The 71,490-nt window shown below is 37.8% G+C and overlaps 6 protein-coding genes and 1 long non-coding RNA gene across 13 annotated transcripts; 2 read left to right on the top strand and 5 right to left on the bottom strand.

Moving 5' to 3' along the window:
• Positions 1–8,496: 8,496 nt before the first annotated feature.
• LOC131012488 (mitochondrial inner membrane protein OXA1-like) lies at positions 8,497–11,617 on the bottom strand. Of its 5 annotated transcripts, XM_057940468.1 has the most exons (11): positions 11,178–11,344; positions 11,023–11,089; positions 10,233–10,690; positions 10,036–10,132; positions 9,784–9,831; positions 9,674–9,714; positions 9,476–9,542; positions 9,263–9,391; positions 9,050–9,154; positions 8,835–8,889; positions 8,497–8,741 (listed from the first exon to the last, which is right to left on the bottom strand). In XM_057940468.1, the coding sequence occupies exons 3-11, from the start codon at positions 10,676–10,678 to the stop codon at positions 8,674–8,676; spliced, it is 1,056 nt and encodes a 351-aa protein (XP_057796451.1). In that variant the 5' UTR covers positions 10,679–10,690; positions 11,023–11,089; positions 11,178–11,344; the 3' UTR covers positions 8,497–8,673. The 5 variants fall into 5 exon arrangements, with proteins under 5 accessions (XP_057796451.1, XP_057796447.1, XP_057796448.1 ...); XM_057940464.1 differs by lacking the exons at positions 11,023–11,089; positions 11,178–11,344 and adding an exon at positions 11,353–11,617; XM_057940465.1 differs by lacking the exons at positions 11,023–11,089; positions 11,178–11,344 and adding an exon at positions 11,457–11,612.
• A 5,055-nt stretch (positions 11,618–16,672) lies between these two features.
• Positions 16,673–19,409, bottom strand: LOC131007568 (uncharacterized). Its single transcript, XM_057934477.1, has 2 exons — positions 19,069–19,409; positions 16,673–18,965 (listed from the first exon to the last, which is right to left on the bottom strand). Exon 2 carries the CDS (start codon positions 18,509–18,511, stop codon positions 16,673–16,675), a length of 1,839 nt encoding a protein of 612 aa, XP_057790460.1. The 5' UTR covers positions 18,512–18,965; positions 19,069–19,409.
• A 142-nt stretch (positions 19,410–19,551) lies between these two features.
• On the bottom strand, positions 19,552–22,570 carry LOC131012489 (mitochondrial inner membrane protein OXA1-like). 2 transcript variants are annotated; one of them, XM_057940469.1, is made up of 10 exons: positions 22,311–22,570; positions 21,294–21,751; positions 21,079–21,175; positions 20,817–20,864; positions 20,710–20,747; positions 20,521–20,590; positions 20,308–20,436; positions 20,095–20,199; positions 19,881–19,935; positions 19,552–19,796 (listed from the first exon to the last, which is right to left on the bottom strand). In XM_057940469.1, exons 1-10 carry the CDS (start codon positions 22,389–22,391, stop codon positions 19,729–19,731), a joined length of 1,149 nt encoding a protein of 382 aa, XP_057796452.1. In that variant the 5' UTR covers positions 22,392–22,570; the 3' UTR covers positions 19,552–19,728. The 2 variants fall into 2 exon arrangements, with proteins under 2 accessions (XP_057796452.1, XP_057796453.1); XM_057940470.1 differs by having other exon boundaries at positions 22,415–22,568.
• A 19,810-nt stretch (positions 22,571–42,380) lies between these two features.
• Positions 42,381–44,982, top strand: LOC131012522 (uncharacterized). 2 transcript variants are annotated; one of them, XR_009097355.1, is made up of 3 exons: positions 42,381–42,541; positions 44,047–44,126; positions 44,758–44,982. It is a non-coding gene; the product is annotated as an uncharacterized LOC131012522 (long non-coding RNA). The 2 variants fall into 2 exon arrangements; XR_009097354.1 differs by lacking the exon at positions 42,381–42,541 and having other exon boundaries at positions 42,556–44,126.
• Positions 44,983–46,387: 1,405 nt separating this feature from the next.
• On the top strand, positions 46,388–48,639 carry LOC131007569 (protein FAR1-RELATED SEQUENCE 5-like). The gene is made up of 4 exons (XM_057934478.1): positions 46,388–46,566; positions 47,033–47,467; positions 47,820–48,038; positions 48,216–48,639. The coding sequence occupies exons 1-4, from the start codon at positions 46,388–46,390 to the stop codon at positions 48,637–48,639; spliced, it is 1,257 nt and encodes a 418-aa protein (XP_057790461.1).
• A 17,059-nt stretch (positions 48,640–65,698) lies between these two features.
• Positions 65,699–66,497, bottom strand: LOC131012534 (uncharacterized). Its single transcript, XM_057940516.1, has 3 exons — positions 66,395–66,497; positions 66,176–66,319; positions 65,699–66,105 (listed from the first exon to the last, which is right to left on the bottom strand). The coding sequence occupies exons 1-3, from the start codon at positions 66,395–66,397 to the stop codon at positions 65,743–65,745; spliced, it is 510 nt and encodes a 169-aa protein (XP_057796499.1). The 5' UTR covers positions 66,398–66,497; the 3' UTR covers positions 65,699–65,742.
• LOC131007570 (uncharacterized) lies at positions 66,470–68,568 on the bottom strand. Its single transcript, XM_057934479.1, has 10 exons — positions 68,501–68,568; positions 68,322–68,408; positions 67,965–68,051; positions 67,772–67,888; positions 67,621–67,689; positions 67,472–67,525; positions 67,322–67,387; positions 67,056–67,225; positions 66,799–66,979; positions 66,470–66,511 (listed from the first exon to the last, which is right to left on the bottom strand). Exons 1-10 carry the CDS (start codon positions 68,534–68,536, stop codon positions 66,470–66,472), a joined length of 909 nt encoding a protein of 302 aa, XP_057790462.1. The 5' UTR covers positions 68,537–68,568.
• Between the last annotated feature and the right edge of the window lie 2,922 nt (positions 68,569–71,490).

Genomic DNA, 71,490 nt, shown 5'->3' on the forward strand with positions numbered 1-71,490 from the left:
ACATTTTTTCGGCCACTTCACCGGCCGGACACATGGTTTTTATCCATATTTTCATGTTTTACAGACAATGTCAAAATTAAAAGTTAGAAAAAAAAAATTATATCAAAAATGCCTAATTCGAAACTCATCTATATCAAAATGCACAAACTAACATCTCATCTATATAATTTCATAAAGCAATACTAATTCTCGACAAAATGAACACTGTTAACTTCATATATAATTTTATATCAAGCAATATACATAAAACAATTCATACCAAGCAATTATTCGTTAAAAAATAAATAATTAATTAACTACACTTTTGTGAGAAACTTCACATATAATTATTCGTTAAAAAATAATGAATTAATTAACAATCATAGTTAAACAATTTAATTCATACCAAGCAATACTAATTCAATAATTAACACTTAAACAATATAATTAAATTAAATTCAGTAAAATACAAATAATTAATATAAAGATACTAATAGATAAAACGGAAGATTTTATGCCGATATAGCATGTGTCCGGCCGGTGTAGTGCCCGGAAAAATGTGTCCAACCGGGTACATTTTCGGTAAACAATGTTACGGACGGACACATTTTTCCGGGCACTTCACCGGACGGACACATGTTATTTCCACATAAAATCGAGTTTTACACAATTTCATAGTTAATGCTTAACTAAAAAAATAAAAACCTGTGAAGAAGATGATGATAAAGATACAATAGATTTTTTCGATTTAGTTTGTTTCTAGCGTGAATTCTTCCTCTCTCTCTCTCTCGCCCTTAAATTCAAATTTTGTCCAACCTCAATAATTGAAGATGTGAATATAATGATATATGAATTGAGTTTCCTTTCCAACCGATGGGATATATGGGTCGGCTTTATCATGCATGAGTAACCTTATTATTAGGCTTTATGTCTATCACCAAAGATTTATTTAAAAAAAAAAAAGGATTTTCCCTTAATTAGATGAGGACGATTCTTGGGCAAAGAAGAAGAATATATTGGAAATCTCCAAAGATTTGCTATGATTGGTGGTATAAAAGGTGGGTTGTATTGGAAAAGATACATATATACAGTATATATATATATTTTTTCAATTTAAAGATATGGATATATATATATATATAGTGTTATATATATATATATATATATATATATATATATATGAACGTTCAAGAATATATATACAAGAATATATATACATACATACACACGCTTGGACACACATATAATGTCCTAGAAAAAGGAAAAAAAAACAAAGGAAAATAAAAAATTTGCATGCATGCATGCACTTAAAACAAATAATAAAAACAAAAAACATAATTTTTAATGCACTAAAAACCATGAATTCGGTCAACATCACTAATTCTTGTAAAAAAAATGTATTGAAAGTGATGAGTGTGTTAGAGTGTGCAAGAAGTGTCATATGATTACATTTGATGTTGACCCAATTAGGGATAATTTAGTCTTTTAGGGCATATAATGCTTTTATTCATAAGATAGTGCATTTTTACAAAAAAAACATAAGGAAGTGGGCATTTTAAATTTCCACTTTTAATTTTATGTATCATATGGCTGATATTTACCTAGAGGGCAATTTTTTTTTTCCAAGATTCGAATCTTGGAGGGAGGAAAAATTTTACCAATTTTTTAAATATCGTTATTCATCAGTATATACTGCTTTATTCAACACTATACACTGCATTATTCATTGTACTCACGATCTCATGAAAAATAGCAATCTCACTGAAGTGCACCCCGATATATATACATCTTAAAATAAGAAATAAGAGCAATTTTTAATGTACGAATTTTATGTAGAACACGTATGAATTCGTTGTGTAAAGGTATGAATTGTGAAAAATAAATTTTTGCTACATTTGGGATTCGAACTCAAGACCATAAATCCATCCAATAGGATTACGAATCAACCATAGATCTTGATGATCTAAGGGTTGAAAATGATTCTTATTTTATATCTTAAGAAATGCTCATATTTTAGCCATTCCCTATATATATAGGAAATGATCAATGAAGAATGTTAAGTATTTAACGAAACAACAAAAACTGAATAAGTCAATAAATTTACTGAATACGCTTACATTTTTACTGAACTGACAATGTGCATGTTTATTCAGCAAATGTCTATTCGTGCGGTCACGTGATTTATTCGGTAAAGTTATTAACTTATTCAGAACGAAATATATTTACTTCTTCATAGATCTCAACTATATATATATATATATATAGGGGGCCGCTCCAATGAGACCCTCTAATTTTAGTGAGATCTAGGGCACGATCTGGTGCGTTTATTTTATCAATCTTATGACTGATATTGTATCTGGAGGGTGATTTTTTTTCGCAGGGTTCGAATCCTGGAGGGAGCAGAATATTTTAAATTTTGTTATTCATCAGTATATACTGCATTGTTCATCAGTATATACGGCCCTGTTCATCAGTTTATATGTCTTATTCATTACGAATTTTTTAAATTTTATTTTTCATCAGTATATACATCTTGTTCATTAGATACACGTTTTGTTCATTAGTATTATATGTCTTATTCATTGTTCTCATGTTACACGAAAAATAGGGGGTCTCACTGGAGCGCGCCTATATATATATATATATATATATATATATATATATATATATATATAGGGAGTGGATCATGTAGATCCACCCTCGTATGATAGTATATAGTTCCTAGCGCTTCTCCACACACTTTGGGAGGCTGCTGCCATGTGTCGCGCTAGGAGCGCGCCACGTGGCAGCAGCCTTCCAGGCAAAAAACGTGGAGGGATAAAATTGTCATTTTGATTTTATTTTTTTTAACCGAAAATCCATTTTTTTCTGTGCCGTCGTCAAAATTATGCATATAATTGAACACCAATATGCATAAAGGTAAACAAAAATATGCACGAAGCTGGATAGAAATATGCATGAGAAAGTATCAGTGTGTGACCCGTTAAGTGACCAACGGCGAGAGCTACCTGACGGTGTCGCATAATATTATGCATATAGTTCAACACGAATATGCATAAAGAAAAACATAAATATGCATAACATTACACACAAATATGCATAACATTTTTCGACAACGAGAGAAACCAGATGATTTGCATACTGATACTTTCCTATGCATATTTCTATCCAGCGTCATGCATATCTGGCTTTATCTTTATGCATATTGTGTACAATCATATGCATAATTTTGCCGACGATCGCGGGAAAAAAATAATTTTCGGTATAAAAAAAATGAAATGACCATTTTACCCCTCTTTGTTTTTGGCTTGGAGGCTATGGAAGCCCTTGGGATGCTGTTGCCATGTGGTGCGCTCCTAGCGCGCCATGTGTCCCCATTGTGTGGTCCAGAATTTGGACCTATATACTATGGGGGGAGTGGATACTACATGATCACACCCCTATGTATACATATATATATGTGTGTGTGTGTGTGTGTGTGTGTGTTGTGGACGTTTGAGAGATTGCAAAGCAATGAACGAAATACAATGAAAACAATACACTGATTTATGTGGTTCAATCTTGCGATCTACGTCCACGGACAAGAGAAGATTTCACTACTACTCACGAGCACAAGTTACAGATTACAAAACAAGAAGACAACAAACAAGATAGAATATTAAGCTATCTAAACACTCATGATTTATAGCTTTTTTTTTAAACTCTTCTATCTATGATTTCACTGTTTCATTAACCTAGAATGAAGATAAGAACGCAGCTTAAGTAATGAAGGAATAATAGCTGCAAATACACTGAACTTAGACACACAAAATGCAGCTAGAATAACTGAAAATGGAAACGTCTGGAATAGAGCAGTTGGCAACTAACTCCTCTAAGGAATGTGCATTTAGTGGGGGTCATTCTGTTAGGAGTTTGAAGCTTGCTTATTTACTAACTAGAAATTTCACACCGCGTAGGACGCGGTGTTTCTATAATTGCTCCGTGAATTATGGGATTAATAACGATGCTAGTCAAATCGTTTCCAAGCGCAGCCATATTATACTATATATGACTTGTTGGAGAATTTCTACAAGTCATTAACTTATAAAAATTGCAGCAATCCACAAGTACATTTTATATACAAACTGCTTAAATATTTTTAAGACATTATGCATCATATATACTCAGTGCATTCAATCGAAAGCCACATTGAAGCATATACAATGTACACACGAAAGAAAACCTCAAAATGTTAAAAAAGAATGTCACCGACATGGTGTAATAGAACAAAGAGTCACAGATAGAATTGTACAATGTATTACCTCAAAGTTTCATCGAATTATTGACTTTATGAGTCCAATATTCTTCGCTTGATTGTTACACCACCACTTGGTTTGAGTGTTGGTGTTTGTGGGACTATTTTGTCTGAAAAGTAGTAGTAGTAGTAGTAGTAGTAATGATAATAATAATGACAAACAATAATGTATTTGCATACTTTCCTATATCGTTGATGACATCATTCGACTATTAACATCGTTGTTTCATTTGGAATATTCACCTTTATTACACTCGCCTTTATTTTGCTCGGCAACCACTGCAATGAACATGTGGAAGTCCTCTTTTCTGAAATTTGACCACATAAAAATAAGCAGCAACCTCCCAAAACAACGAGTCTATTACAATTTCCTTTTTCTAGTACTCAATTTTTGCTCCGAAAACTCTTGCATACTAATCAACTCTGTTATGACTGGTTTCAATAGGAAATGATCAACTTTGAATATCTACTCACTTTGGATTACAAGTCATTGTGAGGAAAATACCTCAGAGTTCATATTTCGCCACAAGCGCTAGCACACTCATGTAACGGCAACCTAGATCATGCAGCCCACCTATAAGATTGGAACACCCACCAGTGTCAATAACAACAACACATGTACATCTTTCTTTTTATCACTGTCTTATTTGAAAATTACAAACCACAATCAATAAAAATATTAATAGCAACACCACTCACTAAACAATCTCACATAATGATAAATTGAATTGTGAAAATCTAGACACACAACAAATATAATTATGCACATCTCAAGCTTCTCGAACGAGTAGTCAGAGCACGTGAACACTCACGGCCGAAAATATTTGGCATAGCCATAACAGTTCAGATGGATGAGGTAAACTAAAACATAAACGTTTTGAAGTTGTCACATGGTCGTGTACGACATTTGAACACAGAGATTTAATATTAAATTCAAACCAAAACAAATACAACCAACAAAGAATTGAGAAATACATGGCAGGTGTGATATCATAGCTCGCAACATGCATTATAGAAGAATTAAAATTACCATGCACCATACTCTAAAGCAAAGACATAGAACCAATAAACTAAAGGTAAGTGTGCAACTGATACAAATGAGCCCCAAAAAAAGAAAAAACAAAGAAAGCTCATCAGTAACCTTCTTTGGAAGCACAAATCTCATTTTTGTCATAATAAGATATCTAAAAAAATGTGACCAAAGTCACGATTGAGAATTCAGTAATTTAGTCAGTGATATAACAAAATATGAAAGAAAATAAAGTAAAAAAAAATACTATTTTGAACAATGTAGGGTAGTGATTCTCCGAAGGTTAAACCAATGAAAAGTGTTACAACAAATAAATTCGACGTGAGCAAAGACAAGCGGACCGTGAGGGCACACGTTGAAAACCAAAAACCGAAAATAACAATTTTCGTATAAGACAAAATGACAAATCCTTAAAAAACCTGAAGGCTAAAGGCAATAACCCAAGTCCCAATCCTCGAGTAACAAATCCGATCTAGTGAAAATACAAGACAATTTACTCACAATCAACATCAAAAATTAAAAGATTTTGTCAAGAACTCAAACAATAACATTGTTAGGTCCTGAGGGTCTCGAATAGGTGTATGGGGGGGGGGGGAATACACCTATGGGCTATTTTTAAAACTCCTAAATCAGAGGGATCTCAGATAGAGATCAAAACGAAACTTTACATGCAAACAAAGACACATGTTCTACTGAAAGCAGTTTTGACCAAACAGGGTTGACGACTGATACTGAAAACTCTTCAGTAGGGAGTTATCAGTTAAGTTGCTGGAACTTAACTGATGCACATAAGGGCTTCAGTCGAGTTTGCTAAAACAGAGATGATAACACTCTTCCTGACTATCAGAAGATAGATCAATCAGACTGATATCATATGCAGCGGAAATTAAACATAGTTTCGCAATAGCCTCGGTGGAGCACGTTGTTGGTCTTTAGGTTTCTCTTTGCAGTTAATCAGTGTTCAGTTTATCAATTGAAATAACACAAGTAAGAATATAAAACTGAAAGCTGTAAACAACACATAGACTTTTACGTGGTTCGGAAAAACCCTTTCCTACATCCACGGTTGGTTGATCAGACCAACAACTAACAAACTGGTTGTGAATTCGAGATTTCACAACCAAAACAACTAGTTGTGAATTCAAGCTTTAAAACTCGAATTCACAACCAACACTAACGATTCAGTTGTGAATTCATCGAGTTGATTGTGAATTCTAGTTTTAGTTGTGAATTCATAGATCTGATCGTTATTTCAAGAATATTAAGTTATGAATTCATAGATGTGATTGTGAATTTAAAAACATTAAGTTGTGAATTTATAAATCTAATTGTGAATTCAAGAAAATTAAATTGTGAATTCCAGAATTTTTTTTGGCTTGGGGGGCAGGGCATGGTGGGGGGGGGGGGGGTAGAAAAAAAATTTGGCTTGGGGGTGGGTGGTCGAGGGGTGGGGTGGGGTGGGGGGCAGGGGAGAGTAATATATATATTTTTTTTGGCTTGGGGGTGGGAGGGCAGGGCAGGGTAGAGGGGAGTAAAAAAAAATTGGCTTCGGGGTGGATGGTCGGGTGGGAGTGAAAAAAAAAATAGCTTGGGGGAGGGGGTCGGGGTCTGGGGGTAAGCAGGGCAGGGGGAGTGATTTTTTATTTTTTTTAATTATAGTCTTAGGGTTAGTTTAGTAATTTAACACAAAAAGTGGGTATGTTTTAAAGTTTTTATTTGAGTGGATAAATTTTAAGTTTACTGAAAAAAGGCAACTACTTTCATATATTAACTCTAATAAATATATATTATATAATCTAAATGAATGGATACAAAATTTAAAATTCTTTTAATTTATTTGATATCCTCAAACCATGCAAGAAAATACTTGGTCAAATACATTGAACCGAGTATATTGATTGATGCATTATGCAAGGAAGGAAACATGGAAGATGAGTGCGTTGGAAACTATGATGCAACAAAATATTTGTCCCAATGTTGTCATTTATTCTACACTTATTAATGGGTTTCATTTGAAGGGTGACATCGAGAGGGCAAAACAAGTATATGATTTCATGGTTGAGAAGGGCGTCTCACCTAGAGTTGTCACATGCAACATATTGATAGATGGATATTGCTCGCTTTGCGAGATGGTTAGAGCTAGAGAGCTCTTTGATTGATTCAGTGGAGAAAATTGAGATTGACCAAGATATATTAACGAATATTGTTCGTTCGGCGAGATGGTTAGAGGCAGAGAGCTCTTCAATTCAATGGCAAAGATGGGAATTAAGGACAATATATTCACCTATAGTATCTTGATTAACGAATACTGCCAAGACTCAATCTTGATAAAAGCTTGGCATTTCTTTGATGAAATCTTGTGAGTAGGGGTCAAACACTCAATCGTGTCATACAGCACAATGATGCACGGGCTAATACGCCAAAGTAGTTTTTTAGCTTTTTGAGGATATGGAAGCTAAGAAACCTACACCATCTTGTTGGATTAATGAGGCGTTGGCGTTTCTTAGGGTGATGGAGGCATGAGACATCAATCCTGATATCGTAACGTATGGTGTTCTGATTAACGGCTTGTGCAAGGGCAGAAGACATGCTGAAGCTATGAGGCTCTTAAACCATCTCCCTTCTAACGGCTTAAATCCGATCCTAACGCACATACCTACAACATGATGTGAAATTAATGTGAAAGATCAATTCTTTTACTTCCTAGAATTGCAAAATGTACCTTATCATTAAGCTCTACTTCATCGCCTTAGTCACCAAACGAGATTACGAGGGAAGAAACATAACTTTACAACTCGAACATCTAGAGTTTATTGTTGAAAGTAGCTTTAGCTGAAGCTCGACTGTTTCTCGTTTCCTTGCCATCCTCTTACGAAGGAAAGTTAATCACGTTGGATTTTTACTCGGTATCTAGTTGTCAGGAAAGCTATAAGAGTGATATATACTCGAAGGGAGTTCCACCTTAGGGTGGTCTTGCTCCATCGGCTTTGAGTTTCTCGTCTTGTTGTGATTTCACCGTTTTCCATCTTCACTAGTGTTGTGTCTGATGAATAATTTGATACTGATTTTGACATTTTGTGTTCATCAGCAGCATGCCACCAGTGACCGCCTCTTGCCTCCCTCAACACGCACACAACAGTCACGGCCTTCCATCTTCTTTCACGTAAATCTTCATTGTTTAGAAATCACAATATGTAGAAACCTTGCATATATTATCACACGTGAAAAACATACCACACTCATGTGTGTGTTTGTGTGTGTCAGATGAATTAAGCATCAACAATCTATATCAAATTGATGAAACACAAAAGGGTAATGATTTTTCAACAATAAAATTTTGGGCCAAATGCAGCTGCAGCTCTCAGTACGTCTATTTATCAGCTTCAGATGATTTATATGATATCCCCAGCAATTTCCGAACTCGAGGATCCATCATCACTGAATACACAACATGATAAACATATTATCAAAATAAAGGCAACAGCTTCAAACAAAATGAAGAAGAAGAAGAAGAAGAAGAAGAAGACTCACCAGCTCCAAATGCTATTGAAAAGAGGTTGCTGGTCAACCAATAACAGTATACAGCCTGCACAAATGCGCTATCTAATTATATACTATTCATTTTATGTAGATTGTTTAACAAAACCAAATAATTAATTAAACCATCATTAATTAAAGAGCATATGATAACAAGAAGTTTAAGTATCTCAGCACAAAACAGATAAAGAATGTCTGCTATAACAAACCGTGGGGAATCCTCCAGCGACAGCGGCAAGGTATGCTGAAACAGCTACCAACATGCTACCAGACGTGGGAGGTGACCTGTGTTCTAGATAACCAAACGGGTGCAACTGTAGAGAAGAATTTAGTGATAAATATTTAAAGTGAGCTCAAGGTGATCGTATCTTGAAGGAACAAAGAAAACCACACCAAGGATATGATGGGAGAAGTTAGCTTACCTCCAACCTAAGCCACAATGTCAATGCCATAAGGATTGGGAGATCCGTGTGACCACAAGCTGTTAAATCCGTGAACCATAAAGTTCCACCTGTAGTGAAAGAGGGAACATTGTTTGCCATGTATGAAACCTGAATGGAAAGTGGCGAGGTCGGTTTAGAAAGAAATCGAGAGAGCATAAGAAATTTATCGAACTAAAAGGAATGTGATCTTACCCATACGTAAAACCAGATCCCCGATATTGATGATGCCATCAATCCCCTCCCATGTAATTTGTCGTAACTGCAAGACCAATATTCATTTACATCAACCAAAGCTGAGGCCACAGGTCTTCAAGTGGTAAAAAATGAAGAAAGGTATAGCAAAGATAGCCTCAGAATACATTATATGTGTTTTCAGCATTACACACATACCTGCTCACCAGTTTTCTCCAAGCTTCACGTTTTTCATTATTCTGTCAAACAATAATCGATTATGAGTCACTAACAACAAGATAACCAAGAACATAGCCTAAAGCTCATACCTCATTTAAAATATCAGAGATTTGCTCGTGACGTACATGTTTTACAATCTGCACAATTGTGTATACAATCAATTTCTTGGCACAATAATCCTTATGCATGTGGATAATATTTCACATTCACAATAAAAGGACCAGCATAGGAAAATGTTCTTATTCATCCCAATACAATTTAAACTGTTGCTGAAAGTAATGACGCAATCTGTATAAATCAAATACAAAATGGGCATAGGCAAAATCGGATAGAGAACTTACAGCTGTGAAATTTTTGGAACAGAATTGCAGGAAATATATTTGAGAAGGAACAAAAATGAAACGCATCAAAACAGTTGTAGCAGCAATTGATGCCCACCTAAACAAGAATCCCCCCAAAAAATTAGCCAACCACAACAAAACATTCAATTGAAGTAAAGCTAGAGCTGAAGAATTTGGTTTGAGAGAAACATCCTCACCATTCCAATCCAGCGCAACAATGAAAAACTTCAATCAAGTTCAGGTAGTTGATTGAATCTGCTGCTGCAACGGCCGCTTCATTCACCACCGGAGCTACCTCCACAGCCTTCTCCCCCACAGCACTGATCGCACCATACAGATCCCCAGCGTCATGTAGACCCTCAATGTCCGAAGGCACCTTTGAAATATTTCTATGGAAATTATGCCCATAGCCTGTTCGAAACTCAGATCGCATGAGTCGAGAGACACTTCCTGGTAGCAGGGAATTGCTGGTAATGTTTCCGGTAATCCGAAAATGGCTTCGGATCTCAGTATTCCTGTTAATGCTTTTAGCAGGCAATTCGTCGCGATCGCTACCACTCATATGTGAAAAAGAAGGGGCAAATCGCTGGTGCTGTTGATAAAACAACTTAGTTCTAGCTATGATGCTACGCCTATACGCCATTACTTCCGCGACCTACAACAATAAGAAATGGATTATGTAGAGTTACGATTTCAGATAGTTTCAGCTAACCACACCGAAATCAGCATACACATTTATATTTGTGAAAGAGATTTAAATTTTGCACTCCACTGACAACAAACAGAGTAATCATACAATATTCTACATTTTACATTGTAGAGCTTCACCACACTCTTCAAAATATCCCCAAAAGTAACTTTCCCGAACAAAATAGGTTGGAAAACCCTCTATACAGCTCGTTAATTGTTTGTGGCAAATGAATAAAGCAAAAAAAATAGACTGCAGCAAGATATGAACACGCCAACCAACTGTTCGAAAAAAGGTACCTCAGCGTCGTAGTGAAATGATACGAAATTCGACCCTCACACCAATTTGTTCCCCAATTTTACACAACTTCCATCAGAAACGACAATAAATAGTAGATTAGAAGAAAAGATCCGCTATGAGCGCAAGAATCTCAACTTGAAACCAAGTCACTCACCACCAACTTGCGCAACAATCCGTGAAAAAGAACCCAAGACCAAGCCCATAATCCCCAAAACAGAAATCCCTAACCATTTCCAACAAAAACATGCACACATTTCCAAGTTCACCATCAGATCACATCCTTAAAGCAAGAAAAATCTTCCTAGATTTAGCAAAAATTAAAAGTAAACCTCAAAATTGAATGTTTTCAAGCGTATCTTTAACGGGGGTTTACGATCTCCCAAAAAAAGGCGACATGCTTTTATTAACATAAAACTGAAAACTAAAATCTTACTAGGGTTTTGGAATTGAGCGATGAGGGGGATCTCCACAGGTTTTAAGCTGTAGAGGAAAAGCTTTTAAGCTGATAATGAGTGATCTAAGTTAGCAATTCACTTTCTTCCTTTTTCTTTTCCTCTTTATTCCTTTCCTTTTTAGGAATTAAACTTACTAGCTTTCACGCTGCCTCAACTCCTCCGGAAGGTTTTCTAAACCATGTCTATATTTTTGTGTTTAAACTTATTTATTTATATAAACAATTTTTTTATTATTTGCTCTCAAATAAATTAATTAATTTTAGATTGATATGTTACATGTATTAAAAATTAAACTTTAAATATGATTTTTTTTTTCAAAATTTCAATGACAATGTTAAATTTTGATATAGAGTTGAAGTAACTGAAATATAACAATAACTAGTATACTCGCCCGTGCGATGCACGGAAACATCAAAATCAAGTAACATTTTTTAATAAATAAATATTACTAATATTAATCATAATCTATAAGTAAAAGATCAAATAACCAATTATTCAAAAAACGTTTAATAAGTAGGTGTAAAGATTATATAATTTATTTAAGATTTGCTGCCTTTTCTGCATTTCTATTATGTGTTATATATTTTAAATTCATTTGTAATATTTGATGATGCTATTGAATGCAGATTTCAATAAAGTTTCACTCGAATTAAATGTGCATGTGAGCCAACAAATGCTATATCCAATATAATCTATAAATTGCAAACATATTTATGTTTATTTTTGTATATTGTTCATGATAAACTTGTTTTTTATGAATTGGATATACAATTACTACTTAAATAATTTGAACCTTTTCATACTTCAAGCTAAATTGTACAAATGTGAAGGGTGAAAAGGATATACTCCTTATTAATTTGAACCTTTTCATACTCCAAGCTAAATTGGAGTATATAGAATATTGTTAATTTATCAAAAGAAAAAAGATATAATACAGAATAATAGACAAATTAATTAAAATACTATTGGATTAATATAAAATGTGTAGGACTTATATATTATCATAGGTTGCTTTCGTCCAAGAATTCTTATAGCAAGATTTTGAAAATTTTGAAGTAAATATAATTAATCATTTGATCTTCTCCACTCTTGTTGAACTTTGGGCTGAGAATCTGAGTTGAGACGAAATCAAGCACTTGTAAGAAAATGAAAGAAAATGAAACCTTACCATCCAAATTGCCATTTAATTTGGTAGCACACAACACTCGATATGCTTTCTCTGTAATTTCAACACTAAGCTTATAAATATCATCAGTTGACACACTTTTAATTTTATGTTCAACTCTAAAGCACGTCATCTAGGAAGGTGGTTGGCCAAAACCAAAATTTTTCATGTTTTATTATCCACAACATCTATCTCTAAATGACACAAATCTCATCAATGTTGTCTTAAATTAAAATGATCAAACCTTACCATCAAACGGGAGTTTCACTATAAATTTCTTTCCCATCATAAACAAAAATTTGGTTTTTATTCCCAGTGCAAAGGACACAGAATCAACATCAGTAAATGCTTCTTCTGATGGGAACATATATACACATGCAAATGATTAATCATTTACAACATATGAACTTCAGAGTTAAAGTTATAAGACCACCATAATATTATATCATAAAGGAAGAACTCACAAAATAAATAACAAAAGAAACTACATGCTTCAATTTGGATAACCAAATAAACTTATGTAATTGAGTCCTAGAAAAGTATATATATACCCAATGAAAGTTTTCCACACACACACACAAACACATATAAATTATAATGACAAATAAAAACTGAATTGAAGCAATTTAACTTTATATGAATGAAACCACATTGAGAAAAGTATATAGGTTTCATGAAAATATGGAAATTGAAATGCCAAAAGTTCAAGCATACCAATTAAGAAAAAACTAAGCATATCGCAGGAGTAACAAATCCTAATAGAAGTGAATATCCCCATTCAACAGTCAACACTAAGCACACTCTGTTTGTTCACATGCGCTGTAAAACGTGTCCGCACAAGATCAAAGGATAGGTAGATGAAGCGGCAGTTACTGCAACCAGACCACCACCTAAATCAGTACTCATATTTTCTCCTTGGCCTTCAACTCCTAAAGTAACTTGTAATAAAGCAACATCTATTAAACAAACAAACAAAAAGTGCAAAAGATTAGTCAATTACACACACGAAACACTTGATATGTGAATAATTTACTAAAAAACATAAGTTCTTTACAGAACAACTGTAACAACATTCTTGTAGCGTTCAAATGCATAAAAGCTTATGGAAGAATAGGAAAGATGGTGCGCGATCGTGACCAAATTTCATTTCCAAAACGCTCTCATGCCTTCTTCTCTAGCAATCATTGATGCTTCACGATATATACTGCCCTTCTCTAACCTAAACACATGTTATCATAATTGTATTATTGTTATCATAATTCTAATTTCTCTACAATATAATTATTGTTACACGATACAAACTAAATTTAATATTATATTCATTATGTTTATAATATTCTACACTACTTTAAATAAAATAATATTTAAATTAACATGAATAATTTTTTGTTATGAAATGATCTAATTCATAAAAAATGATATTTTATATTTTTACATCGTTTCTAAAAATAATACATTAATAAATTTGATGCTTGTTGTGCATCGCACGGGCTGACATATTAGTTTTTTTTTATTAGGTGATATGAGGTCAGAGCTTCGCGCACATACTCTTTATTCTTATGAAGAGAGAGAATAATTTTAAGCTCTAATGTTTGGTTATAAAAATAGATTAATTAATAAATAAAGTGGATTTTGAAAATAGCCTATTTCTTTTAGTAAACTTAAAAATTACCCATAAAAATAAAAACTTAAAAAATACCCACACTTACCATTTTACCCTTTACCTCTCCTGCCCTGCCACAATTAACACTAGCAATTCAGTCTTGAATTCATCAAACTTGTTATGAATTCGAGAATTCACAACTAAAACAATTGGTCGTGAATTCGAGTTTTAAAACTCGAATTCACAACCAACACTAGTGATTCAGTTGTAAATTTATTGAGTTGGTTGTGAATTCATAGATGCGGTTGTGAATTCAAGAAATTAAGTTGTGAATTCGAGAATTGACAACTAAAACAACTAGTTTGTAAATTCGAGCTTTAAAACTCAAATTTATGACTACTTGAATTCATAACTAGCAATAGAGATGGTTGTGAAATCGAGATTTAAAACTCGAATTCACAACTAACAAACTGGTTGTGAATTCGAGATTTCACAATCAAAACAACTAGTTGTGAATTCAAGCTTTAAAACTCGAATTCACAACCAACACTAACGATTCAGTTGTGAATTCATCGAGTTGGTTGTGAATTCTAGTTTTAGTTGTGAATTCATAGATCTGATCGTTATTTCAAGAATATTAAGTTATAAATTCATAGATGTGATCGTGAATTTAAAAACATTAAGTTGTGAATTTATAAATCTAATTGTGAATTAAAAAAAAATTAAATTGTGAATTCAAAAAAAAAATAAATTGTGAATTCAAGATTTTTTTTTTGGCTTGGGGGGCAGGGCATGGGGGGGGGTTAGAAAACAAATTTGGCTTGGGGTGGGTGGTCGAGGGGTGGGGTGGGGTGGGGGGCAGGGGAGAGTAATAATTTTTTTTTTTTGGCTTGGGGGTGGGAGGGCAGGGCAGGGTAGAGGGGAGTAAAAAAAAAAAATTGGCTTCGGGGTGGGTGGTCGGGTGGGAGTGAAAAAAAAAATAGCTTGGGGGAGGGGGGTCGGGGTCTGGGGGTAAGCAGGGCAGGGGGAGTGATTTTTAATTTTTTTTTAATTATAGTCTTAGGGTTAGTTTAGTCATTTAACACAAAAGTGGGTATTTTTTAAAGTTTTTATTTGAGTGGATAAATTTTAAGTTTACTGAAAAAAGGTGACTACTTTCATATATTAACTCTAATAAATATATATTATATAATCTAGGGTTAATTGCATGTAATATCATGAACTTAACGCAAAATCCAAATTTAGCACGACTTTAAAAAGTTCCAATTAATATCACCACCTATGCCCCGTGTCCAATTTTAGCACCGTTTTTTGACGTGGCTTGTAGGCACATGCTTCGATCCTACGTGTCATTGACGTGGCTTGCCGGTACAACTTCCGACCGGCGACCAAGCTCTCTCTCTCCTCTCTCCCCTCTCTCTCCATCCATCACCCCTCCTTCTCTCGCTCTTTTGCCCTCCTCACCCTCACCTCCTCCTCTTCCACCGCACACGCCTCTCAACCTCACATCCTCGCGAGTTCCGACGACGAGTGCCCGCCCCGCCTCCCCCTCAACCTCCTCATCTTCCACCTCCCACGCCTCTCACCTCCTCCTCGCGATTCCGACGACGAGTGGCCAGCCGCCTGCCTCCACCCTCACCTTCTCATCTTCCACCGCCCACCGCCTCTCACCTCCTCCTCGCGATTCCGGCGACGAGTGCCCCCGCCTCCCACCCTCACTTTCCTCCTATTCCACCGCCCACGCCTCTCACACCTCCTCCTTGCGATTCCGGTGACGTGTGCCGGCCATTTCCAGAATTTTCAGAATTTTCAAAACCCTACCCCCCAATTCGACAAGAATTTTCAGTCGTGCAGCCGCCGCCCTCTGCGCGATTCCCCTTCTCGGTGACTCCCCTCCTCGCGACGCCGCCACCCTCATCATTCTGGTAGGCTGAGGTGGGGGGGGGGTCATCGCGCCGCCCTCTGCAAACCCGCCGATTTTAGCCCTCTCTCTCTCTCTCTTCGGAGTACGTGGCAATGACGTGTCTACCGGTAGACACGTCATTGCCACGTAGTTCTATCGGAAAACAAAACGGTGCTAAAATTGGACACGGGGCATAGGTGGTGATATTAATTGGAACTTTTAAAAGTCATGCTAAATTTAGATTTCGCGTTAAGTTCATGATATTACATGCAATTAACCCTATAATCTAAATGAATGGATACAAAATTTAAAATTCTTTTAATTTATTTGATATCCTCAAACCATGCAAGAAAATACTTGGTCAAATACATTGAACCGAGTATATTGATTGATGCATTATGCAAGGAAGGCTGAAATAGAAAGTTTATTAAAAAAAGAACAAAGAGGTTCAAGCGAAAAAACAAGCTAAAGCACCGGCGAGAAGTCACGGAAAACTAAAAAACAACCAAGACTAAGAAAACATTCAATCATCCTCGTTAAAAGATTCTTCGTCATCCAGCATATCTCCCCATCTTTTAGAAACCACAGTCGACATAGCTCGAGCTGCGTCTGAAGAAGAAGAATGAACCACAAAATTTTGCATAAGCGCTCCTCCAGACTGAGCATTGTGCACTTTATTCAAGAACTCCACCGGCGACGGAGTGTCAAGAACAGCGCCCTTATTCATGACCCGCATTCTTGGATCATCTGCATTCCTGAGCCGACTTTTTATACTGTCAATCGGATTCAGTGGAGTTTGCGGACGTTCCATACCTTTTTTAGGTCGACCCGGTCGACGCTTAGGATTGTCAACGAGCATTTGTATCCCCTGACTATCCTGCTCCTCTAACCTGCTAATACGACTAGCCAACTCCTCCTGAGCAGAATGTGTGGGCTCAATGACCAACCGAGATGCCGAATCATCTGCCATGTCCGTGGACGGAACCACAACAGACCGCATAATGACCTCCGACCCGGCTCCGTCCTCCCTCTGCGATCGTGCTGCCGAACTAACGGCCTCTCGATCGTCTGCAATGATCTCCTCAACCACGGGGCTGTTGGAAACCTCCATAACAGCCATGTCCTCCTTGCTATCTTGAGCATCAATGGGCCGATCAAGTACAGAATCTGGTCCCGAAATCGAGTCATCTCTACGTGCTGCCATATTGTCTCCATTCTCTAACTCCCTACCCTCTAGCACCTCAAACCGATTGCTTTTTTCCATAGAATTCTTTCCAGCAGTAACATATTCACGTCTAGGCGAAGACTCCGCATCATTATCCAGCCCAGTAGAACTAGGCACCTCATTCGCGCGCTGTCGGTTCGCAACATAACGGTTCCTAGTCTTCTTCCATTTTCGAGATCTATTGCGATGCTTCATGCCCCGCAAACTATTATCCTGTTCTGTCTGCTTAGTCGGAGAAGCAGGCTCTTTGCCCGAAGAAAGTTTGCAGTCATCAGTGGCATGGCCAATCGCAGAACAAAGACAACAGAAGTATGGCAAATTCTCATAACCAAACTCAATTTCATAAATATCATCATCACATTTAACATCAAGAAACTGAGGGATATCCAAGGCCACATTCATCTCAACTAACACCCTAGCAAAATAACCAACCGAAGCCCTAGCAGACATGCCATCAACAAGAATAGGAGTTCCAACATGCCTAGCTATACCAGAGAGAACTTCAGGATGCCAAAACTCATGCGGGAGATTAAAGATACGGACCCAAACCTGAGCAGTAGAAGAAACAATCTTGTTCGGATTGAAGTTGGGAGTCCATGCCTGAAGGAAAAGAATTCCCACACGAAGACGCCAAGCAGATTTCGCGAAAGCCAAAGCATAATCCTCAGGTGACGAGAACTTCAAAGTGAAATATCCCTTGCCCAGAGGGATAACCTGCCAAGGAGGAGACGACGTTTTCCAGAGGATAGAGAGCTCAGTAAAAAGATCCGCCGCAAATCTCGGCGAATCGCCTTTGCGAAGGAAAACCCTCCCATGAATAGCATGCTGAAAGGATTTGATTTGCCGTTGACGGAAAGCCGAGGAAATAGAAAGGCACGGCCTGTCGTCCATCATTGCGGGTTTCAGCACCGTAAACTCATGAGCCGGGACGTCTGCGGGACGTCCCGAAGATTGCCTAAGAGACTCGGCAAACGACTTCACGGGAGGAGTACCGGATGGAACATCTCCACCCCGGCTTAACTCCAAAAGCATTATGCAAGGAAGGAAATATGGAAGATGAGTGCGTTGGAAACTATGATGCAACAAAATATTTGTCCGAATGTTGTCATTTATTCTACACTTATTAATGGGTTTCATTTGAAGGGTGATATCGAGAGGGCAAAACAAGGAGTAGTATATGATTTCATGGTTGAGAAGGGCGTCTCACCTAGAGTTGTCACATGCAACATATTGATAGATGGATATTGCTCTTCAATTCAATGGCAAAGATGGGAATCAAGCACAATATATACACCTATAGTATCTTGATTAGCGAATACTGCAAGACGGGAAACCTTGATAAAGCTTGGCATTTCTTCGATGAAATCTCGCAAGTAGGTGTCAAACACGCGAGTGGGTCTTCCTTCCCCTTGCTTACCCAAGGCCGCTAGCAGCAACGCCTATTCTCGCTCCGTCTCATTCTCCGGCCGAACATTCACAGCCTACAACATGATGCTCGACTCCCTCTAACATGAAGGGGAGGCGATGAGGCTGATGGTGGAGACGGAAAGGAGCGGCTGATGGCGTAACGTTAGCCATTATTGTGTGGCATCTGGTGAAGAGAAAAAACGTGCATGAGGCAATACCTTTCTTGGAGAGGATTCAATGTTAATGTGAAATTAATGTGAAATACTTCCTAGAATTGCAAAATGTACCTTATCATTAAGCTCTACTTCATCGCCTTAGTCACCAAACGAGATTACGAGGGAAGAAACATAACTTTACAACTCGAACATCTAGAGTTTATTGATGAAAGTAGCTTTAGCTGAAGCTCGACTGTTTCTCGTTTCCTTGCCATCCTCTTACGAAGGAAAGTTAATCACGTTGGATTTTTACTCGGTTTCTAGTTGTCAGGAAAGCTATAAGAGTGATATATACTCGAAGTGAGTTCCACCTTAGGGTGGTCTTGCTGCTAGTATGAATCCATCGGCTTTGAGTTTCTCGTCTTGTTGTGATTTCACCGTTTTCCATCTTCACTAGTGTTGTGTGTGATGAATAATTTGATACTGATTTTGACATTTTGTGTTCATCAGCAGCATGCCACCGGTGACTGCCTCTTGCCTCCCTCAACACGCACACAACAGTCACGGCCTTCCATCTTCTTTCACTTAAATCTTCATTGTTTAGAAATCACAATATGTAGAAACCTTGCATATATTATCACACGAGAAAAACATACCACACTCATGTGTGTGTTTGTGTGTGTCAGATGAATTAAGCATCAACAATCTATATCAAATTGATGAAACACAAAAGGGTAATGATTTTTCAACAATAAAATTTTGGGCCAAATGCAGCTGCAGCTCTCAGTACGTCTATTTATCAGCTTCAGATGATTTGTATGATATCCCCAGCAATTTCCGAACTCGAGGATCCATCATCACTGAATACACAACATGATAAACATATTATCAAAATAAAGGCAACAGCTTCAAACAAAATGAAGCAGAAGAAGAAGAAGACTCACCAGCTCCAAATGCTATTGAAAAGAGGTTGCTGGTCAACCAATAACAGTATACAGCCTGCACAAATGCGCTATCTAATTATATATATTCATTTTATGTAGATTGTTTAACAAAACAAAATAAATAATTAAACCATCATTAATTAAAGAGCATATGATAACAAGAAGTTTAAGTATCTCAGCACAAAACAGATAAAGAATGTCTGCTATAACAAACCGTGGGGAACCCTCCAGCGACAGCGGCAAGGTATGCTGAAACAGCTACCAACATGTTAGCAGACGTGGGAGGTGACTTGCCTTCTAGATTAAAAAACGGATACAACTGTGGAGAAGAATTTAGTGATAAATATTTAAAGTGAGCTCAAGGTGATCATATCTTGAAGGAACAAAGAAAACCACACCAAGGATATGATGGGAGAAGTTAGCTTACCTCCAACCTAAGCCACAATGTCAATGCCATAAGGATTGGGAGATCCGTGTGACCAAAAGCTGTTAAATCCGTGAACCATAAAGTTCCACCTGTAGTGAAAGAGGGAACATTGTTTGCCATGTATGAAACCTGAATGGAAAGTGACAAGGTCGGTTTAGAAAGAAATCGAGAGAGCATAAGAAATTTATCGAACTAAAAGGAATGTGATCTTACCCATACGTAAAAGCAGATCCCCGATATTAATGATGCCTTAAATCCCATATACTGAAATTTGTCGTATCTGCAAGACCAATATTCATTTACATCAACCAAAGCTGAGGCCACAGCTCTTCAAGTGGTAAAAAATGAAGAAAGGTATAGCAAAGATAGCCTCAGAATACATTATATGTGTTTTCAGCATTACTCACCAGTTTTCTCCAAGCTTTACCTTTTTCATTATTCTGTCAAACAATAATCGATTATGAATCGCTAACAACAAGATAACCAAGAACATAGCCTAAAGCTCATACCTCATTTAAAATATCAGAGATTTGCAAGTGACGTACATGTTTTACAATCTGCAAACAATTGTGTATACAATCAATTTCTTGGCACAATAATCCTTATGCATGTGGATAATATTTCACATTCACAACATAATAAAAGGACCCGCATAGGATAATGTTGCTCTTATTCATCCCAATACAATTTAAACTGTTGTTGAAAGTAATGATGCAATCTGTATAAATCAAATCCAAAATGTGCATAGGCAAAATCGTGTAGAGAACTTACAGCTGTGTAATTTTTGGAACAGAATTGCAGCAAATATATTTGAAAAGGAACGAGAATGAAACGCATCAAAAGAGTTGTAGCAGCAATTGATGCCCACCTAGACAAGAATCCCAAAAAACTTAGCCAACCACAACTAAATTCACTATAACATTGAGTGAACAAAACATTCAATTTAAGTAAAACTGAAGAATTTGGTTTCAGAGAAACATCCTCACCATTCCAATCCAGCGCAACAATGAAAAACTTCAATCAAGTTCAGGTAGTTGATTGAATCTGCTGCTGCAACGGCCGCTTCATTCACCACCGGAGCTACCTCCACAGCCTTCTCCCCCACAGCACTGATCGCACCATACAGATCCCCAGCGTCATGTAGGCCCTCAATGTCCGAAGGCAACTTCGACATATTTCTCTGGAAATTCAGCCCATAGCCTGTTTGAAACTCAGATCGCATGAGTCGAGAGACACTTCCTGGTAGCAGGGAATTGCTGGCAATGTTTCCGGTAATCTGAAAATGGCTTCGGATCTCAGTATTCCTGTTAATGCTTTTAGCAGGCAATTCGTAGCGATCGCTACCACTCATATGTGAAAAAGAAGGGGCAAATCGCTGGTGCTGTTGATAAAACAACTTAGTTTTAGCTATGATGCTACGCCTATACGCCATTACTTCCGCGACCTACAACAATAAGAAACGGATCATGTAGAGTTACGATTTCAGATAGTTTCAACTAACCACACCGAAATCAGCATAAACATTTAAGTATATTTTTAAAAGAGATTTAAATTTTGCACTCCACTAACAACAAACAGAGCAATCTTGCAATACTCTACATTTTACATTTTACACTATTGCTCTTGAAGAGCTTCACCGCACACTCTTCAAAATCAATCGTTCACACACACGCACATGTTGGAAAACCCTCTATACAGCACGCTAATTGTTTGTGGCAGAAAAATAGAGTGCAGCAAGATATGAACACGCCAACCAACTGTTCGAGAAAAGTCCAGACTCAGAAGGTACCGCAGCGCAAGAATCTCAACTAGAAACCAAGTCACTCACCACCAACTTGCGCAACAATCCGTGAAAAAGAACCCATGACCAAGCCCATAATCCCCAAAACAGAAATCCCTAACCATTTCCAACAAAAACATGCACACATTTCCAAGTTCACCATCAGATCACATCCTTGAAGCAAGAAAAATCTTCCTAGATTTAGCAAAAATTAAAAGTAAACCTCAAAATTGAATGTTTTCAAGCGTATCTTTAACGGGGGTTTACGATCTCCCAAAAAAAGGCGACATGCTTTTATTAACATAAAACTGAAAATGAAAATCTTACTAGGGTTTTAGAATTGACCGATGAGGGGGAATCTCCACAGGTTTTAAGCTGTAGAGGAAAAGCTAGCTTTTAAGCTGATAATGAGTGATCTAAAGTTAGCTACTCACTTTCTTCCTTTTTCTTTTCCTCTTTATTCCTTTCCTTTTTAGGAATTAAACTTACTAGTTTTCACGCTGCCTCAACTGCTTTCGTGGAGCCTCCTCCGGAAGGTTTTCTAAACCATGTCTTAGTCTATATAGTGGGTTTCTAAAGTTGGTTGTAATATTTTAATTGAAAAATAATTGAGAAAAAAAATTGAAAAAATATTATTGATGATGAAATAATGGAAAAATGTTGAAAATTATTTTCAAATTACTAGCTAGCACCCAAAGTTAATATTGAGCATTACGTACACAAACGTTTTAATTAGTGAAACCCGGAAGGACTATTACAAGATCCCACAATAATTCAGAAGGATTTTTATTGTCATGTCATTTCAACCATCACCATCATATCCCTTCCCTTAATAGCCATATCTCCTCTCATGAATCACCTACTTTGCAGCATACGATTTACCCATTATACCAACTAAATTACTATAGCCAAATTCTCTTTCTCACCTAACACAAAATAGCCAAATTACTTTAGAACTCAATCTTTCTGATGAAACAAATATTAACGGACCCATGCAAAATGATAAAGAACACAAGATTTACGTGGTTCGATCATAAAGATCTATATTCACGGAGATTGTCGGGGTTTTTCATTATATTTTGGGGAATGATTACATTTTACATGGTGAGAATTGAATAGAAAGTGAATCCTCTAGTTTAATAATAATAGTCTTATTTATAAGCATCAAAGTAAACCTAGCACTTGGGCCTATTTGACCCTTTGACCGCTAAAGCCCATTAATTCATATAACTGGGCCTAAGCACTTATTACAATAAGTCTTTATCTTAGAACTGAGCCATCGAGGCTAATATAGAGCTGGACTATCAAAGTCGAAGTAGAGTTGAGTCGTTAAGCTACCAAGATAATTCCCTATTGATAAAGTCAGACATGTCAAGTCAGCGTTGTATCAAATAATAATAATAATAATAATAATAATAATAATAATAATAATAATAATAATAATAATATAAAGAAGTATTTCAGCTCTGTTAAATGCACAAGGCCGGTACATATTTTACTCCTCACACTTTCATTTTCATGAAATACACATATACATTTGCATACTTATATATATATATATATATATATATATAGAAGTATATATACAATTTGTGCATATGTATGAGAAAGCATGAATCAATGAAATAGAATGAGACCTATTGAAAATAGAATTTCTTGTAGGCTTTGTGGACCAAGGAGTTTAGCGTTGCTTTCCCAAGACAGGTTTCTATGTTTATGATCTTCAGGCTTTGTCTAACTAAGTGGGCTTACTTTTCAAATGTATGAACGAGTTATATAAGCTCTAAATGTTTCATGATATGCAAATTATATCCAATAAAATATTTTGTACGTTATGATATGTTTAAGGCTCGCTAATGAATTGTTCGAGGTTCTCTTATGACCTAACACGTTGTTTGAGAATCGTGTACACATGCTAGCTGACTCGGTGGGCTGATCTCCATTGGGCCCTGACCTGAGGCGTTATAAGGGTGCTCGACGGAATGTGTTCCGAAGCATGTAATGTAAGGCCTGCCTGTATAGCGTCCCGAGATCAATTTCAACTTGTCTGAGTTACATCATCAGGGCAAGTATCATGGGAGAAATGATCCGTCGATGGCTAAAAGGTCCGGGATCACAGCGAGTAACATAATAAAATGTGATAATGGCACCAAATGAATGAAATGTTTTTGCATGCTTGGAAGCAACTTTATTTAAAAACCTTCTAAGTTATGTTTTAAATGATTAGATAAAGTGCCTTTACGAAAATATGAAATGTTTCAAAAAATATTTGTCCACTGAGTACATTAGTACTTAGCCCAAATATTATCAAATGTTTTTAGGTTGACTAGCTGGTGCTGATGGGGCAGAGCTGAGGCTAGGGTTCAACTTCATATTTAGACTTCCATTGTAGCACTAGCTCTTATATGTCTTTCATTTTCTCAACTTAAGATTTTCATTTTGTATTTCAAACGATATCCCTCATCGAGCTTGGACTCCTAACTCTTAGTTTGATGCAATGTTGGTTATCAGGAGTATGAAACAAAACTTGTGATCAAAAGGGGCGTATCCCGACTTGTTATTCTATTATTTTGATTTCAACAAGGTTTTTCCCTTGTCTATTTCTATTAATTGGTAACACCTCAATTATAGTTATTCCTTCAAGAATTGCAGTGTGACAGAATTGTATCAGGGCAAAAGTTTCTTTTTATGTCCCTAATAACCATATGCTTTTGATGTCGAGTATAGAATAGTATCTCTATACTTCTAAGAATGTCAGTAACCCTTAGCTCGTCGTCACACTGCCGCAACAAAGGTATGATTTAAGAGTTTCAAAAAAAAAATCAGAAGTGTTAGAGTTATTTTAACTCTAATGATCGAATTAATTCATTTTATGAATTAATATCCTTTTAGTTTTATCTTTTTCATTAATTATCAAATAAGAGAATTAATATAACACTACTTATATTTTCGGTTCTTTTTATTCTAAGATTTGTCAAAATTAAATTTGATTTTGATTTCATCAAAATCAATCTTCCAAATGGTATTCAATTTAATTGCCGAAAAGCAACCAAGGACATATCAACAGTTATGGAGAAATGCAAGGAGTGAAGAATCAATTCATATACTTGGAAGAACAGTGAAGATCGGATGATTAACAAGATGCAATGATGTGAAGACTTTGTCTTCCACGTTTTTAGGGATTGTTGGTTTGCATGTGTAACCAATCCCTAAGCTTGGGGAGCAAGAGCTCAACCCTAGAACACGTTCTAAAACCCTAAATTGTCAATCAAGTTTTTGTGCCCTACAAGCTTAGATTCATATCTATAAATAGGGGCAGAGTTCTATGCATTTAGTACAAGTTCAAGCTACAAGATATTGAAGTGCAGGAGCTCCGAAGCTATTGTTCGAACATCAACAACGACATCTAGTACAAACACACCTCGAGTGCGAGACTCGTGTGCTTAACAATTCTTGAGTGGGAGACTCGTTTGTTGGGACTAGTTGATAGGTTGATTGTTGTTCTAGATTAACTTCATTAAAGTCTAGTTGTTGCTAGCATTTAGTTGATTGGATTAGAAGATATTTCTATTCTTTTCAACTCCATTCAATTAGAGGGATTCTATTGAATGGTTCATGTATCTTCATTGTAAAAGGGATTTTTATGGTGAACATACGACTGCAATTAATTAACATTACATTATAAAAATCAATCCATTGTGCGTACGTTACATTTCCGCTGCATTATGCTTTTCTATAGATTGTTGTGTACATTATTTAAACATTTTACTCAACAATTCTGTATTTGCGAGAGCAACAAAACTTTTAATTGGCATCAAGTGGCTACACTTGATACACTAAGTGTTGGATCCTTATTGTGCCTACAATGGATATGAGTAATCCTGTTTTTCATAGGCCTCCGACCCTTGATGGATCGAATTATTCCTATTGAAAATCATGAATTCGTTCCTATATTAAAAATATAGATATCTTGGCCTGAAAATTTGTAGTTGATGGATGGTCACCACCTCGTCATGTTGACGTTGATGGTGATTGTGTGTTCGAAAACTCCAAAGAATACACTAGGGAAGAATTGAGTGCTTCTAATCTTAATGAGAAGGCTCTCAATGTGATCCTTTCTTCGGTGGACATGAACTTACACAAATTGGTAAAAAAATGCTCTTCAGCTAAAGACGCGTGGAGCATTCTCGAACGTCACTGTGAAGGTGATGAGAGTGTTCGTGAAACACGTCTACGAATGGATATGTCAAGGTTTGAAGCCTCGAGAATGGAGAGCAATGAATATATATATATATATATATGTATATATATGATCGTTCCAATGAGATCCCCTATATGTAGTGAGATCTTAGATTGATTTGTGGGTGTTAATTTTAGTGTTAATATGCAAAAATGCCCACTTCCTTATGTTTTTTTGTAAAAATGCCCTAAGTTATTATACAAAGCATTCTATACCCTAATTGTGTGAAGCACCGAAAATGCCCTTTGATTGTGATGGGTATGCATTGTTTTCCACAAAAAGTCTTACACATCTATGACAAAAGTTGTTAAAGTGTAAGAAAAACATCAATGTCATTAATTTATAGACTGATTTCGGTCAAATAAGTGTTGGAAAAAGTAAAAGATAGTGTACAAAATATAATATTAATTTATTTTTGAATTAAATCAAGGTTTTTAGAATTAAACCGTATGCTAATTAATCAATGGAATATAAATACTAAAGATTATAGCAATCGAGATTGGCACTCAATACACATAAAGGTAAAAAAAAACATGTGTCCGATCGGAAAAAACCAGTGTCCGGCCGGTAAAACCTTGCGTCCGGCCGACCGGTTGGACATATTTTTTTTAAATAATTGATGATAAACGACAAATATGATGTGAAATAGCCTTGTCAGTAAAGTGTTCACGTCAAATGCTCTAATTTCATTGAAATTCACGTGAAATGAAGGAATCTTTGTTTATATATGAGATCTCGACGGACACTCTCCATTGCAAAGTGAAAAAACACTCAAACTCAATAGAAATTATAATATTTTCCAAGTGGTGAAGCTATTATTTGTGAATTCTCTCATCCCAAATTTAAAGGTATGTCATTTTATGTTTGAAATGTAATTAAAGAAGTGCTAAGTTGATTATTGTTTATTTTCAATGTTTTGTTTGATCCTATGTTTATGTGGATTATTAGCATATTATAGCATACTTTATGATTTAAAGCTACGTTTGAAGGAATATATGTGAATTAGAGCACATTCTATCATGTTTTAAAGTATGAATTAGTAATTATTACTTACATTTTAGTTATATACATATATTGCTACATAATTCATGTCAACATGCTCGAAAACCATGTGTCCGCCCGGACAAGTGTCCCTGAAAATGTGTCCGGGCGTGTGTCATTACAGATCATGTAATACACGACCGGACACATTTCCTCGAAAACTTTCTCGAACGGACACATGTTTTTCGAGCGTGTTAACATGCTATATGTTGTATTTTTACATTTCATTCCATTTACATCATATATTTATTTATTTATTTATTTATTTTTCTGTAGATGAATGAATATGAGAGATACTTTGTGGTTAATTATGAAGATGTCTTCAATGGTTATGAGTACATCGACGACTCTTCTAAGCTTTGCGTATTTTTGGAGACACCATGGCTACTACGTTGTACATGATAAATCACCTGATGTTGGAGAATTCATTGAGCACTAATTACAACTTGTATTATTTGATGAAGAGATTAAATGATAGGGTCTACAGTAAAAATCTTCTTGCCGATGACAATGATTTACTTCAGTTGTTGGTGTCCCAACCACATTTTACTGAGATTTATGTTGTCGAAGACGAGTCTAGTGGAGGAGTGTGTGTTCCTTCGTTCGATCTCCCTCAATTTTTCGCATATGGAGGTGAATCTAATGCAATATTCGAAGGTGGGGACGAATTGGAAGCAATCCAAAGATATGCTTATTTAGACATATAAGCTGGAGATTCACCAGCGCAAGAAATCATTGAACCGTCGATCACTTGGGGTAATCATTAGTCAATGGATTGGCTTCATGGGATGAGCCAAATTCGAACGTTTACTATCACCAAACAACTGAACATTCTTGGGGTCCAGTTGATAATCAATATACAGACGAGCCTCAGTTTGTGGAGAATGATGATGATATACATGAAGAATATGTTCAGCGAGCGACTAAGAGCTGCACAACAAAGCGAGGAACCCTTGTCTTCTAAAACCGGTAAAAGGGTAGCTATTGAAGTCCAAAAAAGTTGTCGATACACTGCACAAAGGTTGAGTGGCCAGAAGTATAAAGTGCAAACTGGTGATAGAAGCTTTAAAGTGGATCTGGAGAAGAAAAAATGCGAATGTCGAGCATTTCAACTAGACCAACTGCCCTATTCTCATTCAATCGCTGCAATAAGGTACGAACATTATTTCCTTGGTGGGTTCATGTAAATGTAAATATGTTCTAATGTTCGTTGTATTGATTATTGCCAGATGTTGTTTCTATAGTGAGGCAGGTGATACTATCGCGAAGTATGTAGACGATTTCTACACGAATGAATTTCTTATCGATTGTTACTCTGGTTCTGTTAATCATCTCCCGTCGAGACACGAGTGGTTGATTCCTGAGTACATCGCTGAGAGTTTTGTATTACCTCTGATTGTCCAGTCACTGGACAATCAGGGCGCCCAAAATAAAGTAGACATCGAGGTGTTGGTGAAGGCAACATCACACAAGCAGAGTGGTCTTCTAGTATCAGGCGTCATAAACTAAAGAAGTGCAGCGTCTGCCGTGAAGGAGGACACACCAAGAGAACGTGCAGCGCTGGTAGGGCGACTGAGAACATGGAGTAGTGGTTTGTATTTGTGTGTTGTAACAGTGAATGATACTGATTGAATTATCTTATTATTCGATAATATGAAATGATTAACTGGAAATAAAGTTCATTGATTAACCAAAAAAATCACACATGAATTTAACAATATACAACACTAAGCAAAACCAAGTCTAGTGCATCTACTCTTCGAAGTTTCACACAATCTAATTATAGCTCTAGCGATTTTGCTCCCATGTGCCATCACGTTTCTGTTACCCCACTCAATGGATAGAGAGCCAGATATCAGTCGTTCTGCATACATGCAGATGAAAGGCCCGCAGTTGATAGTGTCCTACTGCCGAAATTGATCCTCAAGTGGAGCAAACACCGCCGACATATATGGCCACTTCTCCTTTGCCACTGTCGAATCAACGGATGTGTGGTCTAGCCACATCGACAACTGAAGGACACGCGGCAACAATCTCAGAATAGGTAGTAGTTGCCGAACTCGAAAATTTCGCCACTCGTCATTAAGATTGTGCGCTACTGGGTCATACACCTCGCAAACGGCTTCGCCCAACCGAATACAATAGAGGAAAAAATGATGGTCTATAATAACTGGCATAAGAACCTATGACGAACCACAATGAATTGGTTTAAAACAACGATAAATCACAAATAATTATCTAATATATCTTTAATCATTACCTGTGAGGCATCTATCCATCCAATCTTTTGACCGGAAGCAAGTTCATGGCCCGAAAGTGCTTTTCCACGTACGGCGGAGATCCAGTCTATGTGAGGCTCCCAATCTTTAGCTATTCCGGTATGAATCAATACGTGTCACTCCTGGGCAAAAAATTCACTTCCTTCATATTTGGTCAATAAAGCTTCCCACTCACTCTTCAGGTATATCTGAAAATCAAACAAATAATGAATAATTTTTATCCGCATCAATGAAAACATAAAAATAATTAAAGTTTACTTACAAACCAATCCGTGTCTACTATGACTGTGTTATTCTTATTGACTCCATCAAGTAAATCCCCGCAGTTAGCAAGCCTATGTCTCAACGTCAAAAAGTACAAGTCAATATCCTGCAACAAAATTAAAATCAGTAGGTTAGTACAAAATAATGTAACAACGTTAAAATCAATAGATTATTTACCCCAGTTGTGAATTCTTTAATGGGATTCTCCATCCGCTCGAAGTCGGCATACACCCGCAAACCGCCACTGTCCCTGACATACACCTCAAGAGCTAGCCTTACCACCTCGACAAGCCTTCATCCACTTTCTCATATGTGTCACTGCAGTATTGTGTCATTGGACATGGAATTGGGCTATTAACCCAAGGCGATCTCTGAAATGTAGACGGATGTCTCTCCCTCCAGCTGCGACGAGGTGGCTGCTCTGCCTGTGGCGCTTCTTTCGTCACACTCAAACGACGCTCTTGTGACTCAGGCTTCTCCGTCTGAGCCGCCCCTGATGAACTAGATTCTTCCCACTCATATGATGAAACAGTAGTGATCGGCTCAGCAAAGTATATCGGCTGCTCTGTCCTATACTCTGGTCGCAAGAAGGGGAAAGATCCATGAGGGTAGACAAAGGTCGACCAGTCAAAATTCTGTATAACCGGTGTGCAGTTGCTCTGATCCTTTATAATGTCCTTCCACTGCTTGTTATAATCCTGGATCTCTGAAGGGTGAGAATCATAATCTGAAGGGCGTGGATCATAATTCTGGGTCTTTGGAAGGCCTATATCGTCATTGCGGGGACCTGAATCGTGGGGACCTGAAGCATTGGGACCGACTCTGTTCCTTGGAGAAGTCCGTCGATGGTAATCATCAGGGGATACCCTCGAAAATGTTTGCTCTTGCCCTTATCTTTTTTGCCCTTGCCCTTCAGTTTATCGTATAATTTGATAAAGAACTTCTTCAGCTCCTTACGGATTAGTGTCTTGACCCATTTACGGTCCACCTTACCCTCGCTGGGACTGGATATTGGCCGAGATCCGCTCGACGATGAAGAAGTATGCGCCCTTGGCCGTTTTCCCATATCAACAGAATGACGAGCCGGCTCATGGGCTCGAGCATCCATTACAAGGCCCCGAACACTCTGGCTGCGAGTCATACGAGGTTGTCTAGATACCTCCTCCTCGTCCCCGCGCTCTTCACAACACGGGCTCTAGTGTGTTGTGAAAATTGAACACCCCGAGCTTACAGGTTCTCGGGGAATTTGAATCTCACCGAGAGTTCGCCCGGTGTCAACGCTGATATGAAATAGTGACTCTCCATCTCATGTTCATCGGGGTTCAAATCCAGGACACTACCCTAGAAAGCAACATAGATAATATTTTAGAACATAAGTAAAAACCAGTAACGGTGAAACACTAAATTTGAAATAACTGATTACCTGTCCCTCAAATAGATCTTGTAAACTGTGAAGCCGGGGCTTACCCCTAAAAGTCCATCTCAAAAATCTTGGGTGCGCTATCGAATCACCACTAGATGCTGCCACCATCTGTCCGAAGCCCAGGACGCACTCCAATGCCCAAACAAATAAAGCCTACGAAGGACCGTAGAAGTGATACTTCTCGCCGGTTCCTACCTCTGTCGTATAATGGCGTAACATTTTATATGAATACGCGCCCAGGGGAATCTATCAAATGCCTCCAAATTGTCCACCAACACCCAAACCCACGGCTGTACACACGTATCCAACCCAAGAATAATGGTGTGAGCCACACACACGAGCACAACACAAAGGTACAAGCTCTCATCATCATCATCTACTCGACGATCCAAATCGCACACGCGTTTAATGAGCGCGTGTACGGTCATAGTTCGCCTACCGCAAAATCTTCGGTAAACCTCCACGCGACTGTAGTCGTGCTGTAATGTCGCATCAAACATCGTTAGACCGAAATTGAGCCCAGTGACTATTGCGTAGTCTGCGGGGGAAAAGCTGACTCGTGCTCCGCACAGAAAGAACCACATCTCATTATTTTATGACTCAATCTGCCTCGATATAGCCTAGTGCAATGCTCTATTGCTCTTCATGCCGGGTCTCCAATCAGTGAAATGGCCAAAACATGACGCTCTAAACCTTCCCAATAACCCTTCATTGCTGTCACACCCCAATTCTTGAATGAATAAATATAATCGAGGTGCAACTAATTCATAGAAATAAACAAGGAAAATACCTTGTTAAAACCCGAAATAGGATAGAAAGTCGGGCTATGCCCCTTTGGATCACAAGTTTTGTTTCATGCTTCTGACAACCGACATTCATTGGCCTAAATTTAGTAGTGAAAAGTCTAAGCTCGATCAAGTATATCGTTTGAAATTTAACATGAAGATCTTAAGTTGGGAAAACAAAAGACTGATATAAGTAATTGCTACAGCGGAAGTCTAACATATGAATTTATCTCTAGCCTCAGCTCCGTCCCGTCAGCACCGGCCAGCCAACCTGAAAACATTTGAAAGTATTTTTGGGCTAAGTACTAATGTACTTAGTGGGCATGCATTTTCTGAAATATCTCATATTTTAATAAAGACAGTTTATCCAATTGAACTTGACATGACTTAGAAGGTTTTAAATTGAAAGGACTTCTAAGCATGTTAAAATAATTTCTTTCATTTGTGCGCACATGTCACACTCTCTTTCTGTTACTCGCTGTGATCCCGGACCTTTTAGCCACCGACAGATCCATTTCTCCCATGACACTTGCCCTGAGGACGTAACTCAGACAAGTTGAATTGACCTCGGGACGCTACCCAGGCAGGCCTTACATGATACATGCTCTGGAACACATCCAGCCAAGCACCCTTGTAACGCCTCTTACATGAATTAGTGCCCGATGGAGATCAACCCACCGAAACAACTAACAAGTGTACACAATTCTCAAATAGCGTGTTAGGCCATAAGAGAACCTCGATCGATCCATGAATTGCGAGCCTTAAACAGAGCAGAGTGCACATAAACATTTTATTGGATAAACAATTTTCATTTCATTAAATAAACAGTTTGCATTTCATTGAAACATTTAGAGCTTAATAACTCAATCATACTTTGTACATTTGGAAAGTAAGCCCACCTGGATAGGCAAAGCCTGAAGATCATACACATAAAAACCTGTCTTGGGAAAGCAGCGCTAATTCCCCTGGTCACAAAGCCTACAAGAAATTTTATTCTTAATAGGTCTCGTGAAGCTAACTTAATGTATTTGTGGATGTACTAAACATACTTGATTCATCACGCCGGGTTTTCAAATTTAATAAAAATTGAAAGCTAATTCTTGAGCTAAGGACACCAACAATATCCTTACTCGATTTTCTTTTAATAATTGGATTTATAAATAAACCACTTAAATCATGAATACTTTTATTGCATGATGCAAATGCAATGTCATGTCATGCTTAGCATATAATAAGTAATTTACTTAAAATATGCACATAATAATAATATAATATTATTATGCAATTTGTCTTTAAAATAATTAATCAGCTACTGATAATCAAATTAATTAAAATGTGGACTGCCCAAAATAATTTAATGTAAGGCCCAACTTCTTAAAAATTCACAGCCCACATAAATGAGTAGACATGGACTAATTAAATAAATAAAACAGGCCCAACACTCATAAAAATCGGCCCAACCCAAAGCCCAAGACTCAAAGCCCAACCCTAACCCAACACCCTTTTCTCCCCCTCCTTCATCATTCACGCGCACACACACATATCATTCTCTCTCTCTCTCGACTACTCTTCCGCCAACGAGCAGCAGCGGAAGCTGCCTTCTTCCCCGACTCCGACGAGTAGCAGCGAATAGCTGCCGCTCCACCGTCCTCCGCTCGGACCCAGTACACCCCTCTCCTCCTCGGCTTTCTAACACACACACCCATACACATGGACGAAGGTAGCACGCAGCAGCCATCCGCCGATCGCGACTCCCATTTCTCTCTCAAAACTCCGGTGGTAAATGAAGCCTTCGTGCCCTTCATCTCCAACCCTCTAGCTTTCATCTATTTTCTTACTCGACCAGATGGACAGCAGCAGCTTCACGCTACCACCGCCGTCTGCCGGCTCACAGGACGCTCACACACACAGACCATGACTTCCCCTCTGCCCAATCTTTCGCCCTTGGCCGGACAGCAGCAAGCTACCACCGACCGTGACTCCGACCTCTCTCTCTCTCCAGTCGTGGCCGGGCAGCAGCGGCACCGCCGCCGTGCCCTGCCTCCCTCCGCTGAACCCACAGCCGCTCATATCTCTCCACCCCCCTCTCTCTCCGGCCGACAGCAGTAGATGGAGCAGGCTGCCGCCGATTCTCCCTCAGCTCTCTCTCAAATCTCCCCCGTTAACAGATCCGACGGCCCAGCAGCAAAAGAACCGCCTCCGCCTCCCTCGATCCCTTTCAGACCCGACACACGACAACGACTCCCACCCGACAACATCAACGGCTCAAGCACAAACAAGTTCAAGACTCTGACTCTTCGCTTTTCTTCTTTTCTATGCATTCACCGAATATGTAAAATCATTTGACACTTTGATATAAACAAATGCGTGTATGCACAGAATATGTATGCATATGTATTTTGTAAATGTCATTTGTTCAAAAGTCTTTCAATCCATATGTGAATATAACATAAGAGCAAAATTGTTGCCTGCTATCCATTAGAGATTTGAATACTGGAAAAAGTGCTTTACTGAATTTGGGGTGCTAACCGTGAATAGAGATAAAATGGGCAGAGTGACTTGTAGATGAAGCATTGAGAGCTTTCGGTTGAGGTTGTGGAGCCTGAAAAAAGATCTCACATATTGCTTTCTTTGAAATCTGAAAGATGGACTATGGAAGGAAATCAAAGTTCACAGCTTACCTTGTTCGGTTGTGTTTTTCTTGGTATAAAGAGAGAGCTTTGAGTTGTGGGAAATGTCAAACTAATATGGCGCATTTGATTTGGTAGAAAAGTTGGGATTGACAGCCTGACTTTTGGGGGCTGGAATTGGGCTGTAGTAGGTAAGTAGGGTGGCTGATGGATATCATAGGGGTATGGGTAGTTGAGGTTATTGATTTGACAAATATAATCCCTCAGGATAAAATTGTCGAAACTGTAAAAATTCTTCAGGGTTGGCTAATTAAAAGCTCGTGAAAATGCTTGAATGTTAAATTAAATAAATATGCAATGCATATAAATTTAATAACTAAATTTACCAAAGCTTTTGTAAATCATTTTTGTTGGAATTAAAATAAATTCATTTTCTTTTATTCGGCGTGAATCATCTTAAATTCTAAGTTTGAAATCTATTCTAAATTTAGCTAGGGAAAAGCGGGGCGTTACATCCCTCCCTCCTTATAAAAATTTCGTCCTCGAAATTGCATACTTGGGAAATCTAGTTTGGAGTACTAGACATTCACTATCAGTGCACCTACATAGCTTGATGCTTATCACATTTTCTAATCGTGAGAATGCTACGTCTCATGTCTCGAGAACTGTTGACAAACGAACCCATTCAAATCATACTATGCTTATCGTGATCAAAGAAGATCTTATTGGGACAACTATATAGTACGAGTTTATACATTGGGATGACGCTCTACTAAAGGTCAAAATTTTAATTGACAATCACCGAGATCTTAGTTATGTGGGCTGGCCAGACCCTGCACAACGAATCACTCAGTCAAATGGGAGCTTCGCCCCCAATCATGTCAACTTCTTATCTCTTATAAAGCTCTAAGTCAACTTCTAACTTAAAGCACTTACTTCTAAGTACTTCGATCATAAATCTTTGGTATCATATAGGTCCATTCTATGTCGTTCTAACGGTGCTATCACGACTAACATTCGTAAGGCATTATTGGGTGGTTCTCAAACGATTTGTAAAATAACTCATCATTCTAATCATATAGGCAGTGAACCTAAAATGATAACATAAAGCTTTCTCATCATTTATTCATACATACATACATATATTTGCTTTCTTTGAAAATTTGAGTCATATGTACATTAAATGTCCCTTTCATGAAAAACTTTGCTTATGCCGGAAAGATTCAAGGAATCTAACTCGACCATACATACATACATACATTGATTCGTTAAGGGCTCGGGTTGTCCCAAACACGAAATACATTCATTGAGTCGTTATGGGTTCGGGTAGTCCCAAACACGACAAAAAGCATTCACATAGCATCGTAAACATAAGGCGCACATTTTCTTGAAAACTTTCATAACATCTGAAAATACATATATTTATATTTTTGAAACTATTATCGTACCTTTGTTGCGGCAGTGTGACGGCGAGCTGAGGGCTACTGACATTCTTAGAAGTCTAGAGATACTATTCTAGACTCGACATCAAAAAGCTTATGGTTATCAGAAACATGAAAGAAAACTCATGCTCTGTTACCATTCTGTCACACCCCAATTCTTGAATGAATAAATATAATCGAGGTGCAACTAATTCATAGAAATAAACAAGGAAAATACCTTGTTAAAACCCGAAATAGGATAGAAAGTCGGGCTATGCCCCTTTGGATCACAAGTTTTGTTTCATGCTTCTGACAACCGACATTCATTGGCCTAAATTTAGTAGTGAAAAGTCTAAGCTCGATCAAGTATATCGTTTGAAATTTAACATGAAGATCTTAAGTTGGGAAAACAAAAGACTGATATAAGTAATTGCTACAGCGGAAGTCTAACATATGAATTTATCTCTAGCCTCAGCTCCGTCCCGTCAGCACCGGCCAGCCAACCTGAAAACATTTGAAAGTATTTTTGGGCTAAGTACTAATGTACTTAGTGGGCATGCATTTTCTGAAACATCTCATATTTTAATAAAGACAGTTTATCCAATTGAACTTGACATGACTTAGAAGGTTTTAAATTGAAAGGACTTCTAAGCATGTTAAAATAATTTCTTTCATTTGTGCGCACATGTCACACTCTCTTTCTGTTACTCGCTGTGATCCCGGACCTTTTAGCCACCGACAGATCCATTTCTCCCATGACACTTGCCCTGAGGACGTAACTCAGACAAGTTGAATTGACCTCGGGACGCTACCCAGACAGGCCTTACATGATACATGCTCTGGAACACATCCAGCCAAGCACCCTTGTAACGCCTCTTACATGAATTAGTGCCCGATGGAGATCAACCCACCGAAACAACTAACAAGTGTACACAATTCTCAAATAGCGTGTTAGGCCATAAGAGAACCTCGATCGATCCATGAATTGCGAGCCTTAAACAGAGCAGAGTGCACATAAACATTTTATTGGATAAACAGTTTTCATTTCATTAAATAAACAGTTTGCATTTCATTGAAACATTTAAAGCTTAATAACTCAATCATACTTTGTACATTTGGAAAGTAAGCCCACCTGGATAGGCAAAGCCTGAAGATCATACACATAAAAACCTGTCTTGGGAAAGCAGCGCTAATTCCCCTGGTCACAAAGCCTACAAGAAATTTTATTCTTAATAGGTCTCGTGAAGCTAATTTAATGTATTTGTGGATGTACTAAACATACTTGATTCATCACGCCGGGTTTTCAAATTTAATAAAAATTGAAAGCTAATTCTTGAGCTAAGGACACCAACAATATCCTTACTCGATTTTCTTTTAATAATTGGATTTATAAATAAACCACTTAAATCATGAATACTTTTATTGCATGATGCAAATGCAATGTCATGTCATGCTTAGCATATAATAAGTAATTTACTTAAAATATGCACATAATAATAATATAATATTATTATGCAATTTGTCTTTAAAATAATTAATCAGCTACTGATAATCAAATTAATTAAAATGTGGACTGCCCAAAATAATTTAATGTAAGGCCCAACTTCTTAAAAATTCACAGCCCACATAAATGAGTAGACATGGACTAATTAAATAAATAAAACAGGCCCAACACTCATAAAAATCGGCCCAACCCAAAGCCCAAGACTCAAAGCCCAACCCTAACCCAACACCATTTTCTCCCCCTCCTTCATCATTCACGCGCACACACACATATCATTCTCTCTCTCTCTCGACTACTCTTCCGCCAACGAGCAGCAGCGGAAGCTGCCTTCTTCCCCGACTCCGACGAGTAGCAGCGAATAGCTGCCGCTCCACCGTCCTCCGCTCGGACCCAGTACACCCCTCTCCTCCTCGGCTTTCTAACACACACACCCATACACATGGACGGAGGTAGCACGCAGCAGCCATCCGCCGATCGCGACTCCCATTTCTCTCTCAAAACTCCGGTGGTAAATGAAGCCTTCGTGCCCTTCATCTCCAACCCTCTAGCTTTCATCTATTTTCTTACTCGACCAGATGGACAGCAGCAGCTTCACGCTACCACCGCCGTCTGCCGGCTCACAGGACGCTCACACACACAGACCATGACTTCCCCTCTGCCCAATCTTTCGCCCTTGGCCGGACAGCAGCAAGCTACCACCGATCGTGACTCCGACCTCTCTCTCTCTCCAGTCGTGGCCGGGCAGCAGCGGCACCGTCGCCGTGCCCTGCCTCCCTCCGCTGAACCCACAGCCGCTCATATCTCTCCACCCCCCTCTCTCTCCGGCCGACAGCAGTAGATGGAGCAGGCTGCCGCCGATTCTCCCTCAGCTCTCTCTCAAATCTCCCCCGTTAACAGATCCGACGGCCCAGCAGCAAGAGAACCGCCTCCGCCTCCCTCGATCCCTTTCAGACCCGACACACGACAACGACTCCCACCCGACAACATCAACGGCTTAAGCACAAACAAGTTCAAGACTCCGACTCTTCGCTTTTCTTCTTTTCTATGCATTCACCGAATATGTAAAATCATTTGACACTTTGATATAAACAAATGCGTGTATGCACAGAATATGTATGCATATGTATTTTGTAAATGTCATTTGTTCAAAAGTCTTTCAATCCATATGTGAATATAACATAAGAGCAAAATTGTTGCCTGCTATCCATTAGAGATTTGAATACTGGAAAAAGTGCTTTACTGAATTTGGGGTGCTAACCGTGAATAGAGATAAAATGGGCAGAGTGACTTGTAGATGAAGCATTGAGAGCTTTCGGTTGAGGTTGTGGAGCCTGAAAAAGGATCTCACATATTGCTTTCTTTGAAATCTGAAAGATGGACTATGGAAGGAAATCAAAGTTCACAGCTTACCTTGTTCGGTTGTGTTTTTCTTGGTATAAAAGAGAGAGCTTTGAGTTGTGGGAAATGTCAAACTAATATGGCGCATTTGATTTGGTAGAAAAGTTGGGATTGACAGCCTGACTTTTGGGGGCTGGAATTGGGCTGTAGTAGGTAAGTAGGGTGGCTGATGGATATCATAGGGGTATGGGTAGTTGAGGTTATTGATTTGACAAATATAATCCCTCAGGATAAAATTGTCGAAACTGTAAAAATTCTTCAGGGTTGGCTAATTAAAAGCTCGTGAAAATGCTTGAATGTTAAATTAAATAAATATGCAATGCATATAAATTTAATAACTAAATTTACCAAAGCTTTTGTAAATCATTTTTGTTGGAATTAAAATAAATTCATTTTCTTTTATTCGGCGTGAATCATCTTAAATTCTAAGTTTGAAATCTATTCTAAATTTAGCTAGGGAAAAGCGGGGCGTTACAATTGCCGACCAAAAATAAAGTGTGCATCAGCTCCGGAAAAGAAGTATCCCTATAGTATGTGCTGATAGTTATCTCTTTCTGGTCAATAGTGTTGGGACGAAGATATGAGACATCCGCCTATTCATTTACAAAATAAAAATTATATTAAATTCAGTAAAATAGTAATATATATATATATATATATATATGTAAACAGAAAAATTCATAAAAAAAACATGAAAATATGGATAAAAAACATGTGTTCGGCAGTAAACAAAAGTACAGGTCGGACACATTTTTCCGGCCACTTCACCGGTCGGACACATGGTTTTATCCATATTTTCATGTTTTACAGACAATGTCAAAATTAAAAGTTAGAAAAAAAAAATCTATATCAAAAATACCTAATTCGAAACTCGTCTATATCAAAATGCACAAACTAACATCTCATCTATATAATTTCATAAAGCAATACTAATTCTCGACAAAATGAACACTGTTAACTTCATATATAATTTTATACCAAACAATATACATAAAACAATTCATACCAAGCAATTATTCGTTAAAAAATAATTAATTAATTAACTACACTTTTGTGAGAAACTTCACATATAATTATTCGTTAAAAAATAATGAATTAATTAACAATCACAGTTAAACAATATAATTAACACTTAAACAATTTAATTCATACCAAGCAATACTAATTCAATAATTAACACTTAAACAATATAATTAAATTAAATTCTATAAAATACAAATAATTACTATAAAGATACTAATAGATAAAACGGAAGATTTTATGCCGATATAGCATGTGTCCGACCGGTGAAGTGCCCGGAAAAATGTGTCCATCCGGGTACATTTTCGGTAAACAATGTTACGGACGGACACATTTTTCCGGGCACTTCACCGGACGGACACATGTTATTTCCACATAAAATCGAGTTTTACACAATGCCATAGTTAATGCTTAACTAAAAAAATAAAAACCTGTGAAGAAGATGATGATGAAGATACCATGGATTTTTCTCGATTTAGTTTGTTTCTAGCGTGAATTCTTCCTCTCTCTCTAGCCCTTAAATTCAAATTTTGCCCAACCTCAATGAATTGAAGATGTGAATATAATGATATATGAATTGAGTTTCCTTTCCAACCGATGGGATATATGAGTCGGCTTTATCATGCATGAGTTACCTTATTATTAGGCTTTATGTCTATCACCAAAGATTTATTTAAAAAAAAAACAAAAGGATTTTCCCTTAATTAGATGAGGACGATTCTTGGGCAAAGAAGAAGAATATATTGGAAATCTCCAAAGATTTGCTATGATTGGTGGTATAAGAGGTGGGTTGTATTGGAAAAGATATATATCGAGTATATATATATATATATATATATAGGAAGAGGTTCTAATAAAAACCTATGTTAAAATGAGAACTAGGAACCTAATCTTGACCTTTTAAATATTAGATCTAATGGTTAGGATTTAGTCAATAAAAGAAACTGTGCATTTATTATATTTTACTATGCACTTAAAAAATATGCAATTTATGCAATTGAAACCAACAATGCAAAATACTCAAGCAAATCGAAATTGTGCATCTATGCAATTGAAACTGTGCATCTATGCAATCGAAATTGTGCATATGTAGTTTAATCTAAGCCCTCTATTTTATTTAAATCAATGGCTTTAAATTGGTTCCTAGTTTTCATCTTAAGAGGGGTTTTTATATTAACCCTACCCTATATATATATATATATATATATATATATATATATATATATATATATATATATATATATATATTTTCAATTTAAAGATATGGATATATATATATATATATGAACGTTCAAGAATATATATACATACATACACATGCTCGGACACACATATAATGTCCAGAAAAAGGAAATAAAAAACAAAGGAAAATAAAAAATTCGCATGCATGCATGCGCTTAAAACAAATAATAAAAATAAAAAACACAATTTTTAATGCACTAAAAACCATGAATTCGATCAACATCACTAATTCTTGTAAAAAAATCCATTGAAAGTGATGAGTGTATAAGAGTGTGTAAGAAGTGTCATATGATTACATTTGATGTTAACCCAATTAGGGATAATTTAGTCTTTTAGGGCATAGAATGCTTTTATTCATAAGATAGTGCATTTTTACAAAAAAAACATAAGGAAGTGGGCATTTTAAATTTTCACTCTTAATTTTATGTATCATATGGCTGATATTTACCTAGAGGGCAATTTTTTTTACCAGGATTCGAATCTTGGAGGGAGGAAAAATTTTACCAATTTTTTTAATATCGTTATTCATCAGTATATAATGCTTTATTCAACACTATTGTAACACCCCGTTATTTCTTAGCTAAATTTAGAATTATTTTGAACTTAGAATCAGATTGATTCACGCCGAATAAATAAAAAAAAACGATTTATTTTAATTCCAACAAAAATGATTTTTAAAAGTTTTGAAAATTTGAGTTATTTAATTTCATTGAGTTATTTAAATTCATATGCATTTCATATAGTTTTATTTACATGAGCCATTTATTTACCGAACCTTGAAAGATTTTTACAGTCCCGATAATTCAACCCTGACAAATTTTAATTGTCCAATCAATGATTCAACTCACTCACACTCAATGTCTTTTCACTAGCCACTTTTGACTACACTACTTCCACTACTTCCACTACTCCCACCTACTACTCACCTAACATACACCACTTACCTCCCTCAAAATAAGCTGTCACCCACTACCACCACTTTAAAGCAATCAAGTGCTCCATAACTCCTCCTACCACCACTTTAACGCAATCAAGTGCTCCATAACTCCTCTGCATCCATAAGTATACCATATCCAAGCTCTCCTTTACTCAATTCATACAAATTATTTTTCTGAGCCAAGTTGAGACAGAAAGCAATTCATTCTCCTCGCAAATCAAGCAATCGAACCATTTCAGATTTCAACGGCTCAACTAAAAACTTCTAAAGGTTCATCTATGTACTCCCTTGCCTATTCTACTCAACCAGTTTCGTTTTAGCAATTCACCAAATTTTCATGAGCATTAAACTGCATAAGATTTCATTTTTTATAAGCATGATAAAAAAAAAAATGTGAACTTTACTTGATGATGCATACAGTATAAATTCATGTACTGCTTTTACAATGGATCCATAAAAAGGGAAATAGAGAAATGTTTTGTATGCTATATGAATCAAACTTGAGTCTTGAGCTTTGTCGGGTGTGGGCTGTATGGTTGTAAGTGTAGAGTCTGGCAGGGGAGTAATGGCGGTGGCAGATGCGGTCGGCGGCGGTGGTTCTCCTGCTGCTGTCGGCCGGAATGGTGAGGGAGAGGCGGCCATGGCAGCCGCTGTGGTCGCCGGATATTGAAGGGAAGGGTGTCGGTATGGGGGGTCAGTCGGGGGAGGCTTAGCCTAGAGCTTCAGGCGGCGGCGTCCGTCGTCGTCAAGGAGGAGAGGGAGCAGGGGGAGTGACAGGGGGGTTCGAGGGAGAAGTAGCCGGAGCGGCGCTCGTCGCCGGGCACGATGGAGTAGCAGCGGCAATGGGGTCTGGCGGAAGTCAGAGAGAAGGGGGATAGGGCACGGCGGCTCTGCCGCTACCTTCCAACCACGGTGAGAGAGAGATGGACGGAGGCGGTGATCCTCTGTTTTGAACCGAGAGAAGGGAGAACCGAGGGGCAGTGGTTGTCGCCGCTCGCTCCGGCGAGCGTCCGCGGCGAGAGAGTAGTCGAGAGAGGTGAGGAAGAAAGAGAGAGCAAGGGCGAGGGATAGGGAAGTCAGGGATGGCGGCGGCGGCGGCCGGCGCTGCTACCGTCCGCCGGAGGAGAGAAGAAGGCGAGGAGGGGAAGGCTGCTACGCAGCAGCAGCAGCTGCATGTGTGTGTGTGTTTCTGAATGTGTGTGTGCGTGTGTTTGATATGGGAAAGGGGGGAGGAGAAATGGGCTAGGGCTTAGCTTAGGATTGGGCCATGGGAGTTGGGCCGATTTTTATCTAAAATGGGCTGGGAAAATTTAAAAAAAAAACCTTGAGTTGACTATTAATTGAATTATTGAGCCCAATCCATTTTTTATTTAGTTAAGCTATGCAGATTTGTTTTTTTTAAATGGACTGCACTATTAAATTAATTAGACTTCTTTAAGTTTGATTAATTATTTTTTTTAATTTTCATAATAATATTAAATTATTATTATACGCATATTTTAAGTAATTTCTTATTATATGCCAAGCATGACATGAATTTGCATTATATTTTTGCAATAAGAGTATTTAAGATTTAATTGGTTTTATTTATAATTCCAATTATTAAAGAAAGATGAGTAAGAATATTGTTGGTGTTCTTAACTCAAGAGAAATGTTTTCAATTATTTATTCATTAAAGTTTAAAAACCCGGCTAAGTGAATCATAGAATATTAAGCACTACACCATGACTTAAGATTAGCTTCACGAGACCTATTAAGAATAGAATTTCTTGTAGGCTTTGTGACCAGGGGATTAGCGCTGCTTTCCCAAGACAGGTTTATATGTGATTATGATCTTCAGGCTTTGCCTAACCAGGTGGGCTTACTTTCCAAATGTACAAAGTATGATTGAGTTATTAAGCTCTAAATGTTTCAATGAAATGCAAACTGTTTATTTAATGAAATAAAAATTGTTTATCCAATAAAATGTTTATGTGCACTCTGCTCTGTTTAAGGCTCGCAATTCATGGATCGATCGAGGTTCTCTTATGGCCTAACACGCTATTTGAGAATTGTGTACACTTGTTAGTTGTTTCGGTGGGTTGATCTCCATCGGGCACTAATTCATGTAAGAGGCGTTATAAGGGTGCTTGGCTGGATGTGTTCCGGAGCATGTATCATGTAAGGCCTGCCTGGGTAGCGTCCCGAGGTCAATTCAACTTGTCTGAGTTACGTCCTCAGGGCAAGTGCAATGGGAGAAATGGATCCGTCGGTGGCTAGAGGTCCGGGATCACAGCGAGTAACAGAAAGGGAGTGTGACATGTGCGCACAAATGAAAGAAAATGTTTTAACATGCTTAGAAGTACTTCTTTCAATTTAAAACCTTCTAAGTCATGTCAAGTATGATTGGATAAACTGTCTTTAAGAAAATAATGAAATGTTTATGAAAATGCATGCCCACTAAGTACATTAGTACTTAGCCCAAAAATACTTTCAAATGTTTTCAGGTTGGCTGGCTGGTGCTGACGGGACGGAGCTGAGGCTAGAGTTAAAATTCATATGTTAGACTTCCGCTGTAGCAATTACTCTTATACATCTTTTGTTTTCTCAACTTAAGATGACTTCATGTCGAGCTTAAATTTGAAATTCTAGTTTTATGCTAATGAATGTTGGTTGTCAGAAACATGAAACAAAACTTGTGATCCAAAGGGGCATAGCCCGACTTTCTATCCTATTTCGGATTTTTACAAGGTTGTTCCTTGTTTATTTCTATGAATTAGTTGCACCTCGATTATATTTATTCATTCAAGAATTGGGGTGTGACAACTATACACTGCATTATTCATTGTACTCATGATCTCACGAAAAATAGCAATCTCACTGAAGTGCACCCGATATATATATATATATATATATATATATATATATATATATATATATATATAGGGAAGGGATCAATGAAGAATGCTAAATGTAGAAGGAAACAACGAAGGCTGAATAACTCAATACATTTACTGAATAAATCATGCGAGCGCATGAACGAAAAATGTACGTGTTTATTCAGTGAAATAACTATTCGTGCGGTCGGGTGATTTATTCGGTAAATTTATTGACGTATTCCGAACGAAATATAGTTACTTCTTTATAGATCCCAACCCTATATATATATATATATATATATATATATATAGGGAGAGGTTCAAATAAGAACCACTAATAAAATAAGAACGGAGAACCATTTTAAGCCATTCGATCATCAAGATCTACGGTGGATGGATGCAGATGCTGGGTTCGAATCCTGAAGGGAGCAAAAAATTATTTTTTTCGGATGCATTAAATTTAATAGCGGATGCATTAATTTGTATAGCAGATGCAGTAATTTTATTGGTTCTTATGTTCTCACGATAATTGTGGTTCTCACTATAACTGCACCATATATATATATATATATATATATATATATATATATATATATATATATATATATATATATATATATATCGGGAAGGGATCAAAAAAGAATGCTAAATGTAAAAAGAATAAGGAATCAAATCCGGCCCTTTATTGTTTTAAATCCTACGGCTGATGATTAAGAATATATATTACAGCTATAAATCAATGAAAGGTTATTTTTGTCCTAATCTAATTAACCCTACCGTAAATATCTATCAATTATATGGCAAATCTTTTTCTTTCCTTAAACTTAGGAAAACCTAACACCTTCTGGTCTAGCTTTAGCGTTTTTTTTTGTTGCAGCAAGTTGGTATATCATCGTCGGCGTCCTTCATCTGAAGTCTCCATCATTCCGGCGAACTATAAAATTACTTATAAAATCGGCAGCGCAAACATCATCGTCCGTTGAACCTGCGAATGGAGTTTGGCTCGTGTAGTACATGTTTGTGTCGAGTTTGGCTCGTAATATTTACTTTAGTTTCAACATTTCGAACGGATACATCATGTTTTATAGCATTATACTTTACCTTTTACGTTGGAGAACATTTATATATATGAGATTTCCAGTTATAATATTAGACATGCACGGCCGGATGTCGAGTTTAATAAACTTGTCCGAATAGGTGGTTTGTGGTTAGTGATATTTTTTTGTCAACGTTTATTTATATTGTTTTAGGTGACTCAATGACAAATGAAGTTGAAGGTTGTGCCGATCTTTTTATCCCTTACTGTGATGCTAAGGAAAAACCATTTGAGGGGCAGATTTTCTGTAATCTTCAAGAAGCTGAGAAGTTTTATGAGGATTACGCAAAAGTATGTGGTTTTATTCCTCGCAAGGCTACCATCAACAGAGATGACGATGGGTCCATAAGTACTCGATTTATGCTTTGTACTCCCTCCGTCCCGGCCAAGACGCTACATTTGTTTATCGGCACGGGATTTAAGGAGTTGTAGATTAATGTTTTAAGTGTGTAATAATAAAGTGATAAAGTAGGAGAGAGAAAGTAATAAAGTGATAAAGTAAGAAAGAGAAGATAATAAAGTGATAAAGTATGAGAGAGAATGTAATAATTAGTGTTAATTAAGTGTTTAAAATTTCTTATTTTTGCCAAATATAGAAATATAGCATCTTCGTTGGGACGGCCCGAAAAGGAATATGTAGCATCTTGGGCGGGACGGAGGGAGTAATAGAGAAGGTGCTCCTAACCATGCAGATTCGTTAATTTTGGTCGAGGGTAACAGAGAAGATAAGAAACGCAAGAGAACATCATTCAAGATTGGTTGCAGGGCTCGTATCATATTTAAGGCCATGTCTTATGATCGTTTTAGAGTTGGAACCTTTAGTGAGGGTCATAACCATAAGATGGTTACTGAAAGCAGTCGTCATTTTATGTCGAGCAATAGGCAAGTCGACGAAGTACACCAGTTTTTTATTCACGCGGGTATTAAAGCCAACATTGGTCCAACTAAAACATTTCGCATTTTTAAAGAGATTGTTGGTGGTTATGATAAGGTTGGTTGCACTAGTATTGATTTCAAGAACTATGGTCGAGACTTGAAGGTCTATGTCGCTGGTTTGGATGCCCATATGTTGCTTGAAACATTTAAGGATAGGAAGGAGCTTTGTGATGGTTTTCAATATTTTTACGACGTTGATGAGGAAAAACAGCTGCGCCGCCTTATCTGGACAGATAAACAAGCTGTGATCAACTTTAAAAATTTTGGACAGGCTGTGTCTTTTGATGCAACATACAACACCAACAGGTTTACGTTTTTTTATATGTATATTCGGATATGATTTTATTGTATTCAGTACATGTATATGCTTATTCAATTTGTCATAACATTTTTTCAGTTTTATGATAGATAAATTATTTAATTAAGTTTTAATGTTCTTATTCAGTTTGGTTTGCATAGTTGTTCATATATATATATTTCCTTTATGATAGATAAATTAGTTTTGGTTGTGTTTGAATTTTACTGATCACCAATTATTTATTTTTTTTGTTCTCATTCAGTTTGGTTTACATAGTTGTTCATACATATATTTACTTTATTCGGTATGTTATTGTAGTCTATTTGACAAGTCTGATGTTGGATTTTTTTATTCTTGTAGGTACAAAATGATTTTTACTCCGTTTACTGGTAGGGACAACCACGGTAAATGTGTGTCGTTTGGTGCGGCAATCATATCACATGAAGACATGGATTCATATGCATGGGTTTTGAGCAAGTTTACGGAGTGTGTTGGGAATGCGCCTCGTGTGTTTATGACTGACCAAGATCCTGGATTGAAGAAGGCCGTTGCTCTTGTCTGGCCCGAAACACATCATAGGTTTTGCATGTGGCACATCACGATGAAGGTTGTGGAGAAATAGCCATTTAATTTGAGGGACGATTCTGATTTCAAATCGAAGTTAAATAATATAATATGGTCTGATACGATTGACACTCATGAGTTTGAGGAAGAATGGAATAATTTGATAGCTGAATATGAGTTGGGTGATAACAGTTGGTTCTCTTCAATGTATAAGGATCGTGCTTTATGGATTCCTGCATATTTTTGTGACATCAGTATGAGTGGGCTGTTTCGCACCACTTCCTTGTCTGAGAGTGAGAATAGTTATTTCAAACGCTTTCTTAGCAAGTTTTCTGATCTGGTTGTGCTGTTTATGAATTATAACAGCGCCTTAGATTCCCAACGAGATACATGTCAGCGGCTAAATTATGAGGATGAGACTGGTGTTCTCCACATCCTTACAACGATGGCAATTGAGAAACATGCCTCTACATTATACACCATCTCAATTTTCAAGGAGGTACAAGAGGAGATTGTATCTGCTTTTTCAGCATGCATGATGGCAAAGATGGAGGGTAACACATTCGTAGTTGATGACAATGTTGATGGCGAACAGTGGCGGATCCAGGATTTTTAAATTGGGGGTACGAAAATATAATCTCATAAACATAAATATAAAAGATACTTTAACGTTAAAAAAAATATATTTTATAACATTGTTCAAAGATAGTAAGATGCAAAAGAAAGTTAAATAACTATATATCTAGTTTATCTTCCTACGAGTCTTTATTTCTCTCATTTTTCTATTTTTTTTTTGAAGAAATCGTGTCTTGCTAATAATTTAAGTTGCGTGGCTCTCAAATCTATTTTGTATTGTGTGAATCTTTAATTTATAGATTAGGCTTACATCAGCCGCAATTTTTATATTTTAATGGGCCCAGCCCAAACACATTTACATAATCAAATTAATAAACTATCGGTTTGGGTTTGGAAATGGAACTTTTGGGGGACAAAAGTGATTAACTAGTTGTAAATACATAATACTACTACTAAAGAAAAAAAAAATTGGGGGTACAATCGTACCCCCACCGCCCTATTGTGGATCCGCCACTGATGGCGAATTCACAGTTGTGCATGATACAATTACCGATTCTTTGACATGCAAGTGCAACTTGTTCACCAGGAAAGGACTTTTATGCAGACACATGTTCTATGTGTTGCGGTGGTTGAAAGTTGAGAAGATTCCTGACAGATACATTGCTAATCGGTGGTGTAAATCTTTTATGCTATCCACACCGCAAGTGATGAATTGTACGACAGATTCGTCTTCAACCAAAGTAGTTGGCAAGCATGATCTATTCCATATTTTCAGCAGATGTATTGGTCATGTTTCGGGGGATCAAGTTTTGATGAAGCAGTTGCTTGGTGCATTAAGTGAAGTTGAGAACAAGTTTGGTAAGCTTCGTAACGAAAATGCAACGCTAAATTCGAAGGATGCTATAATTCAAGAGTTTTATGGGTCTGTGCGACCTGAGGTTCTGTCACGACCGCACTTGCTAAGGATAGCAATTTCGGGGAAACCGCGACTAAGGGAGGGAATTTAGGAGCGGGAGTTAGAAAGGGGCATATTCGGTTTCTTGATGACTCGACTTGTATAAGGAAAACAATTGAAATTAACTAGAATTTAACGAAGGTCAAAAGGAACCGTACATAATATTATCCAAAAGAGGTACTCAACGAGTTTGAGTACATTATTAAATAATACATATTGTTTTGACAAGATAACATAATGTCTTTAGTAAAATCAGTGTTCGCAGCGGAATAACAATAACTTGAGTATATGTATGAAGACATATACTCCACTCTGAGGTTCTCGTCCTAAATTGACAAAAGCTCCGCTTGCACACTACATCCTCGATCACAGCTCAACCTGCACATTTAAAAATACATGCAGGGCTAAGTACAGGAGTACTTAGTGGACACGTGCCGAAATTTACATACATGCATAATATTTTATTGTCAAGCCTTTCAATAGTAGTAATATACGAGGGTTTTCCTTTAAAGACTCGTATTTACCAAACATAATATCATTTCTTTCATCAATAACCCGCGCAGGTATTTTATATCATTAATCACCATATCAGTAACTCGTGCCGAGAGGGAGGCCTCCCTCTACGGACACTATGATCGGCCAACCCGCTAGATGACTCACGATCATAAGGTGTACACTAATTCCGAAGGGATTTGCGGTCCCATCCAGAATCCGAATTCGATTAACATCAGATAGGCAATTAATAATAAAACATAAAGCATTTAGGCATTGACAATATCATTTAAATTTCATAAGCATAAAGTCTTAGAAATTCTAATATATAATTTTAGTTTATACATAGAAAGCCTACCTGAATAGCAGACTCACGGTTTAGCTCTAACTCTGGTGCTTGACCTTTAATCCGAGAAAATAAAATAAGATTCTAATTCTCGAAAAAATCTCAATAAATGAGGATGCGTGAAATGATTATGCATGACTCATATTCCTTTAATTAAATTATGAGATGCTAATCCTATTTAAGGAATTAAAGCTCGTCTTATGAGGTCGGATTATTAATCTTTAATAATCTACTCATCTTAAAATAATCTAATTCACTTACTAATTAATAATTAGTAAGTCTTAAAATCTTCTCTAATTAAATTTAATAGAATAATTATGACGACCCAATTAAAATAAAATAATCAAGGCCCAAAAGGAATTTAATTCGAGCCCAAAAGAATAAATTCGAAGCCCAGTGCATTAATAATATTAGGCCCAACATCAATTAATTTCTAGAGCCCAACAAATGAGGCCCAAGATAATAAAATCATGAAGCCCAATAAGTGAACCCATCATCACCCTAAAAAAAATTAGTAAATTTTAATATTAATCACTAATTAAAAATAATTAGGATTAATAAAGAAGCCTAAAATAATAATTCTTATTGGGTTAAATAAATAAATTTCATGTGACTTAATCAATTAAATCGTAGGAGCCCAAGTAATATAAATTCGAGACCCATTATTAATAAATAATAGGAGTCCAAGTAATAATTAATGTGGACTGGAAAGAATTAATCTTATCTCGTCAAAACCTTAAACTCAAACATTATCACATAACTATCATTTAGGTTCGAAACTATTTATTCGAACATCAACATGCGCATTAATCATAACTCGTTCTATTTATGCCATCAAGTCAAATATTCCGTCATTTAAAAACAAATCCTATAATATTACATAGATAAATTATATCATCATAGATCATGCTTTCTTATTTTTTTAAAAATCGTTTAATCATTTTCAAATAATCCATATTAATAAGTCATTTGAAAAGAATTAATTTAAATGAGAGTTTAACTCGAAATATTTCATTTTATAATCCATTTATAAATACTTGAAATAAAGAACTCCATTTAAATAATTAATTTAAAGGTCAATATATAATTAAATTAATCAAGCTCAATTTAAATTAATTATTAAGAGCTCAAATAATTTAAATAGATATAAGCCCAAATTAATTAGATAAATTAAGTCTATCATGTTTTTCTTTGAATAAGGCCCAAACAATTTAATAAAATCGGCCCAAACAATTTAATTAAATCGGCCCAAACAATTTAATTAAATCGGCCCAAGAATTTAATTAAATCGGCTCAAGAGTTTAATTAAATCGGCCCAAGAATTTAATTAAATCGGCCCAAGAGTTTAATTAAATCGGCCCAAACAATTAAAAAAAATCGGCCCATACCCGGCCCAAATCCTAACCTAAATATACACACACACTAAATACACTCAAACACACACATTCAAGCTGCGCCCCATCTCTTCTTTCTCACTCTCTCTCTCGCCTTTCAGCCGCTCGGCTCTCTCTCTCAATCAAGAAAGAACGCTGCAACATCTCTCTTTCTCTCGCTCGATTCCGGCCATCTCCTCCCCGCGTCCTGGCCGTTCCGGTCGCCAGCGAGGCCGCCGCGTGGAGCTGCTGCCGCTGACTGCTCGTGGAGCACCAAGGCGAGCTTCTCGCCTGAAACCGCCGACTGCTGCTGTTCACGGAGTCGCGCCGACCGCTGCTGTTCATGGAGTCGGGGCCTGGAGTTGCAGAGCTCTGAAATCCGGCGAATCAGCCTCTATCGCGCCGAGGTCCGGCGCCTCCTTCTCTCTTCCTCAATCTTGCTCTAATCTCTCCTAAATCAAACGCTCCCTTCGGTTCTCTCTCGATCTGTATCCAGCCGAAGAATCCACGCCGCTGCAACTGGATTCCGGCGAGCGTCGCGTCGCCTAACGCCGCCGAGTCAGCCGTCTGGAACTGCTGCTGCTCGCCCGGAGTCCGCTGTCGCCGCCTGGAGCTGCTGCTGTTCGCCCGGAGTCGCCGCTGACTGGCCTGCGATCGACGGCCAGCAGCTCGCTGGAGGAGCGCCGCCGTCAGCCGCTGTCGTTGGCAGCAAGAATTCGGCAGCCGCCTCTCCTGGTGCCGCCGTCGCCATGGACAGCAGGGCTTCGACTTTCCACCGTATCTTCCCTCTCATTTTATCACTCGGTAGGTTCGTATATTAGAATTAATTTTCAGAAAACTCAACTTTGTATAAAGACTTGATTTTGGAATGAAAACTTGGTTTTCAGTATTCTTATTTTCCTAGTGGTGAAAGAGTGCAGCCTGTTCTTGCTTTGCATAAGAGTTATTGGTGTTTGCAATATAAAGAGTGTAACTTTGCTAAGTTCATTATGCCTACAATGGTTTTCTATCATTGAAAAACTGATCATGCTTTGGTATGAATGCTTTACTGGAATGGATATTTGAGATAGAATCAATACATTGAATGTTTGTGTTGGTTGTTGAATGAACTGAGATAATCTGGCAGTTTGGCAGAGTAATGAATAAACGATCTCTCTCTCACTTCTTCAAGTGTTAAGGTGTTACTGGAATGGCTTGAGGATACTTGGCAGAGCACCGAATGAAGAGCAGTGCAGTGTGGAATGGGAATGAAATGAAGATTAATAGCTGCTGAAATCTGAAACCACATGAAGGTGTTCGGGTGTGAAAATTTTACAAATATGCTGCTGGAGCTGGAGTCAAAGAAGAATATTACATAGGCGTGGAGCTGGAGTCAAAAAAATGTCCAGAATAGATGGCTGAGCATGCGCTTAAGGGATAGCTGCAGATTTCTTTCACACACATACACTATTCCTTTTTTTTTTTTAAGTGTTGGTAGATAGATAGAAAAATAGGGGTTTGTAAAGTGAAGTATAAACAGAAGCAATAATTCTTGTCTTGGAATTTCTATATCTGTAATATTGTATTGCATTTTTTTTAAATAAAATCCAACTACTGGGTTTTGTTAATATCGCGTGTTTATGAAACTACTCGATATCTGCTTCCTTTCTTAGCTAGAATAAATTCTAAATTAAATCCGTAGATTTAATTCTTCATAAACCGGAATAAATCACGACTCAAGAAATAATAATAGAAAAAATAATTCTATTGTGATTAATAAATAACATGACTTAACTAAGTCAGTTATGAATCTGAAATAAATAATTATTGGCTTACTCAATAATTCTCATCGCGGTTTTATTTACGCGAAGCTACTGACTTGGTAATAAAATAATAATCCTGCTTAATTAGAATATAATCCAGTGTCATAAGTTGAATTTAAATAATAAATAATTACTGGGTTTAAATATAATAAAAGAGCGGGTTGTTACATACTACCCCTCTTAACAAAAATTTCGTCCCGAAATTTGCATACCTATGTGAAAAGTTCTGGGTATTTTTCTTTCATCTGGTCCTCAAGTTCCCACGTTGCTTCTTCCGGTCCATGGTGTCTCCACAGTATTTTGACTGACGCGATCGATTTATTCCTCAACTCTTGCACCTTTCGGTCCAAAATGGCTTCAGGTTTTTCTTCGTACGTCAAGTCTGGGTTAAGAATCATTTCATCTTGGTGAATCACGTGTTTGGGGTCAAACACGTACCGTCTCAGCTGTGACACGTGGAACACATTGTGGACGTTTCCAAAGCTAGGTGGCAGTGCCAACCTATACGCTACGGGACCTATTCTTTCTAGGATCTCATAAGGTCCTACAAAACGGGGTCTCAACTTACCCTTAACACCGAATCTAATGATCCCTTTCGAGGGTGATATTTTAAGGAGAACCTTGTCTCCAATCTGAAATTGTAGTTCAGTTCGTCGGGTATCAGCATAAGACTTCTGTCTGTCCTGAGCTTCTTTAATTCTTGCTCTAATCTGGCGGATGGTCTCGATCATCTCGCTTACTGCATCTGGCCCAAGGATTTTTCTTTCACCCACTTCATCCCAATAAAGTGGTGACCTACACTTCCTTCCATACAGCGCCTCATAAGGTGCCATATCAATGGTTGCCTGGTAACTATTGTTGTAGGCGAATTCGATCAATGGCAGCACTGATTCCCAACTTCCTCCTCGGTCTAGCACCACTGTCCTCAACATATCTTCAAGGGTCTGAATTGTCCTTTCTGATTGTCCATCTGTTTGAGGGTGAAAGGCGGTGCTAAAGTTTAATCTCGTTCCCAACTCTTTCTGTAAACTGATCCAAAATCTAGAAGTAAATTTTGAATCTCTATCTGAAGTAATGGATATTGGTATTCCATGTAGCCGTACAATCTCACGAATGTACAGTTGGGCTAGTTTCTTCCGATCCATGGGTAATTGGAATCGGTATAAAATGAGCGCTCTTCGTGAGACAGTCTACTATTACCCAAATAGATGTGTTGCCCCTATTTGTCTTGGGTAGACCCGTCACGAAATCCATCGCTATGTGCTCCCACTTCCATTCTGGAATTTCCAATGGCTGTAATTTCCCATATGGTCGTTGATGTAAAGCTTTCACTTGCTGGCATGCAAGGCAACGCTCTACAAACGAGGCTATATCTCGTTTCATCCCGTCCCACCAAAATTTCTGTTTTAGATCTTGGTACATTTTGGTACTTCCGGGATGAGCGGTATAGGGCGTGTCATGAGCTTCACTCATGATCTCGTTTCTCAGTTCCTCGTTATGGGGAACACACAATCTTCCTTCAAAAAGAACTGCGTTATCCGTTGCCTCTTGGTAGCCTCCTGGCGTGCCTGTTCGGATCTTGAGACGAACTTTTTCCAAGCTCTCATCCGCTCTCTGGGCACTGAAGATCCTTTCTCTGAGGTCTGGGACGGCTACTAGAGTTGCAATAATTGCTCTTGTCGTTGCCGGTGGCTGAACCACTTCTATCTTCAATTTGTCAAAATCCCTTACAAGCGTGTCCTCTTGAGTGAGAAGAAGTCCTAACTCGGATTGAGTTTTACGACTTAAAGCATCAGCTACTACATTAGCTTTTCCCGGGTGGTAGTTGATACCGCAGTCGTAATCCTTTACGAGTTCGAGCCATCTCCTCTGTCTCATATTCAAGTCTTTCTGCTCGAAAAAATACTTAAGGCTTTTGTGATCAGTGAAGATTTCACATCTAACTCCGTATAGATGGTGTCTCCAAATTTTCAAAGCATGCACAATTGCTGCCAGTTCCAGATCATGAGTAGGGTAGTTCAATTCATGTGGCCTTAGTTGTCGCGAGGCGTAGGCAATGACCTTTCCTTCTTGCATCAACACACAACCTAGCCCATTTTTGGACGCGTCCGTGAAGATCACGTATTCTTTATCGGCTGCTGGAACTGCTAGCACTGGTGCAGTTGTCAATTTCTTCTTCAGCTCTTGAAAGCTGGCTTCACACTCGTTCCACTTATACTTGATTCCTTTGCGAAGTAATTGCGTCATTGGTCTCGCTATTTTAGAGAATCCTTCGATGAATCTCCGGTAGTATCCTGCCAAACCTAAGAAACTTCGGATTTCATTAGGTGTGGTTGGTGATTTCCACTCGCGCACTGCTTGCACCTTGGCGGGGTCCACCTTGATTCCATCTGCTGATACGATGTGCCCTAGAAACATTACTTCTTTCAGCCAAAATTCGCACTTGCTGAATTTGGCGAACAACTTCTCCGTCTTTAATGTCTCCAGGATGATTCTCAAATGATTTTCATGTTCTTGGTCATTCTTAGAATAGATGAGGATATCATCTATAAACACTAAGACAAATTTGTCTAAGTATGGATGGAAAACTCGATTCATGAGGTCCATGAATACTGCCGGTGCATTGGTTAAACCAAATGGCATGACAACGAATTCATAGTGACCATATCTTGTGCGGAAAGCGGTCTTAGATATATCCTCTGATCTGATCTTCAGTTGATGATACCCAGACCTTAAATCTATTTTTGAGAATACACTGGCTCCTTTGAGTTGATCGAACAAATCATCTATCCTTGGGAGAGGGTATTTGTTTTTAAGCGTCAGTTTGTTCAACTCTCGATAATCAATGCACATTCTCATGGTTACATCTTTCTTCTTGACAAAGAGTACAGGCGCTCCCCAAGGCGAGACACTGGGTCTGATGAAACCCAAGTCCAAGAGTTCTTGTAGTTGCACCTTTAATTCTTGTAGTTCCTTTGGGGCCATCCTGTACGGTGCCTTTGATACTGGGGCAGATCCAGGTTCTAGATCAATGGTGAAATCTAGTTGCCTGTCTGGAGGTAGTCCTGGCAATATTTCAGGAAAAACTTCTGGAAAGTCTCGTACTATTGCCACATCTTCCACTTTCTTGTCTTCACTAGCTTCCCCGTTTAGGTAGACGAGATAAGCTGTGCTTCCTTCCTTTATCATCTCTTTTCTGGCTTGTAATGCGGATATCACTGGTACTCTTTTCTTCATACCTATGCCGTGAAATTCCGTCGGTTTCTTTCCAGGTGGTCGAAGAGAAATTTTTCGTTCACTACAAAGGATGGTGGCGTGATTCTCAGCTAGCCAGTCCATTCCTAAGATCATATCTACGTCCCACATGAGCAGAATATTAAGATTGTTCGCTACCATCTTAAGTTCTCCTATTTCAAATTCTACGTTCGAGCAAACATGTGTGGTGGTAGATCTTTCTCCTGAGGGTGTAGTGATTCTTAAGGCACACCTAGCTCGTTCTGATTCGATTTCTACGGTATCTACGCAAGGGGCAGATATAAAAGAATGCGAGGCACCAGTATCGAACAGAATCATTATGGAAAAACCTTTAAGCTTGCCCATACCTGCCAGGTTTCCTTGTTTTTTTTCGGGCTGGTTTTGGGTGAGAGCAAAGGCTCTCGCCTGCTGCGGCAATGGTTGTTGCCGCCTCTGTTGCTGTTGGCGCTGTTGGTTCTTGTGTTGGTATTGCTGCTGGTATGGCTGTTGTTGGCGGGGCTGGTATTGGTATTGCTGCTGGTATGGTTGTTGTTGGCGGGGCTGGTGTTGCCCTTGAACTGCTTGCAGGGGCTGGGCATAAGTGGCCCTGATTGCCGCGCCCTGCTGTTTGTTGGGGCATTGTGAGGAGTAGTGGCCCTTCTGGCCACACGTGTAGCAACTGTCAGTTCCAGCCTTACAGACACCACGATGTGGTTTGTGGCATTTTGGACAAAGGGGAACTTCATTTTGTCTTTGGCTGCCTCCAGCCGGGGCAGGACCCTGTTGCTTCCCTTGTCCTTGTTGCTGATATTGTCCCAACGGCGCATTTCCTTGCCATGGCCTCTTGTTAGTCTGGTTTTCATTTCCTCTATGGTCGTTCCAGTTGCGCTTCCCTTTAAAGTTCTGAGGGCGTGCAGGTGGGTTGGCTGGCGCTGAGGTCTGTGATGGAGCCAACCTTTCTACTGGCATCGCAGCTTCGATGTCCAGTGCCCTGTTCAAAGATTCAGTGTATGAGAGTCCACCATGACTAGCTAGAGTCATCCGAATCTCGTGCCTCAGACCGGCACAAAATTTCTCCGCCATTTTCTCATCAGTATCCACCTGTTGTGGAGCATAACGCGATAGATCGCAGAACTCTCTGTCATACTCTGTCACCGTCTTCTTCCCTTGTTTCAGGCTATAGAACTCAGCCTCCTTCTTCTTTCTGTAGCTTTTGGGAATATACTTATCATATAATCCCGTCTTAAAGTCTTCCCAAGTGTATGCTGCCCATTGTTCGGGAGTCAGAGTCTTTCGGCGGGCTTCCCACCAAAAGTCAGCCGATCCGGCTAGTTGGAAAGACATACACGAGAGTCGCTCCTCTTCTGTGCAGTGTAGGAAAGTGAAGATACGCTCCAAGGTGCGTATCCAAGCTTCGGCCTCGGCTGGGTCGCCTGTCCCAGTAAATGTGGGCGGATTCTGTCGAAGAAACAGTTCTTCAGTCCTTCTAGCAGGGGGTGGGGGGGGGTGGGGTAGGTTCCCTGTCGTTTCGCCGCCCTTCAGGTATTTCATCGCGATTTCCATCATTGTTAACGTTTCTCCTAGGGGGGCGACCTCGTTTAGGCGGCATTCTGCAAATTACAAACACCCTTTTTAATACATTCTATACAGGAATCTCTAAGGCAATTAATAAAGAACTGTTTGTCAAATTTAACTTATCATAACTCCAAAACTAAGATATTAACAGGAACCGTTGCATACACAAGTCACATTATTTAAAGTTACTACATTCTTAACTGACTTGTGAAGAATAAAACCCGTAGAGAAACATAAAACATACACGAGATCGTCGCAGAAAGCCCATGCTAGGGTCATATATAGATATATCATGAAAAAAATTTTGCCTCATCGAGGGCTTTTACATCGTCAACCAAAACGTAAGTAAAGTCGATCCGAGTACTCCCTATGGTGTACCGGTTTACTAGCTAAGCAACCTCGCAAGGGTACTTAATCATGGAACGTCCTAGAGACCAACGTTTTCGTACTAATGCTAGCTAGAGACAACATAAATAAAATCATAGTCATAGGTTACAAAAATATCGGAATGAATCATCGTTTCCGGAAAACATCAACAAGCTTAAAAAATTATCAAATCCGCGAGCCCTGAGTCGCGGTACGGCTGCTCCTTGGTGACGTTAGGGGGTCCTCTTCTGGATCCTCCTCGGGGTCTTCCTCCTCATCCTCCTCGGGGTCCTTCTCCTCATCCTCCTCGGGGTCTCCCTCCTCATCCTCGCCCGGCTCCCAGCTGGGCAACAGAGTCTCTCCCTGGCCCTCGCCTGTCTCCCGCATGATCTGGGCTGAGCGGAAGATGTCGTCCACCATCTCACGGATCGGATCATCTCTGGTACTGATCCTGACCGTGGTGCGAGGCTTGATCGGAGCTGGAGGTGGCACGGGCTCGGGATGAGTACTCCTCATCGTACCATACGGTACTGTACCATCATCCTCCTGCATAGGGGCTTTGCCCCTATCTATGAACTCCCTCAGGTTGGACATGACCCTGTCAGCGTTGGCCATGGCAGTCGAAAGCCTTGCTTCTGCCGTAGGTATCATTGGTGGTGGAGGAGTAGCAGCCCGGGCTGATGAGTCAGGAGGCGATGGGAAATCCCTGCGGGCCCGTGGACGAGAAGGGCCTGCCTCGTCATCGTGCCTACCACGGCGCCCTAGAACTGAGGCTCGTGGTGGAGGATCTCGGGGCAAGGCCATCGAGGGCTCGGGAGCAGTAGTGGGTGCTTCCGCTGGCAAAGGCGTCCCCACCTGTACGTAGTCTCCCGAAAGGATGTAGGGCCCTAGAGGGGCGCGGCCCCACAAAGTGAAACAGATCTGAAGCTCCGCAATAAAGCTAGGGAAGTCTCCCATGAGGTCGTGGTAATCTTCTCGGCGAAAGATGTAGTGGGCAGAGATCTGCCTAGCCCATCCCTGCCACTCGGAAGGTAACAGTAAGATCAACCTCTGGATACCGTCATATCCTGATACTCCATGTGCACTCGCCTCGACCCAGTGTCTGTGAAAACCTGCGAGGAACTGTCCGAGGTTATCCCCGTGACATGGAGCATAGGTGCGGTAGGACCGCTCGACCTCCTCTGGACTAGCCCATGGGGGCAGTGGTCGTCGTCGGGTGAAAACAGTCCTCGCCATCTAACAAAGGAAGTTCTATCGTCAAAAGTAGCACACGACAAGTAACTTAAGGCGATAAGGTTCTAAATATCTAAAATCGGAAAACAAGTTCGGTTCAATAATCATAACGTGCAAAAACACCTCATCATCTAAATCTAGCATTTACACAAGCCATACAGGTTCTTAATACTTAATCACAGATTACTAATTCGACTATCATATAGTTCTAGTGTCGTTGTTTTCCGAACTTAGGGCTTGTTATGTGATGATGATATTTTCTTAGATCTAGCAACGAGCAATAAAAGTTTCAACAAAAAAAAAAAAAAAAAAATAAGTTCAAAAGGCCAAGCTAATTCGAGATCTCATCGTAGAAAAACACTCGAATATTTAAGCTATGCCCATGCCATCAACGTACTATTGGCGTTCGTTACGCTGCTCAATCTTCATGCTCGTGGTTTCATCATGCGACCCTTTGTGTGATTCTTCTTTCTCTATTTCGACCATCATTGTCGATGTCATCGTAACATGAAGAAAAAGTTAAGGCATCTCCCTAAGTTCTCTTCTATGTTCCGTCGTGAGAGTGAGCATATATAACTTAACAGTTCTAAGTTCTTGTGATTCATACCATAGTCATACTTATTCATGCTTCATACATTTCAAGAAATTAACTTAATTAAAACTTGAAAGTACTTACCATAACCTCCGTTGAGCGTGACGAGATGTAGTGCCAAGCTTTTGTCAACTAGTTCAAAGTGTATTTACTTACTTAATCTAGACTCAACTTAGAAGGAATGAGTAGTACTCAGAGCAAAAGAAATGCTCTGATACCATTCTGTCACGACCGCACTTGCTAAGGATAGCAATTTCGGGGAAACCGCGACTAAGGGAGGGAATTTAGGAGCGGGAGTTAGAAAGGGGCATATTCGGTTTCTTGATGACTCGACTTGTATAAGGAAAACAATTGAAATTAACTAGAATTTAACGAAGGTCAAAAGGAACCGTACATAATATTATCCAAAAGAGGTACTCAACGAGTTTGAGTACATTATTAAATAATACATATTGTTTTGACAAGATAACATAATGTCTTTAGTAAAATCAGTGTTCGCAGCGGAATAACAATAACTTGAGTATATGTATGAAGACATATACTCCACTCTGAGGTTCTCGTCCTAAATTGACAAAAGCTCCGCTTGCACACTACATCCTCGATCACAGCTCAACCTGCACATTTAAAAATACATGCAGGGCTAAGTACAGGAGTACTTAGTGGACACGTGCCGAAATTTACATACATGCATAATATTTTATTGTCAAGCCTTTCAATAGTAGTAATATACGAGGGTTTTCCTTTAAAGACTCGTATTTACCAAACATAATATCATTTCTTTCATCAATAACCCGCGCAGGTATTTTATATCATTAATCACCATATCAGTAACTCGTGCCGAGAGGGAGGCCTCCCTCTACGGACACTATGATCGGCCAACCCGCTAGATGACTCACGATCATAAGGTGTACACTAATTCCGAAGGGATTTGCGGTCCCATCCAGAATCCGAATTCGATTAACATCAGATAGGCAATTAATAATAAAACATAAAGCATTTAGGCATTGACAATATCATTTAAATTTCATAAGCATAAAGTCTTAGAAATTCTAATATATAATTTTAGTTTATACATAGAAAGCCTACCTGAATAGCAGACTCACGGTTTAGCTCTAACTCTGGTGCTTGACCTTTAATCCGAGAAAATAAAATAAGATTCTAATTCTCGAAAAAATCTCAATAAATGAGGATGCGTGAAATGATTATGCATGACTCATATTCCTTTAATTAAATTATGAGATGTTAATCCTATTTAAGGAATTAAAGCTCGTCTTATGAGGTCGGATTATTAATCTTTAATAATCTACTCATCTTAAAATAATCTAATTCACTTACTAATTAATAATTAGTAAGTCTTAAAATCTTCTCTAATTAAATTTAATAGAATAATTATGACGACCCAATTAAAATAAAATAATCAAGGCCCAAAAGGAATTTAATTCGAGCCCAAAAGAATAAATTCGAAGCCCAGTGCATTAATAATATTAGGCCCAACATCAATTAATTTCTAGAGCCCAACAAATGAGGCCCAAGATAATAAAATCATGAAGCCCAATAAGTGAGCCCATCATCACCCTAAAAAAAATTAGTAAATTTTAATATTAATCACTAATTAAAAATAATTAGGATTAATAAAGAAGCCTAAAATAATAATTCTTATTGGGTTAAATAAATAAATTTCATTGGACTTAATCAATTAAATCGTAGGAGCCCAAGTAATATAAATTCGAGACCCATTATTAATAAATAATAGGAGTCCAAGTAATAATTAATGTGGACTGGAAAGAATTAATCTTATCTCGTCAAAACCTTAAACTCAAACATTATCACATAACTATCATTTAGGTTCGAAACTATTTATTCGAACATCAACATGCGCATTAATCATAACTCGTTCTATTTATGCCATCAAGTCAAATATTCCGTCATTTAAAAACAAATCCTATAATATTACATAGATAAATTATATCATCATAGATCATGCTTTCTTATTTTTTTAAAAATCGTTTAATCATTTTCAAATAATCCATATTAATAAGTCATTTGAAAAGAATTAATTTAAATGAGAGTTTAACTCGAAATATTTCATTTTATAATCCATTTATAAATACTTGAAATAAAGAACTCCATTTAAATAATTAATTTAAAGGTCAATATATAATTAAATTAATCAAGCTCAATTTAAATTAATTATTAAGAGCTCAAATAATTTAAATAGATATAAGCCCAAATTAATTAGATAAATTAAGTCTATCATGTTTTTCTTTGAATAAGGCCCAAACAATTTAATAAAATCGGCCCAAACAATTTAATTAAATCGGCCCAAACAATTTAATTAAATCGGCCCAAGAATTTAATTAAATCGGCTCAAGAGTTTAATTAAATCGGCCCAAGAATTTAATTAAATCGGCCCAAGAGTTTAATTAAATCGGCCCAAGAGTTTAATTAAATCGGCCCAAACAATTAAAAAAAATCGGCCCATACCCGGCCCAAATCCTAACCTAAATATACACACACACTAAATACACTCAAACACACACATTCAAGCTGCGCCCCATCTCTTCTTTCTCACTCTCTCTCTCGCCTTTCAGCCGCTCGGCTCTCTCTCTCAATCAAGAAAGAACGCTGCAACATCTCTCTTTCTCTCGCTCGATTCCGGCCATCTCCTCCCCGCGTCCTGGCCGTTCCGGTCGCCAGCGAGGCCGCCGCGTGGAGCTGCTGCCGCTGACTGCTCGTTGGCAGCAAGAATTCGGCAGCCGCCTCTCCTGGTGCCGCCGTCGCCATGGACAGCAGGGCTTCGACTTTCCACCGTATCTTCCCTCTCATTTTATCACTCGGTAGGTTCGTATATTAGAATTAATTTTCAGAAAACTCAACTTTGTATAAAGACTTGATTTTGGAATGAAAACTTGGTTTTCAGTATTCTTATTTTCCTAGTGGTGAAAGAGTGCAGCCTGTTCTTGCTTTGCATAAGAGTTATTGGTGTTTGCAATATAAAGAGTGTAACTTTGCTAAGTTCATTATGCCTACAATGGTTTTCTATCATTGAAAAACTGATCATGCTTTGGTATGAATGCTTTACTGGAATGGATATTTGAGATAGAATCAATACCTTGAATGTTTGTGTTGGTTGTTGAATGAACTGAGATAATCTGGCAGTTTGGCAGAGTAATGAATAAACGATCTCTCTCTCACTTCTTCAAGTGTTAAGGTGTTACTGGAATGGCTTGAGGATACTTGGCAGAGCACCGAATGAAGAGCAGTGCAGTGTGGAATGGGAATGAAATGAAGATTAATAGCTGCTGAAATCTGAAACCACATGAAGGTGTTCGGGTGTGAAAATTTTACAAATATGCTGCTGGAGCTGGAGTCAAAGAAGAATATTACATAGGCGTGGAGCTGGAGTCAAAAAAATGTCCAGAATAGATGGCTGAGCATGCGCTTAAGGGATAGCTGCAGATTTCTTTCACACACATACACTATTCCTTTTTTTTTTTAAGTGTTGGTAGATAGATAGAAAAATAGGGGTTTGTAAAGTGAAGTATAAACAGAAGCAATAATTCTTGTCTTGGAATTTCTATATCTGTAATATTGTATTGCATTTTTTTTTTAAATAAAATCCAACTACTGGGTTTTGTTAATATCGCGTGTTTATGAAACTACTCGATATCTGCTTCCTTTCTTAGCTAGAATAAATTCTAAATTAAATCCGTAGATTTAATTCTTCATAAACCGGAATAAATCACGACTCAAGAAATAATAATAGAAAAAATAATTCTATTGTGATTAATAAATAACATGACTTAACTAAGTCAGTTATGAATCTGAAATAAATAATTATTGGCTTACTCAATAATTCTCATCGCGGTTTTATTTACGCGAAGCTACTGACTTGGTAATAAAATAATAATCCTGCTTAATTAGAATATAATCCAGTGTCATAAGTTGAATTTAAATAATAAATAATTACTGGGTTTAAATATAATAAAAGAGCGGGTTGTTACAGGTTCCTACAGTGCTTTCCCCTGCTTTTGCTAAAACCAAAGGCAGTGGAGTCGGTGGTCGCAGGAAATCCAGCAAGGAGAAGGCAATGGTTTTAGCTCAGAAGCCTTTGCGTAACTGCAAAAGATGCAATACCATGGGACACCATGACTCTCGGAATTGTCCCACCAAGGCAGTTGTTAAGCCATGAAGTTTTTAGCTATTGTCTTTTTCACATTTTAGTTTGCTTCAATTAATTTGACGTTGACGAATTATTTTGTTAGAATATTGATCCACGTTATTTTTTTAGAACTACAGTTGACTTGACCAATTACTATTCTGATCGTATATTTTAGAATTGTACAACCAATTATAGAATTTATAAATACTCATTTACTATAACTTATTTGATCAACGTTTTTGAAACTTTATCTGAATTATTAATTTATCTGAATAAATTAAAGGCACATCTGAACATCATTATCCACCTCTCTGAATTATAAGTCTAAACATCTGAATAATCTAGCAATATAGAAGAACTTCTGACAATAATTATAACTTATAGATAACTTATTTAATGAACATCTTTTAAACACTATTTGAATTACAACTCCATTTATCTGAATAACCTATCCGAATAGAAAACTTAAAAACTGAACATCATGTCTTCCCTTTCTGAATAACCTAAAAACTTATTTAAATATTGAAACATTATGGAAATAATTGTAGAAACACTAAGAAAACTTAATAACCTAACCGAATAGAAAACTGATTGACTGAACATCATGACTCCCTTTTGTGAATTATAATTTAAAACATCTGAATAATCTAGCCCAAAAATGTACTGCCATTATTTTTGTTAAATTGAAGTTTATATTTGTTGATAGATCCAATATTGTGTTAGTATATACAGAACTTAATACATCAAACATTCAGAATTTTGTAAGTATTTGACTATTCTAAACAAGCACACCATAATATTTGAAAACTAGTTCACATTTATTCAAATCAATTTGGAGTCTGCAATATAATGTATTTCCCCAAAAAAACGTCTGAAACAAGCACACCATAATATTTGAAAACCAGTTCACATTTATTCAAATCAATTTGGAGTCCGCAATATAATGTATTTCCCCAAAAAAGCGTCTGAAATTTATAAATTGTAACGTGGAATAGTGTTCAGTTGATGAAGTTTCACCCAAGTAGGATCGAGTTCACATTGAATCCTGGATTCTTGCACATCTCTGTAAAGGTATACGATGCTTTGTCTCCAATCTCTTTCTTCTCGCTGTTTCCCTCCCACGCAACTATCGATGCACAATACCTTATGCGCAACCTTGTCAACTGCTGTGGGCGTTTATTGGATAAGTTGCATGTCCACCCCTTTGTAACATCACCCATAAAGGTCTCTAAATGCCTCATTAGGTATACTCCTGTGTCGACTTCGTTCTTACTATCAGCCCACGACATTTTGACGACATGCTCAACTGAGTTAGCCACTGCCTTCGCCTTTCTCTCATCGTTGTGGTAGTATAGGAAGTCGGCCAATAGTTTACGCTACAACAAACATATCCATTAAAGTTGACATATAAACCAGAAGAATAAATATGGATATCAAGCCACTCACCAGATCGCGGCATACACCCCTATATTTGGTGTCATTTGCATCTCCAGTTACTTCATTAGTGTTGTCTAGTATATACAGTCGCTGACGACGTGTATCGAAACACAAAGCATAGTACTTTTCTTTTTCGTACACCGGGAAGAAAAACTATAGATAGAAAATATTTTAATACCTAATAATAATACATTGAAAAAGATATATTTTCACAAGTAGTAAAGTTACCATGTCTACGACAGAAAGCAAATCTCCATGATGTGCCTGTATCTCAGCATATAGTGTTAGAAAAAATGAAGTCTTCTAGTCGGCGTAGGACCAATCAGTTGGCTTCAGACAATCCACCTATTACAACATAATACCTTTTTAATCTAATAAGCTTTACACAAATAAAATGTAAAAAGCTCCTAGCGCCGAATATGCTTCATATTCAAACTGAACAAAATAGCAGTTATTTTATCTGAATATTACTGAATAGCATGCGTAACTTATCCGAATAACATGATGTATTTATCTGAATAAATCCGAATAGCATAAGTTGTCAAGCCGAATTTATATTATGATGTTCTGAATATCAAATATAAACTTATTGAATTTAATTTGCTAACACACTGTAATAATTGTTCACTCACATATATGTTTGTTGTTGCAAAGAATCGTGTAGGCGATGTTTCAGAGCGATATTGCTCTTGGCCATTCAAGATTACTGCCCATGCATCTATGACAGCCGTTCCAACTACTATGCCTCTTTTTAGGGTTATCATATCATAACGCCTTAAGTCAACATCGATGGCCGAAAACATAAGCTCATGCCTACAAATATATAATTTCACTTCAGTACTATTAAACAATAAATTCACATAAAGTAGCAAACCAAAAAGTATTGTACCTATCTTCTTCAACTGCATACAATGTGTAGAAAGTAAGCTCTTTCTCCTTTATGGTCAGTTGCTTTGATGTTGAGATTTCCCTTTGTAGGAAGGGTGATCTGAATTTTGCTGTTTTTCTTAACAAACTCTTCATTGGTGTTTTACCAATGTTCCTAGCTTGCATTGGAATCTTCTCGCACATAAACAAATAAATTCAAGCACATGCATTTATAATAGTACTTAACCAAGTTCATAATAGCACTTAATTTTAACAATATTCACATACGTTTTCGTCAATTCTTCCCAGAGGCAAACGTGCTGCCTTGCCATCTAATATCTCAGTTCCATTAACCTGTTTATCGCAAAATGTAAATTAAGTTACAACCATATTGAACTACTTCTTCACATTTTTCCTAACATATATTTTTTTCAGCACCTCCAGCTGTTTATCAATGTTGTCTGAACCTTTTCCACGGGCTGCACCTCCAGCCTACAGATATAAACACAACTCCAATTAAGAAGAATTTTATCAAAATAAACATAAGTTGTATTTAAACTCAATAAGAAGAATTTCTGGTTCCATACCCTTGTTGACCTACGGGGTGGAGTCTTGGCAACCTCATTCACATTTCCAACGTCTGCCTTTCTAGCAACCTACAATTTTAACATATGTATAATTTTTTAATTTCTATGTTTTTTAAAAGCTATGAGTCTTACGTAATACACTAAAACATACCACTTTTTTGACAACACAGCCACCCTTACTCTGAACTGCATCCATGGCTCCCTTTCCCATAACTCCTTCTTCAGTTGCTTCTTTGGACGGTTGCTCTATACCGTCAACAGACTTTCCCTTATATATAAAGAACTCCATGTTATTGTTTAAGTTATATTTGTACATCTTTAGAAAACAATATAGAGACTCATACCAGTTCACCAGTCCCCGTCTCATGTGCTGCACTATCCTCGACCATGGCAGATTCTTTTAATGGTTCCTGCTGGACTTTTTCTTCAATCTAAGATAATAACACACACGCAATATTTTATCGACATTACGAAGCAATGGCACATAAATTTAACAAATATACATTATAAAAACTAATAATAACACTACCGATTTGTTGGCAAAACTTTCCTCAACCATAGTTTCACCCTCAATTGGAACCTTAATTTATTATAAGGTACATGCAAGTAAAATCCAGAATACAGAAAAACACAACCAAACTAAACTTTAAATTTTATGAATATCATTATTTTATGGTCAGAGAATATTATATAACTCATACCAGTTCACCATTCCCTGCTTCGTGTGCTACACTATCATCGACCATGCCATATTCTTTCGATTGCTCCTTATAGACTGTAGCTTCAATCTAAGATAAAAACACACACACAATATTTTGTAAACCGTACGAAGCAATGACACATAATTTTAACAAAAATGCATTATAAAAACTAATAATACCACTGCAGATTCCTTGGCAAAGCTATCCTCAACCATAGTAGCACCCTCTGGGTTGGGAACATGTTCGACGGGATTGATAAACATGCATTTTTACCTCTTGGTGTGTCATTTTTTATGCTTAGTTGTGAGGATTTTGTGTGTTTGATGGTCTATTTGAGCTTATATTCGTTTATGGTCAAGAACTTGTTACTTGCTTATATTTGAACGACTTTTTAGAAATAATGAAGCAGAATTTGGAAGAATTGGCTGAAATACAAGTTGTAGTTCGTCTCGATAGGAGTTTGTGAGCGCAAACGGATCATAAATCGGAGTTCGGACGAGGGAGAACGAGCCAAAACAAAATCGCTGCGCAAAGCTATTAGAAGTTCTGTTTCGTCACGCGGGCGACGTGGCCGCGCAAGTCGCCGTATTTCCGCCCAAAATTCGTTTTTTTTAGCGATTTTGGGTATTTTTGAGAGCTACAAGACCTAGGGCATATAAATACTCCCCAAGAACTTATTCTCTGCAACCTTTTATCACTTTGTATCATATTTTACTTTTCCTGAGAGCTGAGAGAGACGGAGAACAGAGCAAGAGCAAGACTGAAGATTCTCGATTTTACTATGGTTTTTCTTGTTGGATGTTTATTTGTTTTATTGAGAATTGTATTCTAGTTCATATGTCTATGTGTGGCTAGAATCCCTTTTTCCAGGGTTTAGGGAGTAGACATGATTTGAATTTCAGAGTGTTTGATTCAATTAATTGAGATTGTTATTCCTTTTTATGTTCTTGTTATAATTGTTTGCTTTATTGATTGGCCACCAATTTAGCATAATCATAGGTTTTAATTTGAGATCGGGAGATGTAATTATTACCTGAACTAAGAACATAGAACACATATATTTAATTCTAAAGGGAATTGATATTTGTGAATGCGTTAATCCTATGAGCTTTTAGGAGTTGCATGTTAGAAGTGTGATCCGGGGACGGTAGCCTTGCATGTAATCAACGGTTTGTATGCCACGGGAGTGGGTATAGACTAGTTTTGAGATTGCCTTAGGAATCATCTTATTAATTGAATTGAACATGTTAGTTAGGAGAATCTGTTGAAACCTTTACCTTGGGAAATCTTCTCTTATCTGTTTCTCTGTTTCGCAGCTTGATTTATTTTCTTTTCTGCTGTTTATTTATTTTGTTCTTTACTACAAAAACTCTCATTTTCGTTTGTCCAGATAGAGTAGAATAATTTAGGATAGGCATTGATAATAATTCAGTCTCTGTGGAATACGACCTTGCTTGCTACTGTACACAATTGCACCCGTACACTTGCGGCGTGTTAAAGAAAATAGCGAACAAGTTTTTGGCGCCGTTGCCGGGGACTGATTTTTATCAGTACTATCTATAGATTGTTTGAGACTAATCTGGATTTTTTTTTGTTATTTTTATTTATTTTCTCTATTTTTCTTTTGGTTCTTATTTTTTGGTTCTGGAGTTTTTCCAGGTAGTGCATGAGCAGCTATGGAGATTTTTGATAGCATGGGTACTACATGCTATCAATGGCCCGCCGAGAGGGTATATTTGGAGAATGTTGATGCCACCACAAATTCTGATTCAGTTACTTTGTTAGCCACTCAAATCGCTGCATTGTCTTCCAAGATAAATGCTTTGCATATTGCTAAGATGGAGTCAGCTGTGAAAAATCTGATGATGATGGAAGAAGCAAATTTTGTCAGCAATTGGAATTTCAGGAATTTTCAGCAGGGTGGATTTCAAAGAGTACAGCAGGGAAACAATCAGAGTTGGCAACAGCTCTATCATGGAGGGTGCCCGAGTAACGCGCTTCAGGCTCCACCAGGCTTCTCTGTCACCAATGGAGTCATCAATGAGGAGAAGAAGCCTAATTTGGAGGAGCTGCTGATGAAATTTATCTCCAAGTCGGATGAGAGAATGGAGAAGCTTGAGTCTACCACTGCTGCTTTAGGGACCCGGATGAAGGTGTTTGAGACTCAGATGACTCAAGTGACCACTGCTATTAGCAATCTATATCAGTCGGGCCAATTCTCAAGCAATATTATGGTGAGTCCAAAAGAGCAGTGTATGACCATTGAGCTCGAAAGTGATACTTCATATGAAGAGCCTCAAGCGATAGAAGAAGAGCAAGAAGTTCGAAAAGTTGAGATGAGCTTGAAGGATGAAAATTTTAAAAGTGTTGAAGAGCGCAATGTCCTAAATGTAGTCGACACTTGCATCGACCAAGGGAAATCATTGAAGGCTTGTCTCTTTAACTTTTATCTAACTCCATCTTTTGATTTTAATTTTGATTCATCTAATGAACACTTTTTGCAGTGTGGTAGTACTTTTGATTGTTCACAGGATGGCCATAGTTTTCAAGAAATTTTGAAGGTTGGAAAACCATCTTATCATTGGTTCGCAACAGATGATGTACTCAAATTTGATGAAAAGTGGCCACCACCTACACCTGCTGGATCGTCGAGCTAACGACGTTAAAAATAGCGCTTATTGGGAGGCAACCCAATCTTGGTTAGTTCGTTTCTTTTTGTTTGTTAGTTTTTTTTTTTTTTTTTTGTGCCCCACAAATCCTTTTCAAACTTATTCTCCTTGGCGGTGAATAAGTTTGGGGGGATGTGTCTTTGTGGGTGCATTGTTTCTTTTTAGTTGTTTTTGTTTGTTTTGTTGTTGAGTTCGTTAGTCTTGCTTTGGTGGTTTCTCTGTGATGATACCTTGGTGATGATGTGAGTAGTGTAGAGATTGGTTGGATAACTGGTTCATGATGATTTCTGTTTAAAACTTGTGAAATTTCATGCGTTTGTGTTGATATTGTTGAGATTGAGCATGAGTGATGAATGATAAGCATGGTCTCTATGTGTTTGCAATCAATTAAATAAGCTGTGAGGATTTGAGCCTTGACTGTCATTATTTTACAGTCTTATTTCTTATTCTTGAGTGATTGTTCGAGCATGCATGTTTCTCACTAGAACTTGTCTTGGTTT

This window comes from Salvia miltiorrhiza, chromosome 2 (assembly GCF_028751815.1).
Source record: "Salvia miltiorrhiza cultivar Shanhuang (shh) chromosome 2, IMPLAD_Smil_shh, whole genome shotgun sequence".
Lineage (NCBI taxonomy): Eukaryota > Viridiplantae > Streptophyta > Magnoliopsida > Lamiales > Lamiaceae > Salvia > Salvia miltiorrhiza.

Excerpts from the sequence above, each read along its gene's own strand:
- LOC131012488 (XM_057940464.1), bottom strand. The coding sequence starts at position 11,433 with ATGTTAATAAAAGCATGTCGCCTTTTTTTGGGAGATCGTAAACCCCCG. Across the intron at positions 10,691-11,352 it reads TGAAAACATTCAATTTTGAG|GTCGCGGAAGTAATGGCGTA; the intron begins GTTTACTTTTAA and ends TTATTGTTGTAG. Across the intron at positions 8,890-9,049 it reads TCGCTGGAGGATTCCCCACG|GCTGTATACTGTTATTGGTT; the intron begins GTTTGTTATAGC and ends GCATTTGTGCAG.
- LOC131007568 (XM_057934477.1), bottom strand. The coding sequence starts at position 18,511 with ATGAAACCCATTAATAAGTGTAGAATAAATGACAACATTCGGACAAAT.
- LOC131012489 (XM_057940469.1), bottom strand. The coding sequence starts at position 22,391 with ATGTTAATAAAAGCATGTCGCCTTTTTTTGGGAGATCGTAAACCCCCG. Across the intron at positions 20,200-20,307 it reads CATTGTGGCTTAGGTTGGAG|TTGTATCCGTTTTTTAATCT; the intron begins GTAAGCTAACTT and ends TCTTCTCCACAG. Across the intron at positions 19,936-20,094 it reads TCGCTGGAGGGTTCCCCACG|GCTGTATACTGTTATTGGTT; the intron begins GTTTGTTATAGC and ends GCATTTGTGCAG.
- LOC131007569 (XM_057934478.1), top strand. The coding sequence starts at position 46,388 with ATGACAAATGAAGTTGAAGGTTGTGCCGATCTTTTTATCCCTTACTGT. Across the intron at positions 47,468-47,819 it reads GCAACATACAACACCAACAG|GTACAAAATGATTTTTACTC; the intron begins GTTTACGTTTTT and ends TTATTCTTGTAG. Across the intron at positions 48,039-48,215 it reads TGGCCCGAAACACATCATAG|TTGGTTCTCTTCAATGTATA; the intron begins GTTTTGCATGTG and ends GGGTGATAACAG.
- LOC131012534 (XM_057940516.1), bottom strand. Across the intron at positions 66,106-66,175 it reads GGGGTGTATGCCGCGATCTG|CGTAAACTATTGGCCGACTT; the intron begins GTGAGTGGCTTG and ends TGTTTGTTGTAG.
- LOC131007570 (XM_057934479.1), bottom strand. The coding sequence starts at position 68,536 with ATGGTTGAGGATAGCTTTGCCAAGGAATCTGCAGTG. Across the intron at positions 67,526-67,620 it reads CACCCCGTAGGTCAACAAGG|GCTGGAGGTGCAGCCCGTGG; the intron begins GTATGGAACCAG and ends TTATATCTGTAG. Across the intron at positions 67,226-67,321 it reads TGGGAAGAATTGACGAAAAC|ATTCCAATGCAAGCTAGGAA; the intron begins GTATGTGAATAT and ends ATGTGCGAGAAG.